Source organism: Podarcis muralis, chromosome 12 (assembly GCF_964188315.1).
Source record: "Podarcis muralis chromosome 12, rPodMur119.hap1.1, whole genome shotgun sequence".
Classification (NCBI taxonomy): domain Eukaryota; kingdom Metazoa; phylum Chordata; class Lepidosauria; order Squamata; family Lacertidae; genus Podarcis; species Podarcis muralis.
Genome location: NC_135666.1, coordinates 39,181,783 through 39,253,871, shown reverse-complemented (window position 1 = coordinate 39,253,871; position 72,089 = coordinate 39,181,783). Strand labels below are relative to the sequence as shown.

Here is a 72,089-nt window from a genome sequence, read left to right as displayed (position 1 = left end):
ACGCAGGGACTCCTGGAGCACCTTGCGGTGCCTCAGCAATCCAAACATCAAAAAAACTGCTGCAAAGTGTCTGCTAAAAGTGAACTGAGAATCTCTAATCTTATCATATAAGGAAAACACCAGAGTGGGGTGATGGGGGAAAGGACATTAAACATCAGTACAGGGAAAGGGCAAAGTGAGAGCTGACAAGTTATAATCAGAGGGAATGGGTTTACCCAGAAAGCAAATCCCTTTAATTCTTTTCTTCAACCAACTTTAAAGGTAATGATAGCCTTTGGAACGATTTCTCTACAGTTTGGCAGGCTTATTGCCCCAGGGCACATATCTCAAGTCTTCAATTTTTAGACTAATTGCCCACAAGCACTAGGAAAACACCCTAAAACTGTGAAGGTTGCCCTTGTGGGTAAACCATTGCAGATATCATTCTGAAATTTGACAGAATTCAATCTGGCCTGTAAATGTCATCCAATTCCACCCCAAAATAAGTTCTAAAAATTCCCCTTTAGGAAAAGGAAGAAATTTGAACTTTAGAAGATGCCCTGCACACACACACACACACACACACACACACACACACTGAATTTGCCTGTAATTTGGCAGGCTTTATTCATTCCAGAAGGGTAGCATACCTGCAGATTTCATCCACTTTTGTCAAAAGGGAAGCAAAGCAAACTTGGGCAGACCCTAAGGCAAATCAGCAGCCCTACAGCGTGTTCCTGACTGAGATGGGTTGTTTTTCAAAGCACTGAATTGATGTCCAAACCAAATCTTGAAGTCCTTGTCTCGTGTCTAGCATCAGAACTCAGGTGCCACAATGGTTGTCTAGCAGCACAATCAGCGGTGGAGGCAGTGCACCCAGGGGCGGAGTGAGCCTCCCATAAGGGCGGGACGCACCGTGGGGCCTCCAGAGTCTGCTTGCCTCCTCCCACTCAGCCGCCCTACAGCTGGGGGGGGGGAGGCAGTGGGTGGACCATTTGGGCAGCGTGGAGGCTGAAGACCCAAGCCACTGCGTCTTTCCCAGGAGAGACGTGTGGCTCGAGTGTGCTGCAGCCCCCGCGGTGAGTGCCGCCCGGCATTTTGTCAGCCCCCTCAGTGGTGACACCCGGGGTGGCCCGCACCCCCGTTCCTCCACCCCTGGCCACAATATCCAATCATCAACAGGATGCATTTGCCATACAGTCTGTGTACTGTTTTTGATAAGAGGGGGAACAATTGTTCAAGCACAGCCTTATCATAATCATAATCAAATGTTAAGATTCTGCAGATTTGTACCTGTGATGATGATGGCTATAAATTAACTTCCTCCTTATTTTTTTGAGCAGAAGTAAGAAAAAAAACCACACCCCAGAGAATCAACTCTGAGTCACATGCACTTAAACTGAAACACATAGGTTTTCCTGAAAAGATGAGGATAACAAATCTGTTCTAGATTGACTTATTAATAGATACAGATTTTTGTCTCATTCCCTGTTTGAAATCTCTAAGACCAGCAAGGTCGCAAGGGGGATACACACACACACACACACACACACACACACACACACATACTTACAGCTGAGAGTGAGAAACCAAGAGAAAAAGTAATTTTCTTCACATAAATGTTAATAAATTATAAGTTATGTATCAGACTTTGAAGCTATATACCAGATTCTATCTTCAGACCCTCTGAAGATTAATTCTGAGCAATTGCCTAGGTTACACAGTGCAGTATTGAAAAGGCAAGCATTAATAAAGTCATGAGATAGATCCCTGCAATAATTAGATTTGCTTTAAAACTTCATACATACAGTGCTAACCTGAAGGCAAAAACAGGGGTTTGTCTACTTTGGAAACAGGGATGGAAGAGCAGTGGCCCTTGGGGCATTATAGGGCTCCAACTCCCATCAGCCCCATCCAGCAGGGCCCATGATTAGGGTGATATGAGTTGTTGCAACAGAATGACGGAAACCAGAGCACACAGAAATGCTGTTTACCTTCCTGCTGCAGTACCTATTTATCTACTTGCATTGGTGTGCTTTCGAACTGCTAGGATGGCAGGAGCTGGGACAGAGCAACGGGAACTCACCCCATCGTGCAGATTCAAACCGCCAACCTTCCAATTGGCAAGCCCAAGAGGCTCAGTGGTTTAGACCACAGTGCCACCCGCATAATGTGGTATGGCTACAGGAAACCCCAAGGTAACATGGCACACAATGGTGTGGTTCTAAACAGTATGTAGCTGACTGCAGCTGAAGGGTGTAGCATGAGACTGCCATCTCCCCCCCTCCCCAACAGGTTTCTCTGCCTAGAGATGCTGGTGGAAAAGCTTCATCTTCTAAAGCAGACCTTTCCCAACTTTTCCTGTTGGTGACACACTTTTTAGACATGCACCATTTCACGAAACAGTAATTCAATTTTACTAGCAAACTGGAAATTAAACTAACTCCTTTCCAGCCCCAGAAGCAGCATGGGGAGCATTCACGTGACACACCTATACAATGTAGCTGACAAACTAATGGGTTGTGTCGCAACACACAGTTTGGAAAGTTTTGTTCTAAAGCTACACTGGAGGGGGGGACAAGGTGGCAGGAAATGGAGCTTCCTATCCCTGAATTTGTAAATAGACAATAAGGTGTTGAGCTGGGTAATTTGCAGGAAGATACCTGAAGTCATCATGACTTACACACATAATCCAATACTGGAACCTTTATAGGAATTAAAGTACCATTGATAGGCTAGTCATTGTTCTGCATACGGGTCTTATTTGCATACAGGTATTATTTGCATGGTTGTCACTAAAACCTAACTCCCATTATCCCTAGCTAACAGGACCAGTGGTCAAGGATGATGGGAGTCGTAGTTACAAAACATCTGGAAGGCCGAATTTGCCTATGCCTGAGTTTAGATCTCTGGATCCTAATATTGTATGACTATTTCATGTTCTTCAGCTAAGGAACCCAATTTCATTATTTCTGCCATTGCAACCTTATGAAACAAATTATCGGCATTATAATTTACATGTCTGGAAACACTGAACCTATTTGTAAATTGTTCAAAGGAAGAGTCCTAACTTGATATCTTACATCCCAGATTCAAATACCATTATCATTTGGCCAGGAGATACAGTGTCACTATTTGAATATAAGTTGATCTGCTCCAGTCAAAAGTTAACAATCATCACAGTGGTTCTTAAAAAAGAAAATTGTTTTGAGAATTCCTCATTCATGGATAAATCTATAGCACATATCTCCATGTTTCTTCTTGCCCAGCCTCCTAAAGGAAGATGGAAATCTGACACATATTCATTTCAGTTGTACAGTTTCTCCATTCTGATGTTAGCAATTATCTTGCCAGTCTGAAAGCTGATGACACGCTATACTCCAATGGGAGTAAATGATAAGGATCACAAAGGAATTAGTATCAGTCTGATAAGTGGCATACAAGTTACATCATTCTATTTTAGTCAAATGGCTTCTGAAGTATTATATGATACATACCTCCTGAAAAGAAAAAGAGACAGGACTGATTAAACCAAGCATAAAACACTTTGAGATGCCTGCCTTTGCCCAACCATAAACATACATTATGATTTCCTCTTAAGGACAGATCTTGATGCTACAGTATTAGCATTAAAGGTAATTGGAAGGGGGCATAAAGCTATAGGCTAGTTTGCCCAATGTCTGTTTGGGGGAAATTAGTGGAAATTAAAGCAATCTTCTGGAGTTCTCCAAGAGAATGGAAGGACATAAGGGCAGCCTGGTGGATCAACCCAATGGCCCATCAAGTTCAGCATCCTTTCTCATGGTGGCCAATCAGATGTCTGTGGGAAACCCACAAGCAGGAACTGAGTGCAGGAGCCCTCTCCCTCACTGTGGTTCGTTCCAACTCTTCCTGGCTCGGCTCCAGTCTCCACACAAGGAGCTGGTCATGGATACTAGATGCTCTGCCACTATGGCCTATCCCGAAAATGGGAGTGTCAGGAACACTTGGGCTAGAACCAGAGAGACCTTCAGCCTTGTGCAATGCTGCCTTGTGAATTGGCGTTGTTTTAAATAGCCAGCATTGAGGTCTATAAAGGTAAAGGTAAAGGGACCCCTGACAATTAAGTCCAGTTGCAAACGACTCTGGGGTTGCGGCGCTCACAGACAGTTTTTCCGGGTCATGTGGCCAGCATGACTAAGCTGCTTCTGGCGAAACCAGAGCAGTGCACGGAAACGCTGTTTACCTTCCCGCCAGAGCGGTACATATTTATCTACTTGCACTGCGTGCTTTTGAACTGCTAGGTTGGCAGGAGCTGGGACCGAACAACAGGAGCTCACTCTGTCACGGGGATTCGAACCACCAACCTTTCGATCGGGAAGTCCAAGCGGCACAGTGGTTTAACCCACAGTGCTACCCGTGTCCCACTGAGTTCTATAGGGCAAAATAAATAGGTCATAATTTGAAATGTTGTTGAGGAAACATTTTCCCTCATCTCTACACTGGGTTTGCCAGAGGCAGGAGACAGCTTTAGTATTCTTTCCAATGTACATTCCTTGACCTATTCACTTATTTATTTATTTATTTATTTATTTATTGATATTTATAAATATTCACATATTTATTTTTATAGAGACTGGCATTTGGGAATGATGTTGTGGAGAAGGATCCCTTTACTACCACTTGCTCCAAGATGATCAGTTCAAAAGTATATAAATCTGCTATTTTTCAAATGCAAGCCTGCAAATTCAGTGTTCCTCAAGAAATCTGGCACACTACAAGGATTGCAGAAGATCTTAACTAGGGTTGCCATATGTCTGGAATTTCCCAGACACAGCCGGGATTCAGCCGTTGGAAACAGTGTCCAGGAAGAAAGTGCTGCAGTGTCCGGGAAAATCTGGACATATGGCAACCCAGGTTGGAAGTGTAGACTTTGGTAGGATTTTCACTTTTTGAAATATGGCAACCCTATCTTAACAGCAGATCCTGAAACAAAAGCCAACGATTAAAACCTTAATCAGCTCCTCCAGCTACAACTAGCCATTTTTTTTTGTTCATTTGTTTGAATAACAACTGTGACTGAATCTGGCCAAAACAGCTCATGCGGATGCCTCCTCAAATAAGTGTGTTTTGAACAAATGTGGAGGATAAAAAGGCAGCCTGACAAATAGGAGGAAGGGGCTGTTTTATGCATAAAGTAAAGGTAAAGGGACCCCTGACCATTAGGTCCAGTCGTGGCCAACTCTGGGGTTGCGGCGCTCATCTCGCTTTATTGGCCAAGGGAGCCGGCGTACAGCTTCCGGGTCATGTGGCCAGCATGACTAAGCCGCTTCTGGCGAACCAGAGCAGCGCATGGAAACACCGTTTACCTTCCCGCTGGAGCGGTACCTATTTATCTACTTGCACTTTGATGTGCTTTCAAACTGCTAGGTTGGCAAGAGCAGGGACCGAGCAACGGGAGCTCACCCCGTTATGGGGATTCGAACCGCTGACCTTCTGATCGACAAGCCCTAGGCTCTGTGGTTTAACCCACAGCGCCACCCGCGTCCCTGTTTTATGCATAGGGAGCATAAAATTCATGAATGGGGAATGGAAATAAATAAAGTCCACTGGCGAGGAATCTGAGAACAGCAGAAGGAAGAAAAAGGAGAAAGGGTACACTGTTGGAAAACGCCTACTTTATATCAGTGGCTTCGTGCAGGTAAGATTCCCCAAACTCTTCCCATTTCCTTTTGAGGTTCACACACTCCCTGCCACTTGATATCAGCATCTCACTCCTTTTCAGCACTAATGGTTAGCAGCTGTTGCCTCAACCTGAAAGCTAACCACAGATAGTGCTCCAGTTTAAAGCTAAGTACCCTGAGTTTTCAACTCATTGCATCTGTAATGCTCACCACAGTTAGCACTGAAAGGGAAAAGGAGGAATTTCAGCAAGTGAAGTTAGAAGCAGCACACAAGCCAGAGGGGGAAGGAGGAGTATTCAGATTCTAGATTGAGAAACATTCTGTCTATAATGAGTCAATGAGATGTAGAGAGGAAATGAAAAAGATCTACTATTAACAGAAGAGATTTAGACACAAGGACTAAAGGTTTCCTGTGCAACAAAATCGTTTCCCAATACTGTATACAGAGCACTGCACACTCCTAATGGCACTCAAATGTATCAGCCAAAACAGAGAAGCCAAAGAAGGAGAACACTGAATACATGAATTGTGTGGATTTGTTTTAGCCAGATGGTTTGTCCTCCTGTGAAGCCCAGTGTCCTTGGGATCAGAAGCTCAGGCCTTGTCTTTCTGTTTATATTTTGTAAATATTTCTAAGCCTGCTGTAAACAGTGTACAGTAGTCACACATTTATCTGTTGTCTAAGGAGCAAGTGCACAACAGAAGGGGACTGAAAGCATGCTGTTTACCAAGGCAGTAGAACTTTTCAATGTCGATAAGAATTTTTTGTTCCTCATCAAGGGCATCAGTATCCTTGGGAATACTCAAAAAGAGAAACAGAGGAATATCTTGTAATGGTAAATAACCAAACTCCAAATAAATCCTTTGTTTCTAACCACTGAAACCCTAATTATAGGTGCAAGCAGTGCTTTTTTTCCCTAAAAATGTTTAGGGGTACTCTCATTTTCCCAGATTGAAATACTGCCCCTCAATGAGGCCAAACTTAGATTCACAAAATGTTTAGGGGTATGCGTACCCCTGCGTCCCCCCAGAAAAAAGCACTGGGTGCAGGTATTCTTTTGCTATCAGTCATAATTATTATTGTTTTGCCGTACCAGGAGTTTTCAAACTACAATGAAAGGGCTCTAGCTCAATGGTAGAATATTGCTTTGCATGCAGAAGGTTCCTGGTTGAATCTCTGTCATCTCCAAGTAGGGCTTGGAATGTACCCCATCTGAAATCCTGGGGAGCTGCTACCAGTTGCAGTGTGGACAATACTGAGCTAGATGGACGAAGGGACTCACTCAGTATAAGACAGTGTTCCTACACATGGTAATGAAGATCTGCATCCAACTGCATTGTATGTAGTCATCTATTTTGTTTTGAATTTGTTTCTCTCCTGGAGTGCACCTTGCGCAGAATAAATGATTAATCCAAATTGCTCAATCTTTGAGCAGTGTGAGATTCCATGTATTTTCCTAGGATTCGGTTTCCTTGGAATGAGGGACAGTGGAGATTGTGGTCTTTATGCTATATGGTTTAAGGTAAAGGGACCCCTGACCATTTGGTCCAGTCGTGGACGACTCTGGGGTTGCGGCACTCATCTCGCTTTATTGGCTGAGGGAGCCAGCGTACAGCTTCTGGGTCATGTGGCCAGCATGACTAAGTCGCTTCTGCTGAGCCAGAGAAGCACGGAAACGCCATTTACCTTCCCGCCGGAGCAGTACCTATTTATCTACCTGCACTTTGACGTGCTTTTGAACTGCTAGGTTGGCAGGAGCAGGGACCAAGCAACGGGAGCTCACCCCATCACGGAGATTTGAACCACTGACCTTCTGATCAAGCTCTGTGGTTTAACCCTCAGCGCCACCTGCATCCACCCATTTACTTGCACATATATACAACCTGAGACTATGATGGCAGGGGGAGGACTTACAGCATTAAAACCCCAGAAGGTCTTGCTTCTCCCATCCTCAGAGCCTTGGATTCAAGCAGAAATCAAGCATGGCTCTCACTCTCTGGCTTTCTGCCTGCTTCTAGCCCAGCTCACATAATTTTAGCCATTGTCCTTCTAACTAACAGTCAGGTGAGGGAAGCAGGACCTGCCCATTGCCCTCTGGCACAAAGCCACGCTTAGGCCCATTAACTAGCCTGGCTAGTTCAACAACTGAATCCTCCATTAGATTTTAGCCCTTGCTGGATCCAGGAGCCAGGCATCATGCAGACTAACACCCCCCCCCCCCCAATGTACAGCAATATTTTAAAATATGCTATGTTCAAAGAAGCCATTGTGCTACTCTGCTTTCCCCCTTTTGCTCTGATGCGGTTTTCTGCTTTTACCTCAGCCAAGGAATATTATTAAAGGATTTCAAGGTGATATGTTCTCCTTAGTCACCAGCCTAGCAAAATCTGAACATATTACAAAGGGAAGCACAGCTACTCCACTTGAGGGTGAAATGTAGTAAGTAATAGGAAGACATTGTCTGCTGTTCATCCTACAAGCCACAGTGCTAATAAAAATTGTGTTTGGCGGGGCTTGTGTCCTTTTGCAGTGCAAGCACAACTACATTTTGTACAATAAAAAATGACAAAAGGGACTATGAGACATCTCAAGTCCCCACGCTTAAGAGCCACAAGATGACAGCTGATGCAACTAAGGCTGCAATCCAACGTATTGAACAAACTACTTCTAAGTACAGATGGATAAGACTACACCGAACATCTCCTTCCTGAACCTTGCCATCACCACCATTGAAACTTTTCCTATTCCAGCAGCCATGATGACATTTTTCACTCTGCAAGAGCTCCTGTCCAGCAGCTTGTTCCTCTGGCCTTATTTCTCTTTCTATCCCCCTTCCCTTCCCACAGCTTCATCCACAATCTCTAGGGATATGCGAGACTAGCAGACTGTCTGCCAGCAACACCTCTTCTTGCTCCTCTGGTAGCTGATTCCAGAATATGTTTGGGAGAGGGAAAGGGGAGTGATGATCGCAGGAAGCTGCTTTTTATCAAATCAGGCTGTTGATTAATCTAGTCATATTGTCTATACTGACTGAGGGCTGTTCTCTAGGGTTTCAGTCACAGTGCCAGGGACTGAAGCAGGAAACTTCTGCAGGCACCACTGAGCTAAGCATGATGCTCTTGCAACACATACGTATACAATAGCAGCTTCTTTTATTCTGTTTTTTATTCATTTTATTCCACTGCCCAAAATACAGATTTGGTTCACTAGGCATCTCATGCAGCTAATATTTTCTCTGGAGGAAACTCTGGAAGCAGCTATTTGGAGTCAAGGAATTGGCATTCTATGCTGCTAAGATTAAAGAAGTCAAGACAAAGAAAAAAACAAAATGTATTTTTTATCCCCATCGAGGTAAAAAATGACAGTAAATTTATATCAGAAAGGACATTTTTCCGCTTATGTAACAACTTGCTCTTTGCACAGGCCAATGCTAATTTGAGGCATCTGTAATGTGTTATCTGAAATGTGCACTGGAAATATATGAAAATCAGCAGAACAGCAATGTATCATTGCTCACAATTTTAAGCAGGGTCATCAATACAGCCAAGAGGCACTTGGATGACAAACATCTGCGTTTTCAGCACTATTATCTTATTGATCGCCCTCAACTCTTAAATGCAAGATGTAGGGTTGCGAACAGGCTTCTGTTTTTGCCCCCCCCCATCCCCCTCACCCTTTGTGCACATGCTGCTCAGCTGAGCATATTCAAAGCCATTCATTTCCATGTTGGAAATTATGTAAAGTAGTAAACATGCAGAAGCACTCTTCTGTGGTTATATGAAAATAGCACCCAGGATTGTTATTGGTTGTGAAAATACTCTCCAATGAACTATACAGGTACTAATATTGCTACTTTGGTAAACTCTCTGAATAAGAGATGACTGTACCATTGGTTTATTAATATGCTATTTGAAAGGGAGCATCAATGCACAGATGCAGTCAATCATCCAGGGTGCATGTGCGGCAATTTCTCCTCTGCTGGAGCTCACACAAGATCCTCTCTAGCATAGATGTTGGGAAGCCTTCCGTGAACAATGTGAGAAAGATTTTAGAAGATACAGCTGAGCTGCATTCCGTAACAATACTAAAACAGATATTGCATTATTTTTTTTAAGATGTCTCTTTCATGATCTTGCAACATCTCATTCCTTCTGCACATTAGAAAAAGATTCAGGAGCACCAGTAGGAAGATTAGTCATGAATGATGCTGCCAAAAATAACGGAGAGACAGCCAGGAAACACCAGGAGCACAGGCTAGATCATCAGTGTTCAAATTATTCCTGCCTCCCAGTATAACTAGCCTGTGGTTTCCAATAGCTATATTTCAATATAGTTTTACCTCATTATAGTTTACAGCCAATGCTGTATGCGCCTGCTCCAAGATTCATAGGGTTCATCTACAGTGGAGATTAATGTGGGTTTGAAACTGCTTCTAACACTAATTATTTGTTTTTGCAGTGTCCACATGACAATTCTCCTGATCCAAGTGGCAGTCCTCACTTTCCCACTGGTAAATTAGGATTCTCCTGATTTGTGGATAATCTGATAAGGAAAGAAAATCCAGTATAAACTTGCATGTTACCTGACGGCAGAGGTACTGAAGCGCATTGTATGAGCGAGCTTTTTTCCATGTGTGATGATGTTTTTCAGTTTTTCGCTGAGAATCATTTCTTCCTAAATTGCTTGTAAGAAATCAAATGTTGTGTTACAGCTCTCAGTGTTACAGAAAATGTGATCAAATCACTTGGTAGTATTTAACGCTGTTGATTTGCCACAGATAGAAGTTGCCTGTGCTCAGATGTTTCTAATCTTTCCATCAAATGCTTCAAGAGAGTGTGACCTTTGTGTAAACGAAAGTGAAGGAATTGCAAAACCAACCTAACAAACCTAAATAGGCTAAGGCTCAAACTATAAATAGGAATCACTGGGCGAACAAAGAACTTAATCTGAAAGTCACACAATAAGAGCAATAATATTGGCTCAGATCAACTGGGGGCATGAATCTGTTTAAAATCATGCATCTAGCATGATACAGATGTTCACAATGTACATATGAATGTGCATTAAGCTCAGATATTTCCATGATTATTTCCCCACCTATGCTGTACTAGTAGAGACTGTTTGCACTAGCGGAGTCTGTCGGTAATGTAATTCTGTAATTTAGCAAAAAGAAACATCAGCTCTTTCTTTAGCACAGTAGGATATGATGGCTCTTCTATCAATTTCCATCTAGTTCTTTTCAGAAATCCTCATTAGGGCTGTTACTGGCACTTCAATTCTGTTTTCCTGTTCTTTCCCTTTGGCTCAGTGCCAATGTTATATTCCCTGCTATTCAGATGTTCTGTTTGATTACACCTGGCCGAGTACTACTAACTGCTTGTCCCAATCTCTGATCCTTGAGATCAATCCATTACGTGCTGACCATGCAAGAACCCAAATACTTGAGGAGACCCTAAGCGTAGCTATGTTTGTTGAGTCAATATTGAAAGAGAGAATTCTTTTGTTTAAAACATAGACATCAGTTGGAGCCCTTGCGGAGCAGAAAAGTCAGTAAATATCAAGAATGTTTAACCAGATGTGAGAGAAGAAGCACAGTAACAACTTTCAAAACTAATACAATCAGAAACCATTTTCACAACTGGAAATTTAGGCACAACTTTTCTATCTGTTTTCCTGTTTTATCGTCAACTTTTTATTTCTACGCCGCCTTTCTACAGTTAAAACCATGCTCATGGTGGCTTTCAACATGAAAATGAATACATAATTACAAACATAGCAAAAGTAGTCATAAATAATAAAACACATCAAAAAGTACACAATCAAACTGAACAACTTCCACATAAATATCTAAAAAATAATCACAAAAATTTAATATCAATAACAGCAACACAACCCCCTAAACCAGTGCTTTCCAAACTGTGTGTCGCAACACGTTACTGTGTTGGCTGCAGTGTGTAGGTGTGTTGCACAAACGCTTCCCACGCTCCTCCCGGGGCCCGAAAGGGGTTGGTTTAATCTCTGGTTTGCTGGCAAAACTGAATTACTGTGCAGCGAAATGATGCATGTCTAAAAGGTGTGTCACCAACATAAAAAGTTTGGAAAGCTCTGCCCACACAATACCCCAGCCCAATAATCTGTTCAACTTTTGTGGCGGGAGTCAGTCAGCCTTGACCTCCCAAGCCAGATGTCAAAAAGACCAACAAGACAAGGGGCAGGTCTTCCAGGACTCACAGCCAAGATGGCTGGCTATGTATGACTGAATTTGAATTACATAAGGCTGTAGCCCTATTTAGCCATGCTGACAAGCCCCAGTCCTCTTCTCAGCATATCATGGTCTCAGTCTTTACAGCTGTCCTTAGGTTAAAGCAGGGAATCTTTTGTACATGTGGAGGCTCCATCCCGCTCCCTGCCCTGGTGATTTGTAACTCTGATTATGTAGAGTTCGCCATCGTGCATACATAATCTATAATAATATTATTTATTATATTATATATTTATTATTTTGCCAAATGCATAAAGCTGAATGTTAAATGTGCCTAAGTTGCAGGCTTACTGTATGTGCACAATAAAGAGCTCTAGTTGTGTTTTGTTATAAGGAGGATTGCTATGCCCCAACCCAGAGACTGCCAATTTTTAAGAGCTCACAAGGTACCAATATTGTTTCCAAAGGTCTCCGCAGTCCTCACCCAATCTACTACACTGCCTGCTGCAGTCACCATGCCTATAAGTGTGGCTCACAGTGTGCAGCTTGATGGTGTTTTCAACGTGCTCTACCCATGGTGAAAGTTAGCTGCCCATAATATTGTTAGGTTTGGATAATTGACTTTATAGCAATTAATGCTTTAGAGCAGCCTTCCCCCAAGCTGGACTCCTCCAGATTGTGGACTCCAGTTCCCATTATCCCCATCTAGTATGGATGACAGTCAGGGATGATGGGAGTTATAATCCAAAACATGTAGATGGCCCCAGGTTGGAGAAAACTGGTTTAAAGGGAGAAAAAGAGGTAAAGTGGAAGTAGGGGGTTGGGAAATGTCATCTGTATAAACTAATACACTTTTCAATAGTAAGTTATTAACAAAACAAAACAAAATGGAGGAAGGGAAAGGCTGTTGCATACTGTTGTAAACCACACCCATAGGATTATCCAACACATGGGCACCAGAATGCAATGAACACACAATGGCAAGTTGTGAAATTAAAGGCCTCTGTGGCACTTCTCCCCAATCAACTTCTGGTGTGTACACACATTAACCAAAAGTTTAACACTGCTGAAGACCAAGGAGCCACATTTTGGCCACAGGTTGCCTCTTCCCTCAGAGCTGCGTGGGTCAAAAGCTGGAGGAAGGGAGCTTTGGGGGGAGGGGGACCTCAGGCTTTGCCTCTCTGTCTGTAGGACCTCACCCCAGACCACATCCGTCACTAGCCCTGCTCCACATATTGCTTGAGTGCTTTTGCCCGGCTGGAATTTGTCCTTGAAACTGCAATGGTGTTTCTTGCTTACCTGGTCAGAGGATGGAGATCTGGGTGTAGAAATCTTCACTTTGTGTGGCTGGAATGTAGCTCACTGTAGAAAGGTATGAGTCACATCTGTTGCTCCACCTACCACTAGCTTGCAGTCTTTGGAAGCTTGCCCATGAAGGAATGCGGCCTTGAGGCTCAACAAGGTTCCCCGCCCCTACTTTAACAGAAGGCACGACTGACCAAGCCTGCTAATATTCCTCAGAACCTGACACAGGATTGCTCCTTCTAAAGAGACATCCTCAGTCTGTTTCCTCAGGATTCAGCAGAATCTCACTTCTGTCTAGATTTGTTTACTTTGTTCTGCTGAGTAATCACCCACAAAAGGCATATGGGTGATCTTCTGCCACCACTTCTTTAAGAAGTTCAACGCCGGCTGCCAGTTTTGCTTCCAAGCATAATCCAAAGTACTGATTTTAACCTTTAAAAATCCAACTGGATTGGGACCACGGTCCCTGAAGGCACTACTCCCTAACAAACGTAACATAAATTAAGTCCTTCAGAATGAGGCCTCTCTCTCTGTGCCCTCCTGATCCTTACATATTTGTAGGGTGCCTTCCAGAGAGTGTTTGGAGTTTGCTGTGTTTAGAATCCCCTCTCCAGATAGCTTTGCCTAACTTCGTCATTAACATCTTGTTCACCTGTGCTTTTCACACTGTGTGGTTTTACTCCTGCTGTTACTAATTTATTGATTTCGGGCAGCTTTTTTTAGATGGTATTTGCACTGCTGATTTTCATTTCTATCAGCCACCTTGAGCACTATTTTTAGGGGGAAGGCAGGATAGAAATGTCCTAAATAAATAAATCAATATCTGGCACATAGTTCATCTCTTAGTTCCTTCTCTGCACTAGTCACCATAGTGTACTTGGCTGCCTAGATATCAGATTAGTTTCTCTATTTTTTCCCTTCCATACAACGAAGCATTACACCAGGAGTAGCTAACATGGGGCCCTCCAGATGTTGTGGACGACAACTCCTATCATCCCCAGCCAGCATGGCGAATGGTTAGGGATGGGAGTTCTAGTCCACAACATCTGGCGGCAACTAGATTGGCTACCCTTAAAATACTTCAATTTCTCACTGACTCCACATCCTTAAAATAACAGTTTTTATTAAGTGTTACTGGGTTAACACTTAGTCCTGTTACAAGAAATCCCAATGGGAACAAATTTACGCCTAATGCAAATGGTGACAAAAAGTGGTTCAGGTTTCTGTAAGTGTCCTGTTTCCCTACCCTCAGTTATATTAATACAGGGGTTGGCAACCTAAGGGCCATGGGCCGGTAGCGGCCCACGAGGCTTGTCTAACAGGCCCATGGCACCCCCTGCCACCCACTCGTACCAACACGGTATGGGGACTGACTTCTGGGTTGATGGCACCTGTGCACATGCGCATGGGTGCTCCTCCAACCTGGATGTGTGCCAGAAATAGCGTGTGCACACGTGTGCAGGGCGGAGAAGTACCCATAAGCATGAACACATGCTATTCCCAGCGCACTTCCAGGTCACAGGAGCACTGGAAATAGTGTGTGTGCACGCGCATGGGCACTCCTCCAACCCGTAAGAGCTCACATGTGCACACGCTCTGGCCCATCCTCCAACGGACAGAGCGTTGACCGGCCCATCCTCTGATAATCCTCTGTATTAATGCCTTCAGCTTGGGTGGAGGAAGAGGACTTCAGTTATGAACATGTCACAAGGGGAAAGGGTTAAATACACCCTTTCCCTGTTGCTATCCTCAATAAATTCACAGCCCTACTCAATAGCTGCTTTGAAGCTTTAGAAAAGGCATTCAAGGATCTAAACCCAGATCTCCTGCCTAATGGGAAATCTGGCACTCACACAATAGGAAGGAGACTAGTTAGACCAGTCTCCTGAAGCGGCAAAGTCCAGCATCAATCATATTGGCCTTATCTGCGCATCAGGGTACACTATTGTTAATTGCTCTTTTTCGGTCTGTTCTGCTCCACTCCACTACCAGTGAGAGCAAATAAACTACATTCGCTGTGGGTTCTCAGCAAGCTATGCTCTGCAGCTAAGATTATTTCTTAGCGTACTGATGATGGCATATTGGAGCAAAATGTGCTACATTCCCTGGTTCATGGAACATGAAGCCAGGGGTTGTTGTCTTACGCCCAGTCCTCAGCATTTCCTCCCATATCCTCCTGACAAAGTATTTACCTTGTACGATGTGAAAGGTTCTGGGCGTGGGAGCTTCCTTTGGAATAGTGGAGAAGAGTGAAGAAGAATTTCCAGTTACCTAGCAACTGTTTATCCAGTGTGTTCTAGTTGTTATGCAAATGGAATGCCACTTAAGAATTACTGTAAATTAAATGGCATTTTAAATGATTCTCATTATTAACCACAACAGATATGGGGGCGGGGGGGGGGGAAGAGCGGTGTCTTTTCAAGTAATCTAAACTTAAGAGATCTAAGGAGAAGAAGAAAAAGTACCTTAGATGTCGGATGAGGGGCACTAAGTGCTACCAGTTACACAACTTCAAGCACTTACCTTGCAAAGAGCTGAAGTTGATGATAAAATGATAGGCTTCTCTTATTTAGAAAAATTCAGTCCTCAGAAAGCTTGCCTGTTGGGAGAGGGAAGAGTCTGACAACAGGTAACTCGGAGGACCGTGATGGGGCCAAATCTCCATCCAGAATGCTACCTTGTGCAACACAGCAAGGGTGTTTGCCACCAAAGTGGTTATCATTTTGGCAGCAATCTTTCTTGTCATTAGGAGGTTTCAAGGTGTGCAGAGGAAGGCAATGATAAAGGGTCTGGAAACCAAGCCTTATGAGGAACAGTTGAAGGAATTGGGTATGTTTAGCCTGGGTAACAGGAGACTGAGAGGAGCTATGATAGCCATCTTCAAATATCTAAAGGGCTGTCACATGGAACTTCCTGTTCCGATTGTCTGAAATCAAATTGGTAATCCAATGGAAGAAAATCAAGGTGGATGTGCTTAGAGAGAATAACAACAACAAGAAGACATAGATAGAATTTAATTGTTGGATCTTTAAAGACTGACATTTCCCTTTGTTTGTAGAACAAAAAGTGCAATAGGATCTGCCTAGTCGCTAATCAAAATTTTAGAACAGTGTCTAAATATCTGTAATGTCCCTGTGGACTAAATGAATGACTAGTTATCAAATATCAGAAAGCCTGGTTCAAGTGACCTTGGCCACTCAACAACTAAAACTTCTTTCTCAAATACATTTGAGTTGCATGTTCTTCCTTAGTCAAACTGTTGTCATATAATGTGTCAACAGTTGTGTGTTTTTTTACTATCCCCAAACTTCTTGCTTTTTTCAGAGGCAGACAGAAAAACCTATTGCGTTTTGAGGGTGGAGGAAAATACAGTAACTGCCTACTGCTGCCAGGATGTTTCAAAGTACAGAGTAACAAATAATGGAAAATTAATTAATCACATGTTTGTATTTTATACTTAGAAACACAAAGTTGGCTTTTAGCATGTCAGACCATTGATCATAGCTCAGAACCTTTTGCATGAAAAACATGAACTCTAACCACTCCTCCAATTTTATCAAAATAATTCTTATTCCTGCTGCTCTAATAATGGTATACTTTGTAACATACACATCAAGTAAGACAAAAATAATTTAAAAATAATTATTACCGTTTATTGCCAACCTTTTACCCACAAGGTCCCAGAGTGGCTTGCAACAATCAAAACACAGTATTGAAAATTAGTCTTCCTGCTGCTAAGAGTAATACTATTTTATTTCTTGCTTTCAGAATGGGCATTCTATTACCCTCTGAGCAGATCATGTTCTGATCACAAAGTATTTCTGCAACTCAACAATAGTGGTGATGAAAAATATGCCCTCCCTCCTCTACACAGAAGCTATTATATTTCAAAAGCAACTCAGTTCTCATGTTTAGACTGTCTTGACCGAAGACCACAGCACAAGTATTGTGTTGTTGCAGACTGAATGCCATTTGTTTCTACAAAAACAAGCCCTCACCTTTTCCTCCCTGTTTCTAAATAAGAAAGATTTGAAACTCACAGGATTTGACATAGCAAGCTTTGCTACGATACCTTAGCCATTTTGCAAGACAGGTGAGGTTCCCCTTTATGAACCATCATCAATAACCTGGACCGCACTGTGCTGTGCCAGAACCAATCCAAACCTACCTTAAATGAAATGTCAGATTGCCTTTCTTCTGCTGCTCAGAGTGTTTTCTGCTAAGCTTTCTCTTTCTCTTTCTTCCTCTTGCCAGTCCTCTCCCCGCCCCCAGGTTGCTAGGCAACCAAGTGATATGGCTGTGCATGCATGTCCAGCAATAACGAACACTGTGTGATAATTTTTTATTTGATTTCTTAGATGGAAAACAGGGGAATATCCTGGCAAAGTTTCACCTCCCTAATGAATAAGTTTCAGAAAGTTTAAGCTTCCAAATACACACCAACCAAGCCACAGAACTTTTAGGAACACCTAAAATTACCAGCCTACTGTTATATAACCTTCATTGTTGTATTGAATGTTCCATGGACATTTCTTTGCTTATTTTAACTGCATGACAAACTCTCACCTGCTGAAATTTCTTCTTCTACACAGCTATTAAAGTTGCAGATACCCTGGTTTCTATTGGATCTGGGCACACTCTCTCCTCGACCTTTTGTACCTGGGGAGGTAACCTTTTAAATACTAATAGGCAACATCCAGTCCAGCCAAGCTTGAGCATTTGTAAGACTGCAACCTTATGCATGCTTGTTTGGAAATAGGCCCGACTTAAACACAGTGAGATTTACTTCCAAATAGGCAAGTACAGGATTAAGCTAAGCATCCCATTTGTTTTAATGGCAGAGGTGCAAAGCACTAGCCTGAGCATTTCCTATGTTTTACAAAGGTTCCTTCCCATTGCCTCCAAGTGTCCCTGTTTTCCAGAGACTGTCCTGGAATTATGAAAGTCATCCTGGCTTCTGCTTTGATCCCAAAATGTCCCTATATTTCCCGCCAGCGCCGAGCTTGGGTAGGTGGATGAGCTAGCGTTTGTCCCAAGGAGTAGCTGCATGAAGCTATGAAGGAGAACCTCACTGCATCTGTAATCAATAATATTGTGGCCATTTCGATCCCAAACTGGTGTCATGTCATTTTTGCTACTTCTGCATCCCAGTGGCCCCCAGCCCACTGCACATGGGCCTGCAAAGTTGTGTGGCTGTGTGCATGTCTCTGTGGGGGGGATGGGGGTGGAAGGATGTGTGTACTTGAGTGTGAGCCTGCACATGCAAATCTTTGGGACCCTAACCAACTGCCCCTCCCTGTATTCAGCACCCCCAAATGGCTTAACCCTAATTCTACAGCAGGAAATGTGAATCTACATTTCGTATTGTACACTGGAATCTGCAGTGGATATATAATTTGTAATAATAATAATAATAAAATAATAATAATAATAATAATAATAATAATAATAATAATAATCATTTTTATTTATATCCCGCCCTCCCCAGCCGAAGCCGGGCTCAGGGCGGCTAACAACAGTCAAATAGTCAAACAGTCAAATTCTAAAAACATTCTAAAAACATTCCATTATAAAAATTAATTAAAATCAAATTGTTGGCAACCGATTAGGCAAAATTCTGTGCAGGTTGCCAGAGGAGGGAGTCAGGCTGCGCCCTGACCAAAAGCCTGGTGGAACAACTCTGTCTTGCAGGCCCTGCGGAAAGATGTCAGGTCCCGCAGGGCCCTAGTCTCTTGTGACAGAGCATTCCACCAGATTGGAGCCGCCGCCAAGAAGGCCCTGGCTCTAGTTGAGGCCAGCCTAACCTCTCTGAGGCCTGGGACCTTGAGGATGTTGTTATTTGCAGACCGTAGGTTTCTCTGTGGGGCATACCAGGAGAGGCGGTCCCGTTTGTAGTGCAAACGTTAAAATTGTAATGTAATCTTGTCCTTTATTGGCTTGCAAAACATCGGGATTATATTTCACAGTGTGGTGATAAAGAATTCTATGACATCACACACACACACACACACACACACACACACACACACAGTTCCTCTGCTCCTTTCCTCAGCAATTGAGAAATCATTTCATCTCTGTGATGAAATTTCTCCCTCTTCCACCCCCATCCCAGACAACCAATCTGTTAAAGTGGATGGCTACAGTGCCCTCCTTTGACCTAACAATGACTTAACAGATTGAGGGCTTTTTTATTTTATCAGGCTCCTCCACTAGGGGCTAGGTTATATTCAGAAGGATCTGTTTGCAGCTCTGACAGGCTCTGACCCTATGCAATCTAGCTATGGTTTTCCCAGTAGTGATGTATGGAAGTGAGAGCTGGACCATAAAGAAGGCTGATCGCCGAAGAATTGATGCTTTTGAATTATGGTGCTGGAGGAGACTCTTGAGAGTCCCATGGACTGCAAGAAGATCAAACCTATCCATTCTTAAGGAAATCAGCCCTGAGTGCTCACTGGAAGGACAGATCGTGAAACTGAGGCTCCAATACTTTGGCCACCTCATGAGAAGAGAAGACTCCCTGGAAAAGACCCTGATGTTGGGAAAGATGGAGGGCACAAGGAGAAGGGGACGACAGAGGAGGAGATGGTTGGATAATGTCTTCGAAGCTACCAGCATGAGTTTGACCAAACTGCGGGAGGCAGTGGAAGACAGAAGTGCCTGGCGTGCTCTGGTCCATGGGGTCACGAAGAGTCGGACACGACTAAACGACTAAACAACAACAACAACAACAATATATCTGACAGTCCACTGTTAAGGCCAAATGGCTTTTCCCATTAATACAAATTATCACATTTAAAATAAACAGGAGACAGTTAATCCAGCATCTGATTTCTCTCTTCATATGAACCTATGAAATGGCCACACTGAATCAGACCATGATCTTTCCAACGCAGTATTGTCTTTCAAGCAAGTGTCTTTCCAAGCTGTGATGAGACTTGGAAAGCACATCTCACATCACTAAGCTACATTCATGAACTGGATACTTTGCTTTGTTAATGGTGTTTCACAGGCCAACCTGGGTCTTTGGCTTAATAATAACAATAAAAAGTTCCATCTGGCAGCAGGAGGAAACTAATGGCGGGGGGAGGTGAAATGAAATCTCAAACCTCTTAAGTTCCCACTCTCCAATTCTCAAACATAGTGCAGTTCTACACCGTATTTTTAGCCAATAATGTATCAACCTTAACATTCTGGCTGGTACTGTAGATCCTTACCCAAACGTGATATTGCTTGCAACACCATGCAGTTGGCAGTAATACACAAAAGGGTCAATTCAAGTCATAGAGAATCATGTACCAGCAGGCAGCGTTCCCCATATGTCCCTCTGCTAGTAATGTGTTACTACACTGGAGCTGTAGAACAAAGATGCAAGCATCTTCCAATGAGAAAATACTTTAAAAATCAACCTGGTGAAGGCATAGCTTGTGTACCTTTTCGCTGATAGCACAAAAATGTATTATGTGTGGAAATTGTGTATTAACCTAACTGTACCTCACCAAAAACATGACATTCATGCAACCAAATTCCATATAGCTATCGCAGTCCTGATCAATCGTCCTATAATCTCCCAAGAATTTGGAAAATTTAAGAAAAGCTCTGCTGGGTCAGTGATCCACCCAGTCCAGCACAGAATCCAGTTCTCATAGTGGCCAACCAGATGGGCCAACCATGGGAAACCTGCAAGCAGGACCTTGGCACAACAGTGCTCTTCTCACCTGAAATTCCCAGCTACTTGTATTCAGAAGCGTACAACCAATAAAGGTAGAGCGTAACCATTGTAGCTAGTAACCACTGTTTGGGGAACAGAAAATTACTGTGGTCAAGGGTCCCTGACTTCTCTTGCATATGCTAGATCTTTGCATGGAAACGGCAGGCATAGATTTTGTGTATTTCAATAGAAGGGACACAAGATACCATCCTAGATCTGACTATTTGTCCTTCTATCCTAGTTCAGCCTACTCTGGCTGGAAGTGGCTCCGGAGTCTCAGTTGTCTTCCCCATCAGTTTTTAACTGAAAATGCCAGGGATATTCTGGGATCTTTGTGTACAAAGCAGACATTCTAACACTAAGCTATGCTCCTTCCACCGCTACTGGTAATGCCACTGATAAGCTGGGATCTTTTCATTCCATGGCCTGAGAATACCCGAGACTTATTTTGTGTATTGCCCACTTCCTCAATCAGTTAAAATTCCAGGGGAAGTACTACCCAAGTATGGTTTCCTTTGGAAGTGAAACCACTGGAGACTTAGTACATGGTAGTAATATTTCCTTTATTTACAAATATACAAAGAGAGTTTTCACTAAGATAAGAAAAGAAGCAAGGCATCACATCTGCTATTCCATATCAAATTCCCAGCTGTAAGTTGGCTCCATCTAGACACCTCTTCTGAAAAGGATAAACTTTTCTCTCTTTCCCCTATACTTTTCTCTCACTACACCCACCCACACCCCTTCCCTCTTCTTGTAGAGAAGTATGTTTCACCTTCTTCAAACTCTGATAGCTGTCTCCTTCAAAACACTGAAAAGAGGTCAGGCTATCAGGATACTTTTTCCTAATCCGTTTTTTGTTTTAAATTGACTAGAGTAGCAATTTACCTAACAAAACAAGAAAGAGGTTTATTGCATCTTAATGAGTAAGTAATATATTATGGCATCAGCTTTCCTGGATTACAGTCCACTCCATCAGATGCATGAAGTGTTATCCTGAGTTACAGATGGAGGCGGGACTATAAACAGAAAATGCAGACAGCGACAATTACTTAATTAACAATGGTCACATTGGTAAATCAATTAACAGATGTAATGTGATAAAAATCCTAGTTCAGTTTTTGAGTGAAGCAGTTGATGAACTGTAATTGAGCAGTTTCACAATGCAAGCTCCCACTGAAGTTCTTTTGTTGGCTTAGCCACTTATAATAGCCTTATCCTCCATGAATTTATCTAATCCTCACTACATCGTGTGGGAGCAAATTCCATAGTTTAGCTATGTGCTGTGTCAAGAAGCACTTCCTTTCATTTGTCTGGAATCTTCGTTGGATGCTGGAAGATACATTTTCACTCTTTTGCAACCACTCTGTCCCTTATTTCCATTTAAGAGTTAGGAAGCAGAAGAGAGTCGGAAATGAAATTGTGCCCTAACCCTATGATGCTTTTTTCCTTTTATAGGACAAATTCAAGGGCAGGAAGATGATTGTTGATGGCTCTTACTCATAATAGCCAAAGATGGAACCGTAATATTCAAAGGAAGCATACTTCTTACCTCAAGATACCAGGGACCAGCAGCAGAGGATGGGCTATCAGCATCGTATTCCATTTGTGGGGTTTTCAAATAGACTTTGAGAAATGCAATGTAGAAATAGATGGACTGTGGTCTAAGTCTCCCCACAGTTAGGGAGGATTTCCTAACTATGCAGAGTGTTTACTCTAGACTTGTACTCTTTTAAAAAAATCACAGGGCACTGAGGTTCTAGATAAATATATGCACAAAAGGAGACCATGTATGCTTGAAGTGTGACATTTTTTCTGATCGCCACTGCTAACCAAGCAAAACTGAGACACAGAAGTGAATTGCAATCAAATGAAGAGCTGCTTAGATTATTATGAGGAAGCAGTCTGGTAGACCACTCCTGCGCATGTGATTGCAGGTCCATTTTTTGATGGCATCAATCAAATATTATTGTGAACTTCCAGCTGGGCTTCACACAATCATTAATGGCAGAGTTGAGTCAATAAGGTCATGAAAAAAACTCTTGTTGTGAAATGCTGTTATTCCTAAGCAAAGATTTGGGTGGTGGACATCTAAAGTTTGAAGGCTATATTTATTGCTTTTGCACTCTGCATAGGGCAAACAGTTACAGATAGGTAGCCGTGTTGGTCTGCCATAGTCAAAACAAGGTTTTGGCCTGTTTGTCCAATATAGAGAGCTGAAGGACACTGTTGGCATTTGATGGCATACACAATGTTAGATGATGAGCAATTAAATAGTCCCGAGATGGTATGTGTGATCTGGGAGGAAGCTCTGGGAGGAAGACCTTTCATTGCCTACAGACAGCCACCCAATCTTAAACAACTCCTAACCCACAATAATACTACAACCAGACTTAACACGGACACTGGCACCAGAGCCTGCAATAAACCCAGATGCCAACTTTGCTGCCACATACACCCGGACAACACCATTACTGGCCCCAACAACATCACACATACCATCTCGGGACTATTTAATTGCTCATCGTCTAACATTGTGTATGCCATCAAATGCCAACAGTGTCCTTCAGCTCTCTATATTGGACAAACAGGCCAAACCTTACGCCAAAGAATAAACGGACATAAATCTGACATCAAGAATCACAAGACAGAGAAACCAGTAGGAGAACACTTCAATCTCCCAGGACATTCTATACAAGATCTCAAAGTAGTTGTTTTACTACAAAGGAATTTCAGAAATAGACTGGAAAGAGAAGCTGCTGAATTGCAACTCATTACCAAACTTAAAACCATGGAGAGACCTGGTCTGAACAAAGACATTGGATTCTTATCTCATTATACATGACAAAGCCATTTTTCACCTTCTCACCCCTTGCTTTTTCCTGTAAGACCTATTGCAGTCGTTAAGAGTCGTCAACAGGCTCATCACAGCTATCTGTCAATCACCCAGTCCCACCACCCTTCTGAGTAATACCCCTCCCCACCTTCTCACTATATAGAAGGATCTGGCAACTTCTGTTTCAGTGTATCTGAAGAAGTGTGCATGCACACGAAAGCTCATACCAAGAACTTAGTTGGTCTTTAAGGTGCTACTGGAAGGAATTTTTTTTTGTTTTGACTAGGGCAAACAGGTTAGTCTCTACCTAAAAGAATGGGCACAGATCTGACAGCAGAAATGGCAATATATTCAGAAACTAATAAGGTTTTCAACTTCCCAGCTTATTCTGCTACTGACTTTAAAGTGTCTGAACAAAGGGACTTCAAAGGGAGACTGCACTGCGAAAGTGCTCAATTACAATTCATTAAGAGGTTCATTGCTGTTATCTGTGAACTGAATAGGGTAAAAGGGTTTTTGTTACACCACCAGTGTTAATTGGCCTACTAATCCCAGTATATCTGCATTAGCAACAATAGCTGTTTTGTGAATGACCACTGTTAATCACATAATTATGGAAATTTACCTACCAAACCACCTAATTTAACTTGCACCTTTGTTAATATAAAAAAAAAATGCAGTTTGTCTTTATTCTTGTTTGCTACCTACCAAGGAATCTGTGTGTTTCACCTAAGGTTAGAGAGAGATTTGGGTAACAGCAGCTTCTTCCATTTCCAGAGATGGGAAAAGTTGTGTATTCCACCTTCCCAAAAGCCTTTGGTGTAGCCAAAGACCTGCAAAGCACCTATTATAGAACATCATTTGAATGTCTGCTACATTCCCCCTTCTTAAGACTATTACAAGATACAGACACATGGCTTTGCCACCAGCTAATTCCCCCACCCCCCTTCTCTCCCCATTTGCTTGGTTTATCATCTAGCCTGATGAAGCATTCTGGAAAACTCAAAAGCTTGCACACCGTTTTGTTGCATTTATGCTTGTTCCCTTTCCCTGTGAACTCGCTATTTATAATCCCCTCCACCGACTAGATAACTGTGACAGTGTAGGTATAGTATAGTGGCTAGAGTACTGGACTAGGACTGGGGAGACCCAGATTTAAATCCCCACTCAGCCATGAACTCACTAGGTTACCTTGGGCCAGTCATGCTCTGTTGGCTTAACTTCACATGGTTGTTGTGAGGATAAAAATGGGGAAGGCGAGAACTGTGTGTGCCAACCTTGAGCTGCTTGGAGGAAAGGCAGCATAAAAATGTAAACAAACATATAGTGCATCAGATGAAGTGGACTGCAGACCTTGAAAACTCATGTTACAATAAATGTGTCTTTAAGGTGCCAGAATAACTGTTTTTGCTGCAACAAACTAAGACAGTTACCCTCTGCAAATGACTGTTTCCTGTTTTTTGTTTAAAAATGCTTCAGAACCAAAGATGTATATTTTTAGTGCACTCAAGACATAGAAGCCAATGATGTCCCAACACAGAAAGCTTATAACCTGCACAGTAGAAATGAATGCAGAGTCCACCTGTGAGTTGGACATGTGTGTTACAACCCACATATGTAAAGGTGCAATGCAGGCCAGCAGATAACCTGACACATGGACAAGCTTATGTGGGGCAATGTGGTCCTTTTGTTACCCAGCTCCCAATCTCTATAGGGCTTTCATCATCAAGCCCATTGCTTTGAGTTCAGAAATGAAATGGCAGCCAGTGCAGCTGTTTTAAAACCAGGGAGATAGTTTCCATTGCCTGGTCCCAATTTGTAGCCCAGCAGTTGCACCATTTTGGAGTAACAACAGCTTCCAAGCACTCTTCAAAGGTAGTCCCGCCTATAGCAGAGTTGCAGCAATCTGATCTGAAGGTTACCAGATACTTATGACCAGGCTGCTTCTGTCCAGGAGGGGTCGCATTTGGCACACCAGCACCATCTGGTGGAATCTGCTGTATGCTGCGGGTGCCACTTGGGCCTCTAGTATCGTAAGTGAAATATGTTTAACTGTTGTTTGCCCCATAAAACACAGCTACTGTGCTTCCTGTTACTTGCTGAGGACAGTGGTTATGCAAATGTTGCAGGACCCTATTGGATAGTGCCTATGATATCACTGGCAGGCATGTCATTAATCCCTCCTTTGTCCTATTCACACAATCTTGAAGTGCTTGTTTATTTTAACTTCTCCACTTCCTCAAACTCTATGCAGCTGCATATGGTACTAAAAACAGAGCTTCCCTCTTGAGTTAGGCTACCCTGTGTGGTGCAGTTAATTCCACTTTATGTGGGTAGAGGTATTGGGTCACATGGCAAGCAGGTGCTACGAGGAGGACATGTCTGGCTGGAAGTTGGCAACCCTACAGTGTAAGGATTTTTTTTTTTTTTTTAGAAAACAGGAGCTGAGTCAGTCTTGAGAGTGTTGCTTTTCAATTTCTTGCACTTAAGCAAAAAATGATGGAGATCATGCCACACAGCAGGTTGTCAAATCCTTTATCACACCACCTGAGGCCTCAGAAGACAAGTCTTCAATACATCCTTGCTGCCAGAGCTATAGCTGATCTTTAGAAATCCAGCAACCATCTACCACATTTATCACTTTTTATTCTCTTTCCTATATAGATGAGATAAAATTTGTAAGAAATGTTCAAGCAGTTGGTAGAGATAAGCAACAGGAAAATTTATTGAGCTAAGTGATGGCCTAAGCATCTTTTCAGTGCTGGAACACACATTTCTCTTGAGTGTGTGTGTGTGTGTGTGTGTGTGTGTTTAAAGAAAGCCACATCTGTACAGATATTCCCCTGGCACTAGCCAAAGCCCTGTTTACCTTCCCCATGTTACCTGTGCTCTGGATATTGTACTGTTATCTTTGAAATAGCATTTGGGTGTCAATGACTATTATAAAAGACATTGGGTGATAATCAATGTAAGTTTTACTCAAAGCAGACCCATTGAAATTCATGAGCATGACTAAATTTCACTGGGTCTACTCTGATTAAAATTTAATTGAATACCATCCTCAACAAATGCATTTGGAACAAACAAAATTTCCTTCCAGAAGCACCTTAGAGACCAACTAAGTTTGTTATTGGTATGAGCTTCCGTGTGAATGCACACTTCTTCAGATACACTGAAAGAGAAGTGAGAGGGTGGGGAGGGGTATTACTCAGAAGGGTGGTGGGAATGGGTGATTGACTGACAGGTGTGGTAAACCTGTTGACCACTGTTAACGACTGCAATTGGTCTTACAGGAAAAAGCAAGGGGTGAGATGGCTAAAAATAGCCTTATCATGTATAATGAGTTAAGAATCCAATGTCTCTATTCAAACCAGGTCTCTCCATGGTTTTAAGTTTGGTAATAAGTTGTAATTCAGCAATTTCTCTTTCCAGTCTATTTCCGAAATTCTTCTGTAAGAAGACAGCTACTTTGAGATCTTGTATAGAATGTCCTGGGAGATTGAAGTGTTCTACTACTGGTTTCTCTGTCTTGTGATTCCTGATATCAGATTTCTGTCCATTTATCCTTTGGCGTAGGGTTTGGCCCGTTTGTCCAATATAGAGGGCTGAAGGGCAATGTTGGCATTTGATGGCATACAGAATGTTAGAAGATGAGCAATTAAATAGTCCTGAGATGGTATGTTTGATATTGTTGGGGCCAGTAATGGTGTTGTCCAGGTGTATGTGGCAGCAAAGTTGGCATCTGGGTTTATTGCAAGCTCTGGTACCAGTGTCCATGTTAAGTTTGATTGTTGTATTATTGTGGGTGAGGAGTTGTTTAAGATTGGGTGGCTGTCTGTAGGCAATGAAAGGTCTTCTTCCCAGAGCTTGAGAAAGAGAACTGTCATTGTCTAGGAGAGGTTGTAGATCTCTGATGATGCGTTGAACTGTTTTAACTTGGGAGCTGTATATGATTACTAGTGGTGTCCCTGGAAGAACAAAGGCTCTGAACATCAGGGAGGAAGGTGAATGCTCCATAATGACTGCGTGGTGAGGCCCAGGCCAAAGCTCGCAGGAGAACCGGCCCAGATCCGACAAAGGGGACAAATGGAGGTCACTCTCCCAGCCACTCCTTGGTTAAATGGCAAGTGGCCACACACCCCAGCAGGGGGTGTGATGTGGCTGGGTGTCCTATTGACATGGGCAGCATCCCTATGGCCACCCCCGGGTCACTGGGAGGTCCCGGAACTCCTCCCACAATGCAGCCCCCTGGAAAAGGGGAGCTGTCCTCCCAGAACCTTTCTGAAAAGACTGCCACAGGGCAAGGAACTGTATGGTAAAGACTCACATTAGGGTGATATGCTGGGAACATCTAATCTTTGGAACATTTATCATAAATGACAGTTGGGCTAATGTTTTTGAGTGTTTGTTGTTGCTTCTAGTTGGGAGGAAAAGGGAGATGCAGTGATTGCTGGCATTTAGAGACACTTCATTAATTTAGAGGTTATCTCTAGTGAAAGAGCCAGTCGCAAGAGGAGCTCCAATGTAAGTTGTTTGTATATCTATCGGGCAATGAAATATTATATTAACTTCTTCATGTGAGTAAACCCCTAAGCAGAATATTTCAGCACAGGCAGGAATTCTTGTTTTCTACATATACAACCACATTTGCAGGTCCACCCGCCCATGAGGCAAGGTGAGGAGAGTAAAGTGCCAGCCTATAGCACAGCATCTTGGAGCCTTAAGTGTGTAAATACTTCCCCAGTTATTTTACTCATATTAGTCTAATTGAAATCAATTAGGTGAATCACTACAAGAAAAACAGCTCCTACAGCTATCTATCCGCTGGATTAAGCTCTCAGGTACATTCTAATAAAAGCCACTGACTATATGAGTCACCAGTAGGAGCACTAAAAGGTTTGATATGGAAAATAGTAAGAAGGTGGGGTAGAGTGGTCTGCCTCTCTTGGGAATACCTGAATACATGACAGGGTAGAAATTCATTCATAGAGCCAGTTAGAACTTGCCATAAGCAGAGAATTTCTCCAGCCTTTCAACTGCAATTAGGAAGTTTTCAGGCATGTCTTATTTGCTCTTTCACTATTACAGGTGGGGAACCTCTGGTCCGTTGGCCAGATTTGACATGTCAGGCTTCTTCATTTGACCCACAAGGCTGCTTTCCCCAAAGCATGCCTACCTGCTTAACACCCAATTTTCTAGAATTCTAAAAAATCTACTACAGATGTAAAAGGCCCCTTGCTGGAGATGTTAACCTGAAGAAGCTAGCATTTCTGCACCATTCACATAGCAGATGAGAGATACGGGAAATCTAAATTTCCGAGCAAAAGGTGCCTATGGCTGAAGGCAGCTGAACCTTCCCCTACCTTACCTTGCCACTCTGTCCTTTACTTCCCAATCTGGCTCCCAATATTGCAGCCAGGCTAGGAGTTGATAGTTGCACAGAAGAGGGACTTTTAACCAGTGCAGACAGCACCATCTGTCTATTAGGGATACTGAAATCTCATCCTTGTTTGCATTTGGTCCCCCTAGGGAGCATCCTCAGAGCAGGAGCCCTGACTCTCCCCACCTATGAACTGGAGCTAGACAGGCAACAGTTTTCAGATGAGGGGAGGCTTTGTCAACTCTAGTTTCTTTTAATGGGGGAGCTGGGTGTGTGTGCAGTCTTCTGGAGACCATAGCAGTGCGGCCAACCTAATATCAACCAACATCAAGCTGTATATAAAGCAACCCTTTACATCTTAAATGATGTTCTGGATAGAGAGGAGGATGTTGCAGCACCACCAATGGAGGGGCAAGAAGCAGCATGTTGCCACCAATGGAGGGAGAGCAGTGACAAGGACGTAATGTTTTGCAATCAACAGCTGCCTATGCCCCATGGTGCCGCTGGGTCTTTAATCTTTATTTTATGATTTGTTTCTTCCATTCTATGCCCTTTGGACCCTGCAAACTCATTTATAGAAAATCAGTACGATCAAAATGAAAAAACAAACATTAGGAGCAAATAAAGCAAAGCACATGCAGGATTCTGGCCAAATCACACCCATTCCATTTGGCTGGGAAGCTTACCGTAGCTTACTGATTAATGCCACTTTACATTATTTCAGTGTAATAGCAGGGAAAGGGGAGAATGCAAGAATTAACTGGGAGTGAGAGAGCCCACAGGGAGATGAAATTCACCAAATGAAATGTGGTTTTTGTACCCACACTGGTCACTGTTGTGTACAGTGTTGAGAAAAAGTGCCTTGCTTTTTCTTTTGTCAAGGCTGTGTCAAGGCATTGCTTTGTCTCTTGACTGTGTTGGAAATGAAGCCACTAGACTGGAACTCACTGAATATGGCTTTTCCTAATTTTTCTTCTCACAGATTATCAAATCTTGATGTTCTGAGTCAGAAGTATGTCAGACTCTAGGAAAGGATAGAGGGGTTTGACTGACCAAGAACTGAACTAACTTTTGAATGGAGACCGACATTGTTTCCAGCATCTGTGTGGCCAACATTACAATAATCTACATTATTTATTATTTAATCAATCAACCTGTATACTGAACACACACACTGTTCCCAGTGATGCATTCATAATCTGTGTTCACGGTATCCAAAATACATGCCACCTGTACTGTGTTATACTACTGTCTGATGTATTGTTTCTCAACCCAGCCTCCCACTGATTAGAGTCCTTAAGCCTTTCCTAATTCATGTCTAGCCAAGGTGTGAACACCTTTGCATAGGGTAAATACTTCCCTGTCTATGACCCCTGGTGTGTGTACAAACAGAAATGAACTGATGCCCTGCCGATGTGAACAGCTGTTGGGGGGGTCAGCTGTGAAAGGGGGGGCAAATTCACTGCACTGGTAACATGAACATCCCATCTATGTGACAAAATACGGGTCACAGAGAAACCATAATTCTAGGCTTGATCAGGACTGCGGGGTCATGACAAGGAACTGTTAGAAGATGGGGGACATAGTAACAGCTATCCAGTAAATAACTTATGTTTCAGCATAATGGAAATGTTGATTACCATGCCAATGATAGACATTAGGTGCATCACTCACTGTTGCCACCAATTGTGTTAACTTGATACATCCCACAGAAAGACAATTCCCAATTTCAGAGGGCAGTGTGCATTGTGAAGGGGGAGTCTATGTTTCTGCATTCTTTAAGATTAGATAAAAACAGCTTTGTTTCACTATTCTGCAGCACCCCTCTTAAATTATTATTTAAAGCAGAGAAGTGACATATACAAACCTAACATACCAAGTACCCACATTTTGAGATGTAAGATTAAGTGGAATGCAGATTCCTATCTCAAGTTATGGTTTTGAAAAATAAGCCTCATCATGGGAATTTGTTTCTGCCTACCTCTTTAATTTGCTTGCTTTCTGCTGAAATATGCAAACTGGGCATGGGAATTGTTCGTGAAACTGATCTAGTGTTCCATGCGGGATCTTTTCTCATTGGACAGTAGAACTACAATCTCTCAACCATCCCAAGTAAATCCTAAAGAGGTTAAAAGTGCAGAGGCTATTGGGGAAGGATCATAGCTCAGTGGTTGTACATTGGCTTTGCATGAAGAAAATCTCAGCTCCAAACCTGGTACTCAGAAGATATCAGCTTCAATCCCTGGCATTCTAGGTGGGGCTGAAATCCTGAAGATCAACTGCCAGTCAGTGTAGGCAATACTGTGCTAGATAGACCAATGGTCCGATTAGGTATAAGGCAGCTTCCTGTGTGAATCACATTGCTTAGTACCTGTTAGAGTCTTGCCATGTTCATGCTTATACAGCCCTGTCTCTAGGGGGTGTAGGGCTGGGGCAAATAACACTATGTACCCTCTTCCATTGCTCCCACATCCTCCTATCTACACTGTCCTTCCGATGGTAGTGGCAGTGGCAGTTCCTTCCCACCTACTATTCATTGCTTTAGCAGCAACCTTGCTGGTGAGGTCCTCTATTTCCACATCCTCCCTCCCAGGCTCGCTCTAGGAAGGGATGGTTTGAGAGAGCCTTGTCAAATGGGAGGGAGGCAATAGGGCTGCGAGCCATGACCACCAGTACCAGCCACAGTGTGCCCCACAGAACACGGTCCAAGGCTTATTCACCTCCCTGAAGATAGCCCTAGGCCTCTGTATCCAAAATGACCCATGGAGAAGAGTGAGGAATCAGCAAACTTCCATTAACCCCCAAGAACACAAAAATACATATAATGGGGGTAAATAACTACCCCCCAACTCCCATATCAACTTGAGTCAAATGACTTCCCCCAAAGAATCCTTGGAACTGCCGTTTGTTAAGTGTACTGGAAATTGTACCTCTGTGAGGGGTAAGCTACATTTCCTAGGATTCTCTGGGGTAAGTAATGTGATTTAAATATATGGTGTGTATGAAGCACTGAGAGAGAGAAAACTGACAACTGAAAAACAGTTTTCTGGGTCTTGTGGCCAGCATGACTAAACCGCTTCCAGCACAACGGAACACCATGACGGAAACCAGAACACACAGAAATGTCATTTACCTTCCCACCACAGCGGTACCTATTTATCTACTTGCACTGACATACTTTCACACTGCTAGGCTGGTAGAAACTGGGACAGAGCAACGGGAGCTCACCCCATCACACGGATTCGAACCACTGACCGGCAACCCCAAGAGGCTCAGTGGTTTAGACCACAGCACCACCTGCATCACTTTTAGGAATCAAGAAAACATAGTTGTCAAATCTGGTGGATGACATCATTTGCACATTACTTCAGGAGAGGGAAGACTTCAAGCTTTTCAGATCAAATTTGTGTTGTTTTTCTATAACGCCAAGATCTACTAGAGCCATGGACAAAAGACACGCAGTTAGAATTAAAGAATACAGAGTCTCTGAGCCTAGGAATTTGCTGATGGTACCATAAATGAATTGAACACAGAGTATTTTCACATTAAAGTCCACTTCTCATGAATTTTCTCCATTTCAGCTGCCAAATTTGGATAGGAAAATTTTGTTGTCACTACCACCAAGTAAGGAGGAGCCAGAAAACACTTGCTGTCTACTGCACATCACTCATGGCTACACCAGTAGATCTTGACCTATTTTCTCCCACACATCCCTGCTCTACACAACAGGCGAACTTGTGAACACGGATGGTATGACAGCAGATTAAAACAACAACCTTGAACTTACTGCAGAAACAGCCTGGCAATTACTCATTTTCCCCATCCCATGACCTTTTTCCTTCATGCATCCAGCTGCAGAGAAAGGATAAAATGTTAAGAGCCCTGAAAGCTACCCAACACCATCCACTGTATCATTCTGACACTGAAGTGATCCTCTCGAGACCAATTATTCTGTCATCAGAGCCAGTTGCATAGGACAGAACAGCAAGCTGAGTTGGTCCAATGAGTTCAGCCCCTTATCTTGCAGCCCTCAGTTTGCTATTGGCAATGGATCAGTAATACATGTTAAAGACCGAGAACAGTCGTGGGGGAGCTGAAGAGTTAAATTCCAGGAAATGGTTTTTTGTTTTCATCACAGTAGCTGAAGACTGGCATGTTTTATGGGGAAGGAGTCTCTTAACATTCTGCTTAAAATAGAAACCATTTCAACGAGGGGGTTTAGCTCTTTAGTTACTATTTCCGCTTATGAATCTATTTTGAGGAACCCAGTAATCTGAAACTCCATGTGGGGGAATGCACTGATATAAGAGAAGGCAGCAAGGCTGGGGGTTAAATGAGTTTTAGATCATGCTAGTAGCAGCAGCAACTGCTTCATTTCTTCCCTTGTTGCCCCTGAGAGGGGCACCTGCTCAAAAAAGGGGGCGACTCCTTGTGCAGTTTTTCAAGGAGAATTTCTTTTGATGGAGTAAAAAAGCCTGTCTGCTGCTTGCTGGCTCTGGCTGTGTTACAGGGCGCAAGGTCAGGGCAGCTAGTAAGGAACTAAAAGAGGCCTCTGGTTGATTTGAACAGTCCAAAACAGGAATTGGAAAGAAAACTGTGCTGAGCTGGAGCCCAGCATTAGAAAACAGATCTCGCAGAGCTTTCAGCTAGAAAAATGGATGCACCTGGGGTTAGTTAACCAGGTAGAAATAAAGAGTGTCTCTCAGCAAGGTGAAGTCCATATGGTAGCTTGAATTATGTAGGGCAGATGTTAGATTAGTGAGATCACCTTTATAAAGAAAACACCACCCTAAAACTCTATAAACTCCATGAGCTGAGGGGGAAGGAAATGACAGCCCATGGAGGGGGGGGGGGAGGACACATGATTAAAATTAAAATCTTGAGCAAGAGCAGAGCTGAAGAATTTGTTTTCTTCAGGTTTCTTTCTACACTGAAATCCATGCCTGGGAAAGTGCATCCCGGCAAGGGAAAGTGTGGTGCAGTGGTTAAGAGCAGTAGACTTGTAATCTGGTGAACCGGGTTTGCGTCTCTGCTCCTCCATATGCAGCTGTTGGGTACCTTGGGCTAGTCACACTTCTCTGAAGTCTCTCAGCCCCACTCACCTCACAGAGTGTTTGTTGTGGGGGAGGAAGAGAAAGGAGAATGCTAGCCGCTTTGAGACTCCTTAGGGTAGTAATAAAGCAGGATATCAAATCCAAACTCTTCTTCTTCATTTTAGCAGCCTAATATAAAGTACGAGTAGAAAAAAGCCTTGGTGGCAATACTGTTAAAGACCTGGGAGTTAAAACTCATGCTTATAACCAGTGCTTTTTTCGGGGAGGGGGGGCGCAGGGGTACACATACCCCTAAACATTTTGTGAATCCAAGTTTGGCCTCTTTGAGGGGCAGTATTTCAATATGAGTAGGAAAATGAGAGTACTCCTAAACATTTTTAAAGAAAAAAAGCACTGTTCCTAGCTAAGGGAGGAAGATAGCCTCAAGACATACCACCTCTTGTAGATCTGTAACTGGTTAAGAAACAGGGAGAACACAGAAGGAATAATAGACAGTTCTCCCAATGGAGGGATATAGAAAATGGAGACAGTCCCTAAAGATTGGTATCGGGACCTGTGCTTTTTAACTTGTTCATAAATTAACTAGAGTTAGGAGTAAGCAGTGAGGTAACCGAGTTTGCTGATGATACCAAATTGTTCACGATGGTTAAAATCAAAATGGATTGTGAAGAGCTCCCAAAGGATCTCTGAAGAACTGAGAAGTAAAATGGCAAATGCAATTCAATGTAAGCAAGTGCAAAGTGATGCAAATTAGAGCAAAAACCTTGCTTAATTACACATATATACTAATGAGGTCTGAACTGGTGGGGACTGATCAGAAATGAGATCTTGAGGTTGTAGTGGATAGCTTGATGAAGATGTTGACCTAGCACTCAGCAGTTGTGAAAAAGGCAAATGCCATACCACAGATCAATAGGAAAGAGGTTGAAAATAAAATTGCCAACATCACAATGGTGGTGCAACTGTTTTTGAAATCGTGTATACAGTACTGGTCACTTCATTTCAAAAACTATATTGCAAAGGTTCAGGAAAGGCCCACCAAAATGATTAAGCAGATGGAGCAACTCCTGTATGAGGAAAGGTTCGGCCTTTTTAATTTAGATAAATGGCATGTAAGAGGAGACATTATAGAGGTGTATGAAATTATGCATGCTGTGGAGAATGTGGCTAGAGAAATATTATTATCCCTCCTACATAAGATTAGAACTTGGGGACATTCAATGAAGATGAATGTTGTGAAATTCGGGACAGATAAAAGAAAGTACTTCTTCACACAGTGCAGAGATAAAATATAGAATTCATTCCTACAAGCCTTACTTTACCTGGTACCTGTTTATACTATGCACCAGAACTAGACTGCCACAGATTTATAGACAATTTTTGAAAAATTAGAAATTGTTGTGCAGAAGGATTAATTACAAGTAGGTCAGGTGTATTGTCTGGCAGTGATTATAATGATGAAACTGCAGGATGCTTTTGTAAGAGTCCACATAATATTTTTTTCATACGCTTCCAATGATGTCCAGTTTAATGTCTGCTTTGGGGATGAACTCCAACCCTAATGACATTTGTCTCATTCAATTGCTTTTCAAATTTTTCAAAGTTCAAATGCAACGGGAAATTCACCTCATCAATGGGAAACTGGTTGAACTGCCTTTTTCATAAAAAAAAAAAAACTTAACTTATGGTCATACAAAAGGAATATATGGCCCCAAGGAAAAGTAATAAGAGTACATGCCCTTTATAAAGCAAACAATAAGTCACCAGCTGCGGAAAATTCAAATTTGCTTCTAAAATAAACCTTTTGATACTGACTGGTATGGTGGAAACAAAAGTTAATCATCAAAAAGGAAAAAAGAGCCAGCGTAAATGGGAATTTGATGGCAGGAAAACATTTATTTACCATGCATTGATGATGAACGAGGGCTACTAAATCAGTAAGACTCATGTCATACGATGGGGTGAGGAGTAGAGATGCAGCCAATGAGAGAAATCTGAGTTTTACAGCTATCTGAATGAATGAGTCAGAGATTGGGGAAGAAGAGCACAAAGGTGTGCGGGGGGGGGGGGTTGTTTGTTTTTTGAGGGAACTGATACTGCTTTACAGACCACTGCAAGCTGTCTGGGTGCTTGCCTGCTCCCCTATGCTCAATGTCTGTTTGTAAATAAAAAGAAATCCACTGTAGCAAAATAAAAATATCATGAGTCTCCAGTGCTCTGTCCTTGCAAAGAAATAGATTCATATCCTGGCAGCCCCTAGCATTTTTAAAAATGTATTGTTGTATAAAAACAATACAAAGTTAAATACAGCTATACATATGGATAACTTGCAATCCTGTATGTTTATTATAGATAGATATAATTGTGTAATATTAATAGATATTCATATCAATCAAACACATATTTTCCTATTTCTGTTCAATATCATCCTTAAACATCATATTTGTAATCACTCAGCAAAGTGTGGTGCTGTATGTAGCAAAACAATACAAAGATAAGAGAACTAGTTTGCAAGCAAACAGATGGTGGGGCTATTATGAGAAAAAATGATAGATTCAATTTTAACCTGGTATTAGTGTTTGGTAGATGCAATGGGGAATATGTTCTGTGCCTCACTATGACACAAGGCTCATTCACACATACATATTTATCACTTGCTATCTTTCAGCCAATGTGCGAACTATGAACTACAGAAAAATATTATTTGACTTGACAATGGTGACTAATACATGATGGCTGACTTGCACATACAGTGGTACCTCGGGTTACAGATGCTTCAGGTTACAGACTCCGCTAACTCAGAAATAGTACCTTAGGTTAAGAACTTTACATCAGGATAAGAACAGAAATTGTGCGGTGGTGGCACAGCGGCAGTGGGAGGCCCCATTAGCTAGAGTGGTACCCCAGGTTAAGAAGAGTTTCAGGTTAAAAACGGACCTCCAGAACGGATTAAGTTTTAACCCGAGGTACCACTGTATAAGTTACTGCTTACACTAGAGTCAGCAAATTTATAAACCTGCATGTGCACAAACCTGTCTATTGCTCTGCTTGCATGCTCAGAGGATGCTTCAACAATCAGAGCTAAGGCTGCCGTCTTACTCCCACTTGCCTGAGAGTAAGCGCTATTAAATTCAGTAAGACTTATGAGCAGACATGGTTAGGATTGATCTATAAGGTTGCCATCCTATGCACAACACCTTAGGCGTAGGTCCCATTGTATGTAGATGGATTAATTCAAAGTAAATCTCCATAATTTATTCTGAGTAAATTTTGGAATAACATTTTAAATAACAATTCTAACCAAATACATGTGTTCAGCCCAGAATAAATCTTATTTCAACCAGTAGGTAGGGTATAACTGCCAGTGGTACTTTCTTAGATTTGTGTTTGGTTGTATGTTTTGAAAACCAGAAAGGCTTCCAATGCATTAATAGACTTGTGTGTGAATAGACCAGTGAGAATATATGAATTGGGGCTATGCAGGGTTCTATCCTAAATCTGCTCTTCACCATTTAATATTTTTATATGCTACTGGGAGAAAATTACACTGAATATAAGAAGATAGCACAATGGTAGTGAAGAACTAGATAAATGATTTGGCGTTGGCCACATTAGACTTTTTAATCTATATGTTGATTAGATGGCACAGCTGGATGGCACTGTGAGGATGCAACAGAGGAAGCAAAGTATTCCTTCTTTGCTGACTTCATTGCCACTGAGTAGGCTTGATAATGAGCATTCAACTGTATTCATCTGGAGTTTTCACTGTCCTAAGCTCTGATGTATATCAAGAAACCAAGCAGGCTCTACAAAACAGAGGAGGGCACTCATTGGCAATTGTCAACGACTTGGCCCATTTACATTTCCCACAAATCAGCCAGAACTTTAACAGAGTGTCATCCATATCAGCTAGAAAATCACCCAGAGCTGCCTTGAAGTAAACTGGATTCATCAGCCTTCAAGAGTGGGCCACCCAAGTAGGTTCCACACACTTGCAGAGGGGAAAAGATGCTGAAAGCCTAAATTTCAGCCTAAACATGCATAGGATTTTAGGTTAACAGGACACTTGTAAAATCTGGATACTTGTGCACATACACACATACTGAATGAAGGTAATCTAAATTCTGCATCACAAAAAGCTAGATTCCATAACCTGTGTAAATCAGGCAAATTAAGTGCATTAGCCTACTACAGCTATTTCTGCTAGTCATGGGAAGATGCCTGCTACCTGGCTGCAAGTTCTCTGTCAAAACTGCATTTTAGGATGCCCAATGCAGTGTTATAAGCTGCGTTCATCCTAGCTACTGGAATGATCCTGAGGACCTCCTGTATTTTAAGCAGTGGTCGTTGTTTATGCAAAGCTGCTCTTAAAAAGTAATTACAATAAATATTTCTACTCAGTTTTCAGTGACAGAGATAAAGGTCTTAATTACTGAGCACTTTACATACAGTTTGGTAATGGATATCAAACAATACATCTGTCACCCATGCCAAATTACATCTTTCCTGTGCACACCTTTCTCTGCTTCAGACAATAGTTGTCAAGGTTGTATACGTGCACTAGGAAACACAAACGCTCCCAACAATTCTAACAGGTTGGTTGCCTTCTGAACATCAGTTTAATGCTATAAGAAGACACAGAACAAGCAGCCCACATGGAAAGGACATGTGTTTCATATAATAAGTTGGCATAGGGTTGCATCTTTTATATAAAAATGCCTTTTATATTTTAGCCCACACACACTATTTTACAACCCTGTAAAATAATGTGTGTGGGTTAAAATATAAAAGGCATTTTTTCAAGCTGACAATGCAAGTATGAGCTCATAAATGCACTATGAAAAATTTAAGTTGTTTATTAGTGTATGTTTGAATTATTCAAAAAATAGTACTAAAAAACTGGGCATACTCTGTTCCCAGAAATTTGAACATTATAGTATCAAAGTTACTCCTGTATCACACATTATAGAATTAAGTGGTATATAATCTAAGGTGGGCATAGGAAAACTCAGCCCTCCAGAGTTTTGGGGCTACAACTCCCGTCATCCCTAGCTAACAGGACCAGTGGTCAGGGATGATGGGAGTTGTGTCCCAAAACATCTGGAGGGCCAAGTTTGCCAATGCCTGATCTAGGGTGTATGGGTGTTGGGGAGAGGTAGTATCTCTGGTGGGTCACACATCTGGTGGGGAACACATTGTGCTTCTTCTGGGGTAGTTCGTCCACTTTTGGTCCCTACTCTGCACTCAGCTATGACTGTGGTTCCTAGAAGCTGTCAGCACGTGACAGTGGCCACACTCCAGGAAATGGCTTTGACTGGCCAGTTAAACCAGGTGAGGGTAGCCAATGGGTCTCAAGCCCTTGGTGAGCTATGGACTTCCTCTGCATGCTAAGACAGGCTCCAGCAGATTGAGCAGATGAGACCAATAGGTTAGTCCAATAGTCAAGAAAGCAGTTAGCAGAAGCCAAAATCCATCCCTGTGGTTACCGCATATGCTGCAGAGGGAAATGAGGGACAGGTGGGTCTCATCAAGGTAGCCTATTTAGAAGAAGGAAAACTCTGATCCTAAACTTCAGCTGCCTTACAGCTGTACTCATATACAAGACGTAAACCCAAAGGTGAAGAAAAGGCTAAAGAGTAAACCCTAAACAAATCTGGAACAGAGCCCCTAACGTGTTTGGAGGGCATCTTGTATACCTCCTTCCAGCAACTCCTGCAGCCAAGCTGGTGCCAAATGTATTGCTGTTTTCATTTGGACATCAATGAGGCTGAGAGGGGGATCTTGGTGTTTGGGCAGCCCAGAAGCTCCACACACACTACCAAGGCTTGTGCCCTGGAGAGGTCAGTTCATTGCTAGTAATGCAGCAAAAACAATGCTAGAGGCAGAATTTATGAGTTACTGGTCTCTGCAGCCACAGCAGGCGTTGTGATTCTCCATTGATTTCACTTCACCCCCAGAGATGCAATCTATTACCTCCCAAGACAGATGCCAACAACACAGAGTCTATGATCCTACCAATTCTTTCTAAAGTTAGAATACTATCTTCTTGAGAAACTGGTTATGTCTGGGTCTTGGTTCAGATACAGGACTTGTGTGTACATTTTGCTGTGCTTCTACTGTCTTCTAACAACTTCTAACTTAAAAGTGAGCATAGACATACCTGAAGTTAGGATGACAGCAATTGCCTCCAATTCTCATGTCTTACAAACTCTCTTTGATCTAAAAAAGCACAAGTGTATGTTTATTGTTAATGCTGATACATAGCTACACTTCAAAATCAAATGATTATTAAACCTCAAGGAATTATTGAAAGTGTGTTTTGAAGTATTTTTCTTGGAGATGTCAGTATTTAACATACATGGCATATTTTGAAAAACAACATAGAAATCGTTTTCTTTTTTCTTCCCCCACCCCACCCCCACTGAACACTGCTGCATCAGTTTACTGTAATATATATCATGACTCTATGAATTAAATAAAGAAATGTTTCCTAGATGGTTACAAGGCACAGACTACTGAATGCTCTATTTAATATTTCACGTTAAGACAGACACTTATAGTTAATCCAGAGGAGAGAGAGAGAGTGAAAGAGAGAGAGAGAGAGAGAGAGAGAGAGAGAGAGAGAGAGATGTACATTACTGGATGGTATTATTTTGCTTGTCTCCTGACAAATGCCTTAATTCAAAGATTACACAAAAAGGTCAGCTATCAGTCTGAGTGGGGCAGGTTCTACTGAGTAATCCAGGTGGATTAATTGGTCATCTACAAGTGCCACCTCTTTTAACACTTACAAGAAACATAGTAACATAGGAAGCTGCCTTAAACCAAATCAGATCGTTGAACTCAGAATTGTTGATACTGACTAGCAGCGACATTCCCAGAGTTTCAAGCAGGAGTCTTTCCCATGCCCTGGAAACCTGGAAACATTTTGCATGGGAACCATGTGCTTTCCGAACATCGGGAACAGCGACTTTCACATCTCTTCTGTGGGACATGCATGAGTTAGATGTAGTAGAGTTTGGACATCTCTCTAGAGGACAGATATAAAAGCAGTACTCCGTACATTACTCATAAGCATGGAAAGAGGATGCATAGAAAGAGAATGTTTGTGGCACTTCCAGGTATGTCCAAAGCCCAGGCATGTTAATTCAGAAGTAACCTGCACTATGTTTTGATGGAGCTTCCTTCAAGCTGTGTGCGCCCAGGATTGCAGCCTGTTATCCAGTGAAGAGTGATATGGATAGGGGTGAAGCCTGCTGATGAAAACTATTATTTTGGAAGTTTCCCCTGCCAAGATAAAAGCTTAGAGGGCTTCCAGGCTACAGGGGAAAAACCAGGCTTTGTTTCACCTGGGTCAAAGAGCCAGTTTGGCACACATACCCTTCACACACAGAAGCTGGGAACCTCAATGGCACCCCTCCGGAGGCTTCAACCAGGGCACACACCAGCAAGTTCAGGTTGTGTAATTAAAGCTTACTGGGAGATCTTGTGCAACAAACCTGCATCCCCAAAAGATCAGACTTTTTGCAGTAAGGCAAGTGAGAAGAAAATACACTGGAAATTTTAGGTTAATACTTGCAGTTATGCAACATAGCCTACCTTCACAGCAAGTGAATCAATATTAACGCTCAGTAAACAGCCAATGTTGTCTGATCTACTGCAACAAATCAGAATGGAATGTTCCAAAAGGTAATCTGGAAGCACCCCTTCTGAAAGTCAAGGCCCCTTCTGAGGTTTAGCAGTGTAGGAGGAACGACAGTATATGGGTGTCCTCCTTGCATTGCTCCAGAAATGCATTCTGGGCCACCAGGTGTTATAGAATGCTTTGAAGATCTGTTGCTACATCTGTTTCACTGCTGCTGAAATAAGTGGAAATAAACGAGTGACAATGGACATAAGGCACTTAGTAAATTTTAAGCAGTTATGTTTGGTGGCAAAAAAAATCCATCCAGACAAAAAGAGGACAACTAAACTAAATTTCATTTAGTTTAAAATGAAATTGAAAAATTATCTTCCAATGGAAAGATGGGGCACCATTGCCATGCTAGAATAATAATGCAAGAAGAATGAATAACTTCTCATATGTTTCAAGAAAAAGGCAACTGGGAACTCCCCACACATACATCAGTGCCTTATAACCATTCTTTGAGTAAAACCACGTAGTATTTAAAAATGTGTATATTTAAATTCAAGTTGACTAGGAAATAAGTATTCTGTATTCATTATTGCACCATCCACTATAATTAAATGCATCTGCCTTTAATTACCCTACAAGAGAGACAGTTTTTATTATTATTAATGGTGGAGTTCTAGCTTCAAGATCAACCAGGTCACTGAAAACAAAAGTTCTTGAACACGCTATTAATTTGGGCAGAGATCAAATCATGCATGTATTGATAATACATAGTTTAAAGATTATAAAAGATTTGTTGGCAATCCCTGAATCACATAGCCAATTATATGAGTGTGGACTTCAATGTGTTCGTCAGCAACAATGAATTCCCTTTTTTCACTCTCATTTTTTCACAAAGGTTTGGCATGCAGTTTATTGTTTATTCATCTTTTGCCCTTAAACATTTTACATTGGAGAGAGACAGAAAAGAATTACTGCCATCTGCTGTACAAATTACTATTGGAAACTTAGCAGGGCATTGGAGAAAAGGAGGATCCAAGACTGCCATTTATGCAGTTAGAAGGACAACAATTTTCAGTTCAAATGCCAAAGGAAGAGCCCTGTCCATAAAAGGAACAAAATATTAGAGGCTGCTTGGAGAAAAGAGAAGTCAACAACAGCAACACAGAAACTTTGTGACAGTCTATTAATCAGTCCCTATCCCCAAACTGCAGGCTGCAGTGGAAGACAGGAGTGCCTGGCGTGCTCTGGTCCATGGGGTCACAAAGAGTCAGACACAACTAAACAACAATTAATCAGTCCCACCTCCCTGCAGAGGGGAACGGTCATGGAGAAGTCTAGTTGCACAAGGAAGTGATCCGACCACGGCACTTCTTTTGTTTCATATTTAATTAGTGTCAGATCACCCACATCCACAGAGGTGAACACCAGGTCTAAGGCATGTCCCCGGCTATGGGCTGGGCCAAACTGATTCAGGGACAGCCCCATTGGAGGTCTTTCCACAAAGTCCCGAGCAGCCTCTTGGAAGGTTGTGTTGGCGTGTATGTTAAAATCCCTAGGACAACCAAACTAGGTGTCTCCAGGAGAACATCCGCCACAACCTGAAGCAGCTCAGACAAGGAATTCTTGGTGGAGTGGGGATGTTGGTACTCCTTTAGGAATCCTGTACTGCCCCTATTGCCCAACTTCCAGAACATGCACTCAGAAAACTGGGTCTTCCCAATAGGACACCTGGTGCAAGATAATGACTTCCTAAAATCACTGCAACAACCCCCTCCGCCCACATGACCTGGGTTGCTGTGTGTAAGAGAAATCTGGTGGACAAGCAATGTCAAGAACAAGCCCATCTGCCATGTCCAACCAAGTTTCTGTTACACATGCCAGGTCAATTCCTCCATCCACGATCAAGTCATGGATGGCAGTGGTCTTGTGGATCATTGACCTGGCATTGCGCAGCAGCACCTTAAGATCATGTGGGTCACCCTTTTTGATTTCAGTATCCTTCCGGTAAGGACCAGACCCGGAGGAAGGGATAGTCTTCAAACAACAACTAAACCTGTCTCCTTGGTAATGACGTGGTCTGATTGTAGCGTAACTCCTCCTCCTGATAACTGAGATTGGGTGTTCCAATATATCCCACCCTCTGTAGAACCCGCCCCAGCCATCCTATTGGTTAGGGCCCACTCTGGGGGCAGCCCAAAACCTATCCCCTTAAAAACAAGTTTTCTTATAAAAACAACAAAACAAACCCATAAACCTATTAGAAAATAATAAAAGAAGCATAATTTACAATGGCACACAAATTAAACTAACACACAACCCCATTTAAACTTTAAAACCACCCCAAAACCAACAAAACAACCCAAATTTTAAACCCCATATATTAAAAGCTACTTGACCACCTTTTAAAATACATTAGACAGTTGGAGAAGGGAAACAATAGCAGAACCACACACCCCCCAGCAATGCCCCAAGGTTTGTTCCAGTGAGTCCAGGCCCTGCCCCATAGGCCAGATGGTAAAGGCCTTGCAAAGGGCGCAGGCCCTCTAGCCTCACCGCAGAACTATATTATATGGCAGCTATTCATTTCTCTCATCGCAATAAGGATAATGTCATTCTTTCACTCAATGTACTCTCAATTACTGTACAATGAAAGGTGGCTTACACCTACAACCCAAGATAACCATGAATTAGATAAACTGCAGTATGGTCAAGAAAAGCTTATGCCATAAACTTTTGTTATTGTTTAAGGTGCCACCAGATTCTTTGTTGTACTTAACACTTTGCACTGAATTATTTTACCTGTCTTTGGCTTGAGGTTTAGCTTATTGACTTTGCTTAAATCAATTATAGATGTCTTTTCTCCCTTAAGGTTGGTTTTCTTAAGCTGTTGTTAATTGTTTTTGCTCTTTAAAAAAACACTCTAACACACTATTAAAAACAATATAAAAAATAAGCACAAGTTCTTAATTAAGTCCTAATTGCATCATTTTTCATCAATGTAAGTAGGAGATTAGAATTCACATTATGAGAATTTACATAATGGAAGTCTGTTATTAAGCTTTAAAGCAAGACTAAAAGAAGCATTTTATTTTTGTTTTGTTTTTAGCAACAAAAATAGCCAAAGGTCTAATTTGATTCAAAGTTACAGTAAAAGTATACATTGCCCAATTCTCAAAGCTCACACCTGCAGGATGTACAGAAGTCATCTGGCAAGGAGATGGACAGATAGATGTACATTTAAAAAACTAGTAAAAATTATTTCACAATTAAACAAATAAATCTGTATTAATTTATGTAATTTAGACACATACAGAATACTGTCTGACTTCAGCTTGGCTTCCTCCTGGCTTGTGGTAAGCCTTTAGTACTCCTCCTTGTAACACCCAAAATTCACTTTTTACATAATAGAATTAGGACACTAACAATGACATATCCAAAACTGGATGGATTTGCATTATAATCTTTTTTAAAATGAAAAGCTTTGAGCACTAATGGATAACACTATATATTTACTAAGTACTATTTTTGCATAAACTTTGCTATGGCACTCTTCATCATACTGCGATCGCAAATTTATTGTCAGTCACATACAAATAAAATCTGGTTTGAAAAAGTAGTTCCTTTGGGTAGGTTTTGCATTTCAAAACTACATAAAAGAAGTACAGGGCATTACAGGTGGTTGTAAGAAGCCAATTCAACTAACTATCCTTTTGTAATGAACAAGGTAATGCATTTTAATTCTCAGGCACATCAGCTGTTGGGCTAAAAGATCACAGAGGATTAAGATCAACACTAGTCACAATCTTATCAGTTATTCTAGGTCTGGAAGGTTGTTTGTTTGCACTCTTGATGTTTGCACACAGCTTGTCGTCTATTGTTTATTATCCAAACTGATTCTTGTCTCAGTTAGAGACGAATTCACAAATAAGAAGTTACATGCACAGTGTAAAGAGAAGAGGAGAATGCTATCAAGAGAAAACTGGTCCTTTTCAAATGTAGATTGCAGCCTTTTGACATGATAGGGAAACTGAGATTTGACTCTTCACTTAGGCAGGCCAATGAGAGAGAGAACATTATAGAACAGTTAATATATTGGTTTTTAGTACACAAGCTTTCATAGACCAGCTGGATAAGCAACATATTTTTATCCATATCCTAGCAATGCTGATATCACACACCATCTTGTGGTGAAATGAGATATACCTTAGTTTTTCATAAAAACAGTTAATTGGTCAACATGTAATTCAATACAACTTGATTCTGCCCCCTCCCAAAAAAACCCATGCTGTAGCTATTTTCCATATAAATAAGTTGTGAAGAGCATATTCCATGTATAACAATGCAATCCAACATATTTGCCAAAACCAATCCTCATAGTCTCCTCCATTGAGGTTATAAACTTACTAACGAAGCAAATGTAATTCTTCGGGTGTCTGTTTTCTCATATTTGAATTAAATATCCAAAAACACCAATTATATTCTCAGGATATTGATTTTCACACAAAAATTCCAGTAAGATACAAAATGAGTATAATATAAAAGGAAGCCCTACAAATTGGCAGAGATTCACGTATTTTAGAAAGCTGAACAGGAGTTGAAGACACAAAATGCCCTGAGGGACATTTGAGCTTAAATTGGTTTATACCCAATTCATATGTAGAATGTTAAAAACAAATTGAAATAAAATGTATCAAAATATAAGCAGCAGGTAAAATTTATCTGTCTCTTGAGCAACTAACCTGTTGTAATACCAACCAAAACATACTATTTTTAAATGAAAAAGAGCCTTTTTAAAATCTAGGAGCATAACTGAAAACTTTTGGTCATCATTAACCACTAATTAACCATCAATCTCACATACCCATATTTGAAAGGAACTTCTATTACATCAAATGGGATTTACTGCTAAACATGCACAGGGCTGGCTGTACAAAACTTCCCAGAAGCATGGGCTAGTAGTTAATAAGGAAAATAGTGTTTCCCTATCAGATGGAAAATAAGCATCCATATTGTTTAAAATACAGTGGTACCTCAGGTTAAGTACTTAATTCGTTCTGGAGGTCTGTACTTAACTTGAAACTGTTCTTAACCTGAAGCACCACTTTAGCTAATGGGGCCTCCTGCTGCTGCCGTGCTGCCGGAGCACGATTTCTGTTCTCATCCCGAAGCAAAGTTCTTAACCTGAGGTAATATTGCTGGGTTAGCAGAGTCTGTAACCTGAAGCGTATGTAACCTGAGGTACCACTGTATTAATAACTGAGAGAACACAAAAGTTGAAGACCACTCACAGAGGCTAAAAGAATAATATTTGAGAAATACGGAATACAGTAATAGCTCCTATCAGGGATGGGGAATCTGTGACCTTATACTGTAACTCTCACCAGCAATGATGAGAGTTGTAGTCCAGCAACATCTGTAGGGTTACAGGTTCCTCATCTCTGTCCTAGATCCTAGTACCTGTACTGAAGTGCTAGTCTCTGGAACCAATGTTAAACACAGGGTATGACTTATTCTGTTGTTTATAATGCTTAAACTTAGGTCAAGTATTCCACCCTCCTCTTTTTTTCTTTTTCTTTTAAAAGAGCATTTAACTATGTTTGTGTTATTATTGTGAATTATATTGTGTGCCATTATTTGGAAATGACAAAATATTTTACCAAAAATATGTTTAAACATTAAATTCAAATTTAATATGTTCAGGGTGTGGGTCTTCCTTTCTTGGGAGAATCCAGTAGTAGAGTACATGCAGAAGAAAGTCCTCAGTTCTATTTCTGGGATCTCTACATTAGGCTGGGAAATACCTGCCTAAAACCTGGAGAGCTGCCCCCAATGATGCTAGACAGTGAGTTAGAAGGACCAATAGTGTGGTATATGGTACCAAGCAGCTTCCTCTGTTTAAATCAGATTGTTTTTTTTAAATTAGACTCTTGCTGCAATAAGCATTTCAAAAATTGTGATATATTCAGTGCGATTTTTCTAGAAAAAGAGATGCTGGAACTCACCACGAACGCCTTCCTTGTTTTCTTATAATAGCAATGGAGCCCAGCTGAGAGTTGCTGGAACTGAGTTCTGGTGATCTCCGGCTGGAAAACTCCCTGGATATACTGTTTAAACAAAATAATTGATTTAACATGTGACTTGATCACATGAGCATCTACATTATGTGGGAAACATTACACAGGTATTATTTTTATTCAGTTACTTTGGAATATTTATATCCTTTCTACTTTCTGAACTTCCAGAGGCTGCTTACAAAATAATTAAAATACAATAAAATACAGTGGTACCTTGGTAGTCCAACGGCTTGGCTCCTGAACAAATCAGCTCCCAAACGCTGCAAACCCAGAAGTGAGTGTTCCAGTTTGCAAACGTTTTTCAGAAGCCAAACATCCAACACAGCTTCCGATTGAGTGCAGGAAGCTCCTGCAGCCAATTGGAAGCCAAGCCTTGGTTTTTGAATGGTTTCGGCAGTCAAATGGACTCCCAGAATGGATTAAGTTTGAGAACCAAGGTACCACTGTAGCATAATAGCGTAATAGTTAACTACGGAGGGGCAAAGGTGTATGTAAGTACTCCCCAGGCCTTAAATGTCCCAACTGCCACTCTGTAGCTGAATCGCCTGGTCTGTGGAAGCAGGCAAGTTAGTAACTCACAGACCTCAGGCTTCTTCACTGGGCTGCTCTTGCTGCTGCTTGTGACTCACTAGAGAGTCTCGCTTTGGTGGCTGATGCAGAAGGTGCTAGTGAAGCAAAAGTGTCAAGCTGTGAACCGTCCTGGGATCTTTGGGGGAAGGGCGGCAGGCCTGGGGGGGGGGGGAAGCTGGGTACCCTTGCCCTGGGTCTTCTTTTGTTTGAGTTTATAACTTTATTATAGTAAGACTCCTGCTCCAGGCCTCAGTCAATCTCTGCATGGGCCTGAAGGGTGTTTTTAAAATAAGTAAGAAGAAGAAGATACTTGTCCCAGTCCTCAAATATGCTTCTGGGAAATAATCCCAACCAAGAAATGGAGGCCCAAGCACCTGCTTCCCTCATTGGGCTGCTGCTGCTGCTGCTGTCTCTCACAGCCTTTGACTCTTGTCAACAGAGGAAGAAAATTATGGAGATGCAAAGGTTCTTAGACGCTCCCACCCCCCAATTCTCAGATGTTACAAGCGTTTCATGCAATAAATCATGGGATGGCCTCTGCTTGGAAGTGTGACTGGCACTGATCATTTTGACAATAAGTAGAGGCCTACCTTGCCTGAGCTACCGTTAGATACAGTACTAGTATCAGTATGCTGATGCAATTAAGGAGTCCATGAGTAGGTTTTTTTTAAAAAAAAATTGTATGGGAGTTAAAGTTTTGTTATGTTTTTACTTGGTCTAGAAACATTTTTGTTGTTTCAACTATATAGAAACATTTTTGTTGTTTCAACTATATTGTACCCCACCCTGGCATCATATGATAAAAGGTGGACTAAAAGTACTCTTAATAAATAAATTCATGTGGTATGCCTAGAGAGGTGTGGACACGTGGCTCCAACAGAAATCTAAGATCTTGGAACTGAATGTTTCTCCCCATAACAGCTCCATGTGGCGGAAGTGTGCTGCTTCCAGAGTCTATCTGTGTGCTTAGAACACTGCATCAGAGAAAGCTAAGAATGCAGAATTTTATTGGGCTGGAATGTAAGAACACAGACAAAAGCTTATATATTTAAAATGTTGTTAAAGTTTGTATGTTCATGTCATAGGATTTTAAAGGATAAAAGTTTTAAAAGGTTATCATAAATATACAGTAAACCCATGTATTTGGATCAGAAAATTTGAAAAAATATTACCATATTATAATGATATTATTACTTAGCCATGTATACTGCAACAATTATTCTGCCTATGATTCCAAAACAATCATCTACTGAAATGGCAACTGTTAAAATTCCTCCTTTTTAAAATAATAATAATAGTGATGATGATGATGATGATATTACACATTCCTTCCTTTTTTCAACATCTTATTAACTTCCCATGCTGCTCATTTCTATACCTGCTGCTCATTTTGTCCTCTTTTGTCATTCCTTGCACCTTGCAGGTCTTTCATCTGTTTTATGAGTTATGGAAATACCAAAGAATTGTCAGGCTCCAAAACCTGTGAATTTCATTTAATGAGACTTAGTACCTTTCATAGGGACGCGGGTGGCGCTGTGGGTAAAAGCCTCAGCGCCTAGGGCTTGCCGATCGAAAGGTCGGCGGTTCGAATCCCCGCGGCGGGGTGCGCTCCCGTTGTTCGGTCCCAGTGCCTGCCAACCTAGCAGTTCGAAAGCACCTCCGGGTGCAAGTAGATAAATAGGGACCGCTTACTAGCGGGAAGGTAAACGGCGTTTCCGTGTGCGACTCTGGCTTGCCAGAGCAGCAATGTCACGCTGGCCACGTGACCCGGAAGTGTCTGCGGACAGCGCTGGCCCCCGGCCTCTTGAGTGAGATGGGCGCACAACCCTAGAGTCTGTCAAGACTGGCCCGTACGGGCAGGGGCACCTTTACCTTTACTACCTTTCATACTTCCCCTGCTTTTTTAAATCACCAGACCTTGTGCAGCATGGCAAGCTGCTTTTGAACTAGATGGGAGTTTCAAAAATGGTTTTTAATGTGGAACTGATATTCAATGACATTTTTCTGGATTTGTGTTAAGTCCATGAACCTAGGCATTTCTTTGTCCCTCTGTCATTGTCTTTCAACCAGACATGCAGCCTCATCTGCTGAGTTCAATGGGACTTCCTCTAAAGTAATTATGCCTAAATAGGATTGTAGCTATAGTAGACATTAGAACATTCCTGTTGCACAAAGTGCAAAAAAAGAAAAAGATTGATAGGAGTCCTCTGGAAGTTACACATTCCACAAGCAGTTATTTAATGTTATTGTGCTGCTCCACATCCCAGAGTAGTGGCATAATAAGCAGCCTTTGCAGACTCAGTTTACTTTGGAGAACAGCACCCTGTAGTTTATGGTATTTTTGTTAAAATCCATTTATAAAGCTGTAGGTTGAACAAGGAACAGCATGAGAGAAGCAGCCAACATAGACAATACTGATCCAAAGATAGAACAGTGGAAGTCTTTCCAACAGAAGAATTTCAAAGGGAAATAGTTGAGTTCCAAACTAATAATGAAGTTTGGCTGTATTCATTTGAGTACAAATAGAGACAATGATTTTCTGCCACACAAATGTTTATTTTATTTGCCCATGCCAGAATGATTGCATTATCATTAATTACTGCTGTTCTGGATGATCACAAATAGTTTTTTCTATGTAATGTTTACATTTTCTTGTTGGGCTAACTCTTGTTTCTTGCTTGGAAGGGTTTGAAATGCTAAGAAGGAAGCAAAGCATAGGATGAAATGGAATGCCCACCATTGCCTAATCACTGAAAATTAAAGAACAGGCTTAATTTTTAAAAAGAAAAGGTAATTCTATTTCCTTCCTAGCAGGGCGGATGGGGCACGCTTAAGCGCTTACGCTTATGCTGACACACATGGGGGGCAGGAAAAGAACCCCCACGTGAAATGGTTGTCGATTACATCTTGAGTGAAATTCAGGATTTAACAATTGTGTATGATACAAAACTAGGCACACCTAATTGGGGCTGAAATAATTGCACCAAGTTGTCAATAAGGAGTATTTTCAACACAGGATGGGATCCCCAGCTTGGTGAAAAATAATATTCCCTTAACACATCACTAACATGATGTGTTAGTGCAGCAGTGCCAGTAGACTCCTTGCTTTATGCCTTCTTATATCTTAAAATAGTCAAATCCTGGCTCAGTAATAAAGTTTACTGACTTGAGGTCACATCATGCATGCTGCTGAACTCATGGGAAGAATTAAAATATGATGGATTGAAAACAAACACTGCCTCTGATCATAATAAGCTTAGATGATTAAGCACTATACAAATCCTGTTAAATTAAAAAAAAAGTAACCTAGATGTTATTGTTCAGTAATCAGCCAACATACATACACTTCACAATAATTATTAATCTGTAATAACAATACCATCACCCTGATTCCAAATTCACAATCATTGTCATGGATTAGGACTCTCAATTAACCTAACAGTATGCATTGTCAAATCCCCACGACGGGGTGAGCTCCCATTGCTTGGTCCCTGCTCCTGCCAACCTAGCAGTTCAAAAGCCCGTCAAAGTGCAAGTAGATAAATAGGTATTGCTTTGGCAGGAAGGTAAACGGTGTTTCCGTGCGCTGCTCTGGTTCGCCAGAAGCGGCTTAGTCATGCTGGCCACATGACCCGGAAGCTGTACGCCGGCTCCCTCGGCCAGTAAAGCGAGATGAGTGTGCAGCCCCAGAGTCAGCCACGACTGGACCTAATGCATTGTCAAAGTGGGAAAAATCTATCCAACTTCTTAGCAAAAAATGTTACGTTGAGAAGGCTTAAGGATACATAGGACATATGGTAGGTAAATCAATGTAGAAGTCTTTGATACCCTAGATAACCTAATCTGTTTGCAGTTATTTAATTGTACTAAATCTTAATAAAATAAAAGTACATGTATCAAATAAAGCTTTGAAATAAATGCGTGGTGCTTACCTGTTATTCCAGTGCCTTTGCTCTCATTGGTCAAAACGATGGAAGGCAGGACCCGTTTTCTTCTTAGTAAAAAACTGGTGAGGATAATGACTTCATGTTTTTCTTTTAATAGCCACAAGTAATTAGGTTTTGTTGGTGGTGGGGATAGTGGTAAATAAAAGCAGAACATCCAGGGAGCTTGACGGAAATTTCTCTGAGGAAATGTGCTTACACATTCCTTAATTCAAAATTTATTAACCATTAGGTGATGAACAAAACTTAAAAGCACTTTTGTGACTTTGAATGATAGTTCCTCAAACTTTAGATAAACCATTAAACCCAAACAGTAGTATTATAAGCCAATATTTTTATCTGTTTATGAAAACAAACCATTCATTCCTTAATACAAGTATAGCTTTTACTTATTTACCTCTTCAGATTCTTAATTATTTATCATGGACCATTCTCACTTGACCATGACTTGCTTTTTAAATATAAAATATATTCTGTTTCTTATTTGGAGATTAATTAATACTATTATCAACAGTCATTTTAACAATTCCATAAGAACCAAAGCACCTCTTCCAGAAAGGGGTGAGGATGAGAAGGGTGCACTGTCCATGGAAGCATAAGACCCCTCCCCCTTCACCCCAAAACAGCAGCCAAACCTAGACTGACTCTCTTCATCTCCGTCTGTTCTCACTTGACACCTCTCTGACTAGCTGACTTTTAAACTATGTTAATGATATCACAAAGGATATGTCACTGTTCCTTGACAGCCTAACTTAGGGTTGCCATATTTCAAAAAGTAAAAACCAGGACACCCAAAAAGTTGCTGAAATTTTAAAAGACAAAAACGCAAAAAAACACCCCACTTTTTTCGACTACCTGTACCTAAAATCCAGGATAATGTGCCGCCTTTCAGAAATTCTCCCGACATCAATTCTGCCTTTGAAATCCCAGTAATGTCTAGGGAAATCCAGACATATGTTAGCCCTAGAATGGTAATTGTTCCTCTTGAATCCAGATGTTTCCTTAGAACATTGAGGCACCTGCTGTTCTTTCTACCAAGTTACTTAGGAAACAACTTTCTTAATTTTCATAACTCCATTTAGGAAGACCATCACAGAAAAGTCATCCCCATATTATCATTTATCCTAAAAGCAAGCAATCTTTTCTACAGGCCATACAGTGCCATTCCTTTCTTAAAAATAATAATAGAGAAAAGTATTTTTTGACTGTGAAGAGCAAGAAACTTCTTATCTGTGCAATACAATCATTGGAGGTGCAATATGACTTGTAATATGACTTGCTTCACTTCTAGATGAAACAGTCCTTTCAAAATTCCACAAATTAAAATAAAGATCACTGTGTTTGGAAATAAATTGAAAGGCAGTATGATTCTTAAAGGTTGCCATTTCATGCTTTGTCCCTATTTATGGGAACTATTCCCCATTGAACACAGTGGGACTTTATTCTGAATTAACATGCATAGGATTGTGCTGTATATTCTTAACTCAGACCCCAGCCTGGCAGTCCCTGCCCAGAACTGGCACCAGGGGTTGTCTCTTGCACAGAAGAAATCAATTTTGCCTGTTGGAATAGCTTGGTTCACCACTTACCAGCTGTCTTTCCTTTATCTAACATACATCTCTCTAGGCTGACTGCTGTGTTTAGCTTGATCTGCAGGGCAAGGTTTCTACACTTCTTTACAGCTTCACTGGTATTTTTCTATGAATAATCAATAATGTTCAAAGATATGTGTCTGTGTGTAAATGCCATTTCAAATAACAAAAATAAAATCATATTTGCTTAGTAAGAACATAGGAACAGCCCTGGTAGCTCAGGCCAAAGGCACATTTAATCCAGCATCATGCTCTCACCAGTGGCAAATCAGATGCCAGTAGGAAGCCTGCAAGCAAGATCTGAGTGCAAGATCACTCTCCCAACTTGCAATTCCCAGCAACTAATATTCGTAGGCTTACTGCCTCCAACAGCGGAGGAAGAACATAGCCATCATAGTTAGTATCTATTGATAAAGATAAAGATTATTCTCCATGCATGTTTCTAACCCTCTTTAAAGTCATCCAAGTTGGTGGAACGCATTGTGACTTTGTCAGTTTTCTTGTGCAGGACTGGATACAAGGCTGTGCTGCTGCCATTGATTGGTGCTACGTCTCATATCATGACTTCTGAGATCCAGCTTGCTTAATTGGTAGCATATTGAAATGAGCTCCTGTAGCATATCATTCAATGTTTATAAAGGAATCAGTACAGCCATGTGTTGGCTGCAGGGTTCACATGATGTAGGTAGGTAGCCAGCTCTTTGATACTGGCTAGGACACATTCATTAAGATAATTTGAGAGATTTTCTCTTAATTTCTTTTGGCATATTATATACATTATGTCTAATTTTCAGTCCTGAAATCTTTTTGTTCTGTCCACTTTCATCTATTGCAATCCTGAGCTGATCATTTGTAACACAATGTGTACCACTCTTAGATCAATAAATAATGATTATTATAATACACATTTTTATTAAGTCATATCTACAACACAATTTGTTTCAGGGATGCTTAAAATAGAGCAAACTTCACTTATTACAATGAATACAATCTCTTCAGGGGGAAAAATATTACTCTCCCAAGACAGCTCCTACTGCTCCACGCACCCATGACAAAAATCATTTCCCTACAGCTGACCAAAATAAGTTATTTTTCTAGCCAAATTTTTATTGAGGACACAGTTAAAGTGTTATTTAAAAAGAAATACTTCAAAAAAGGAGGTGCGGTTCCATCCCACTGTTTTGCACTTAGCATCTCAACAACCCTTTATCAATCTAAACCTTGTGCAAAATTGTGGAGCACAAAATTACATAGTTAACAGACATTATGAATGGTTGCTGTATGATCACACTATATTTATTTTTTTTAATAAGGCAACAGCCCTTTTGAACACCTTCCTCCTGCCTTTCACCGCACGTTTGAGTGTGGCCAACCGGTGGATTCTGAGGCAAGGGAGAACAAAACAAACCCAGGCCCCAATATTGCACCACACGTTTCTCACAGAACCCACAAGTCCAGCCAATGGCCCCTTTGCTAGTAACTAACAGCACAATCCTATGCATGTCTACTTAGAATTAGGCCCCACTGAATTCAATGTGACTTTTTAAACCCGGGAGGACTGCAGACCCAAAGCTATTATCTTCTACCACATATCTTCTACCACATACCTAATTTAAGGCCACTAAGGTGTTAAGACTGCCAAAAAAAAGACAGCACCAAACCACATAGTGACTATGCATAAGGGCAGTTGCTATCTATAAGAAAAGGTAGGTCATCTAAGCATTTCATTATTATTTTTTACACGAAAAAACGTTTTTAATTCAGACCCAGATTAACAGATGCGCAACCATCCCCCTTCCTGTAACCTCACGAGGGTCTGTGTCGGTTTAAAAAAGCGCTTTTCACAATGGCGCTTTTAAGTCGCTGACGTGAAAGTCGATTGAAGGTCTCTTAAATTTATTTATTTTTTACTCAGGACGGTCCTGAACGGTGAAGAAAAATGGGGGTCGGCGACACGCGCCCACTCCCCAACGAATAAAAAAAACAACCATCCCTTTTAAAGTTTTACCTCAGCGCGGGGGGAAGGTAGGAAGTAAAACAGAGGTGGCGTGTCTTTATATATATATATATATTTGAAACGGTCTTCCTACGTGACAGCGCTATATGGCAGCCTCTCTCGGGTTAAAAAATAAACCGAATAAGCGTTAAAAATTGAGGGGGGGGGGGAGTGAGCAAATTATTAGGATCAAGTCCCGCCTTGGCCCCTTTTGGGTGTGGCGAAGAGCCGTGGGCGGGGTCTCTCTCTAGGGGCGCTTTCTGGAGCAGCTGCTGACATGTTTTAAAGGGAGAGGAGGGGAAAATTGTGGATTTGGTTGTGGTGGTGGGGTGTTTTTATTTATTTATTATTTAAAGGGGGGGAGAGAAAGCCTTTGTTTTCCATTTCAACGAGTTCAAAGGTTTGCCCTAGAAGATGGTAAGTCAAGTAAAAAAGGTGGTTTTCCAAGTTCTTCAGGGGCAGCCACGTTTTTTTTACTTCGTCGGTAAAAAGAACGGCTTTTCAGAGAACCGCGAGCGCTAAGTCGGGGATGGAGGTGGGGGGAGCTTCCCCCCCCCCATCCATGTAGGGAAGGGGGAACGGGGTCCGTTCGTCGCCCCTTTCGGAATCTAGCGGCGCGCGCGCCGAGGTGCGCTTTTTGTGAGGGGAGGAGAGGCCGGCTCGACTCGGCCTCGAAATAGCGGCTTGGGGCGAAGGCGGCGTCGCCTCCTCCGCACCTACTGAGGGGTCGAGGCTGCCGTGGGGGGACGGGAAGAGAAGCGGACCTCGAAAGGCTTCGTTGAAAAGCCGTCGGAAAGGCCTCCGTAGAGCGCGAGGAGGGAAGGCGGTGAGGAGAAAAGGGCACCATTTTGTCGCGCGGCGATTTTTAAAAAAACTTTATTTGAAGCCGCTGTCCCTCCCGCAAAACGGTTCCCCCTCATTTGTTGGGTGTCTGGAACTGGAAGAGAATAGTCCTCTCCAACGGATCAGCTAACGCTGAATTTGAGCACGCGTGTTGTGTGTGTGCGAGCGCGAAGCGAGCGGCTCCAAACGCGCAGGAATGGCGGGCACCGCCGCTGCGTTCGTGCTGCGCACGCGCGCCAGGCCCTGCCGCTTTGCGAGTGAAGAAGAACGGTCTTAATTTGGTTTCGCGGCTAACGGGAAGTGTCTAATAATGAGCATCGGCTGGCAGTACTATCGGGGTGCGGGGCACCTGTTCGCTGTGGTTCGCTTCTTTCTTGGATGAAACATGTCTAGTAGTTACTTAACTCTTGTCAGCTAGGAGGTAGCGGCGTGGAGGAAACTGCGAGAAGGGGCTTCTTCAGTCTGTGCAGCCTCGGTGCAAGCTGCCCTGCGAGATCGGGGGCGGGGAGGGTGTAGGGAGCATGCACTTTTATTTCAAGGGTTTGGGATCCCAAGCAGCCCGCAAGGCTCCTAAGCATCCTGGCGATTGCTTTGCAGCCCGAGCCACCTCTTGCCTAACGAAAATGCCTCCTGCTTGTTCCCCCTTTCTCTCTGAGGGGCTCCAGCTGCTTCTCAGTGTCCAGGCAGCAGCGACGTTCATGGGACATGAGGGGCCTCCGGGGTGGGGTGGGACAAGGTGGGGAGGAAGGAGCAGGGCAGCTGCCCAATCCACCAAGGGGGTGCAACACTTGCACCAGCAACCCACACTGCATCTCTGCAACTAGGTAGGGACAGGTAGCTTTGATCTTGTAAAGACCCCACAGAACTACAGAATTGCTCAAATATTCTGTTTAATTCTTAAATCGAGGCCTTAAGATTTTAAGAGTTTCAAATATTGCTAGCACATAGAATAGTTTCAGTACGTTTCTGAGCACAATTCAAAGTGTTGGTGCTGACCTTTAAAGCCCTAAACAGCCTTGGTCCTGTATACCTGAAGGAGCGTCTCCGCCCCCATCATTTAAGCCCGGACACTGAGATCCAGCGCTGAGAGCCTTTTGGTGGTTCCCTCATTGTGAGAAGTGAGGTTACAGGGAACCAGACAGAGGGCCTTCTCGGTAGTGGCACCCGCCCTGTGGAACACCCTCACTTCAGATGTGAAGGAAATAAGCAGCTATCTTCTCTTTAAAAGACATCTGAAGGCAGCCCTGTTTAGGGAAGTTTTTAATATTTAATGCTGTATTGTTTTTAACACTTGATTGGGAGCCGCCCAGAGTGGCTGGGGAAACTCAGCCAGATGGGCGGGGTATAAATTATATTATTATTATTATTATTATTATTATTATTATATTTTTATTAGGCATGTGTTGTATAGGCATGTGTTGCTTAGAGACTGTGGTGAATCTACAATAGGACCAAAGTTTTTCTCTTTGCGGCACAGTACTTAAAATTTTCCAATGCAACATTCTAAAACAGTCATATTGCAGACAGACTTCAAGGGAAGGTAAAAAGAATCCTGATGTTAGCTAGAAAAATGCACTTGGTCTTCTGTTCTGCATGTTAGTTTTATCCACATAGAGCAGAAAATGTCTAATAAACAAGTGTGAAAATTCTTATAAAATGGTATATAAAATTTGTTCATAGTCTGCTGCAAATCAAGACTCCCAAAACATTACCAGAGAGGAAAATGCTCAGCTGCCTGCAACAAGCCAAGGCTATGTTCTGCCTGAAGGGAAAATCATGCCAAATACCATTTTTGTGGGTGGAATTGACATTCGGGTATGTATTCTTTTTATTTTGAGCTTATTAAGACTTGTTAAAATTGGTGCATTGATCTGTCTTGAGGACTTGGGGCAGATGAGTATATGCACAATAAAGGCACAATAAACTTTTATGGGAACTTAAGTCTTTTTGAACTTAAGGGGACTTAATTCTGATTAGATATGCATAGCATTGCACTGAAAAACTACTCTAGCCCGGATATTACTTAAGGTTCCTTATTTGGTTGCTTTATGTGGAGGTATTATCACTAGTGCCGCTTTTAAATACATTACTCAGGCTTAAGAATTTTCATCTTGCCACAATAAAAAAAACAGTGGCTGTCCAGAGTAGGAGCAAATGTTTGACACATTGTAATCACAAGATCTTCAAATGCAGCTGGAGAGCTAGTAGCATTACTACAGTGGTACCACGCAAGAGGAATGCCTCGCAAGACGAAAAACTCGCAAGACGAAAGGGTTTTTGGTTTTTTGAGTTGCTTCGCAAGACGATTTTCCCTATGGGCTTGCTTCGCAAGACAGAAACGTCTTGCAAGTTTGTTTCCTTTTTCTTAAAACCGTTAATACAGTTGCGACTTGACTTCGAGGAGCAACTCATAGCACGCGGTGTGGTAGCCTTTTTTGAGGTTTTTGAAGACTTTGGTGATTTTTGAAGCTTTTCCAAAACTTTTCCGAAACCGTGCTTCGCAAGACGAAAAAATCGCAAAACGAAAAAACTCGCAGAACGAATTAATTTCATCTTGCGAGGCACCACTGTACTTTAGTCAAAATATCTCTTAATTTGGAGTTCAAAAAACTGCACAACCTTTAGAAATGATTTTTACAACCTTATTTTCGCTTGGAGAAATATCTTGTGCTCAGGATGCATTGAAGAAAATATATGCAGTAAGTCTCAGAAACCCAATGAGAAGTTTTAGGCAGTGTGCTGCCTTCTTACATTGAGACTCAGTACTTCTCAGCCTCCCTCAGCAATCATACTAAGGATAATTCCAGTTCTCTCACTCATATATGCCTTTCCCCCATTACCTTCTGTTCTTATGCTGCTGACTAAAGCTAGTTATTTTAAGTCTTGTTTAAGTTTTAAGATATCTTCAGTCAGCAGTGTTAGAAACTGAGATGAAATCTAGAAGCAAAATGGCAACTTAAACCTAGGTTATGGGCACAACACCGGAATGTCTAGGCGTGCTTATTTTAATAAGAATACAAAGCTGAAAATGAATGAACTGCAGCTAAAATATTATGTTCATTTTTCACATGGTCTAGTCCTTCCCCTGCCCACCCCCTAATATTCTTAAGAAGGTCTTCTCCAGTCTTCAGAGAGTAGCTGGAAGTGGGGAGGCAGAAAAAGGTCCTCCTTTCCTCCCACTCTGCAGTTTTAATCTGAAATCTTAGGCTCAGTACTGTGCCCAGAGCTCATAAACTGCTCACGCTAATAAAATTTCCGGTCACAAAATGCGCCTAGAACAATGGGAGTTTCGAACACTGTCAGCATATTGCTAGCACATAGAATAGGTACATTGGCTCCATCCAGCTTCTAGCACTTCGTTAAGCAACAATGAGTTATTGTTGCTGCGGGATCATAAACCGCTCAGAGTTAATTATTTTGCTGCAAACACTTTAAAAACAATTTTGAGGCCATACTTGTTAGATTCATGATACTGCAATGGTTTTCACTGTGCCTTTGTTCATATGCTGCATTGTACTTCTAGATGGATGAGACAGAAATTCGGAGCTTCTTTGCACGATATGGCACTGTTAAAGAAGTGAAAATAATCACCGACAGAACTGGTGTGTCCAAGGGGTGAGTAGATTGCCTTGATAACAATGTGACCATTAATAAGGTGTCAGTCTTACCAAATTAGCCTATTAGCTGCTAGGGTAAATGTGGATGGGGTAAGATAAGCACAGGAAGTATCAGTTGCTATTAGAGATACCAGCACATCGTAGATCTATGTGAGCTGTGAATTGGTAAATTGCAGCCATGAACACTGTAAATGGTTTAGTGTTTCTCTGATTTTTAACTCGTGTTTTTGTATTTTATTGTAATTTTATTGTAATAGATTTTGTCCTGCTAAATATGTTTGCAGGCCTTCGGAAGAGATTAGGTAGGAGTTTAAAGTAGTTGCCTCCTGTAGAATACTGTTCTTGTTTTACATGTGATGCTGCTGTGTATTTTATATCTGTTAAAGTATTTTATTTTTTCCCTCTGACAATTTGATGAAGAGTGGGATGTAAATGCAACAAATAAAATAATACATATGTGTTTAATCAATATTGTAAGCCACTTTGTGGGATCTTGTAGCCAAAGGGTGGGATATAAATCTTCAAAATAAATGGAATTTATTAAGAAGCAATGTGGCTATCAATAAATCCACTTGTCCTTGACTTTGAGAATTACAAGGAAGTGACAATCAAGTTTGAGAAATTAGTAGTGTCTCCACCCCCAACTTTCAGGAACATAACTGCCGTCATCCATTCTTCATCTCAGTTTGGCTTGGGACTGTACTTGCCTTGATGTTTTTCTTCTAGTCTATGAGGTTCAGTTTAAGTGGTGGTACCAATGCTGAAAAGTTACACTACTGTAGCTAATTTTGACTTACCTTTGCAGATATGGATTCGTGTCATTTTTGGACAATGTCGATGTACAGAAAATAGTAGAAGTAAGTTGTCATTTGGGATGTCTTATATGTGAGAATTATCTTCAATATCCAAGGGTTCAGTTCTGGTTTGGCATGGGATTGGTAAGGGGTTCAACTTGTAAAGAGAACATTGGATTAGAGTGGCTAATCTTGGTTTCAGGTGGGATGCAAATTGACTGTTTTCAAGAGTCTCCATTCTACCCAAAGACTGCTTCTTCTCATTCCAAATGTTCATCTAGCAGATAACTCTGTATCTTATTGCGTTGTGTTCAGTCTGCTATACCTCTGATTATAATTTGTTTACACATAGGTTCTTAGCCTCTGTAGAAATGGTTGCATTATCAGACAATGCTTGCAGGTTTTAAACTGCTATTGAAAAATAATGATTTATTGATAAGTGTACATCACTCCTGAATAACTGACTTTATTCATTGAAGAAATGAGTAAGCTTCTGTAGCTGTTTCACCAGATCAAGGTACATCAAAGTTCTTTGCCCAAATAAGTTTAAAAAGAAACTCTTCTTTGGAAATCTGTGGTTAGTGTATCAGTACACTACCAATGTGGTAAAAATCTTTTTTCTTCTTCGGGTACTGTTCCACCTTTTTGCTTATTTTACAGAATATATTTGTGCTTCCATTTTGTCAGTTAACAATTCTAGAAAAAATAAATTATAATAGAGGAAGTACTAATTAGAATGACATACCATGAAAGCAGTTGCAGATGCTTGTGGCGTTTGTATGTTCCATAGTCTGCAATGTTTAACCCAATTAAGAAAATGTAGGGATCAAACTCTCACATAACTCTCTTTTCAGTCACAAATCAACTTCCATGGAAAGAAACTCAAACTAGGTCCTGCAATAAGAAAACACCCAAACCTATGTGAGTATCGTTAAACGCGTTCAACTATATCAGGTGAAACTTTGTAGTACCAAACTTAATGTTGTTACTATAATTTATAAGTATAAATCACAGCAATAATTATGGAATTCAAACATAAATAATGTATACGGATTTGTACCATAGTGTGTTGTTTTGCTGATAAAAGCAAATATTTTTACAGAGCATTTGTAATTCTTCCCAGGGAACAGCAGGGAAGACCTGCAGAGATGTCCCAAGCTCTGCTTGCTTGTGCTAGCCATGGCAGAATGTGGTGTTCATGGGTGTTTTCTGGCTTGTTGCTAGACTCTTTGGGTTGACATAGCTTAAAGGCCCAAGCATCCATGGAGTTTTGAATCCAGAAGATCTCCACTGGCGACCGGTCCTAAAACACTGTTTCAGAGCTTTCCACCAGCAGGAGAGCCTTCAGTGATAGCTTCCTGTTTGGGCAAAGCAAGGACTGCCAACACGGCAAAACTCTCCTCAGCTGGCAGTTCCTTTCTCTTAATAAATCCAGTGGAGATACAGCTATATGCTATCCTAGTGCCTCACCCAGTTCACATAGGGTGTTTGTTTGACTGCCTCTTGTGGATGCAATCCTAAACACTAACTAGGGAGTAAGCCTCGTTGAAGACAGTGAGATTTACTACTTGGTGACCGTGCATTCACAAGAGTAACTCTTGTGCATGATGTGGTTCAGTGGCATATCTGCTAGTACTGTCTGTGACTTCTATGGAACTAGAAAAATATTACAGTACCAGCTGTACAATTCCTTTAGGATAAAGAAGCCTAAACTTGTATTTTAAAATACAATACACTTGCAACTTAGGCACATTTAACTTGTGCGTATTCAGCTTTACATGCTTGGCAATTAAAAAAACCACACACAATTGAAAAGGGGGTGGGCACCCAAGAAAAAAAAACTTTGGTAATCGCACCCACCATTGCACCCAATGTGTTTTGACTATATGTGATTTTGGCTTTAGGCGCTATGCCCAGAATGTAACCCCCCCACGTAAGTTGTGGGCTTTACTGTATATGAAAGTTCTCAATGCTTCCCTTGTCTTCCAAGGTGCCTATCATGTGCCACCGAGACCAGTGCTTATTAATTCGCCCACACCTCAGTTCCACAGCGTTTGGAGCAACCAGGAAGCATATTTGCAGCCTCCAGCTGTCATGAGTCCTGTCACACAATATGTTCAGGTAACATTTTCTAAAGTAGGGCCTTAATACAAATGAACAGCCCTCCACAGCTATTTCATATTTCGAGTTACTAAAAAAAATTGAATTTAAAGATTCAGTGTTTTCTGCATAAATGGTGGACAAATGTGACTTAAGCAGTACTACAAGAATAAGGGTTGTATGTTGTAACCATTACTCCTTGCTTACTTGTCTATTGCAAAGGCTTGGAATGGGTTACATTTAGCTATTTAAATCGGGGCGTTTTTTCTAGAAAAAGAGGTGCCGGAACCTTTGGTTAGTGGCGGGGGGAGCAACCAATTAAAGTTGTTTTCATGTAGGAGGACATCTCTTTTTCGCCCGCTCACCATGGCAAAATAATATAAACTGCCACTGCCTACATCACACAGCTCCAAGTGCCATGGTGCCTCTATAGCACAGCACTGAGCACTGTGACAGGGAACAACAATTCTCTAGAGGTGCTGGAACTCAGTTCCAGTTAGTTCCGGCTGAAAAAAGCCCTGATTAAAATACTTCTGAAAAATTACATGAGAACTGGCAAACATAAAATGCATGTGGGGTAAAGGCTTAATTCTCCTGACACAGAATATTCATGTAGTTTGTGCCTCCCATATGACATAAACTGTTAATCTAAACCCAAAGCTGCTAATCTTCCATATTTACATCTTTCCAGACACATGTAAATCTTCTAAGTTGTCTATCAGGGAAGGTGGGATTCTCATGAATTATTTCATATGGGGGGGGACTCTTTGTAGAGTAAATAGCTGTATAACAGCCTTTTTACCTTTTGAAACAAAGCTTTCTACTAAACCAAATGCAGCTTTGAATTTGTCATAACTCCTATGTACCTCTTAACTAGTCAGTTCGCTCAAGACAGCAGCCTTTTTGTGTGGTGTCTTGGTATTAGAACTTCAGATACAGTTAATGTTTGCAGGTCCTTTCCACTTCAAATCTGGTTTAACTAAACTTATCTTAGACCTGTGGAGATATATACAGTGGTATCTTGGGTTAAGTACTTAATTTGTTCCGGAGGTCCGTTCTTAACCTGAAACTGTTCTTAACCCGAAGCATCACTTTAGCTAATGGGGCCTCCTGCTGCTGCCGCGCCACTGGAGCATGATTTCTGTTCTCATCCTGAAGCAAAGTTCTTAACCTGAAGCACTATTTCTGGGTTAGCGGAGTCTATAACCTGAAGCATATGTAACCTGAAGCGTATGTAACCTGAGGTACCACTGTATTTGGTTTAAACATAAACGAACCAGCAGTAACCTCAGGCTCATATTCTCCTCCCCTTTACATGTGAGGGGAGGAGATTTAAAGCTTCCTGGCTTCTTGTTTTTTTTTTTTTAAAAAAAAGAACTTGTGATTTGAGGAAAAGATTTGCCAAGTTTGGATGCAGCAAGAAATAGGAAGTTTTAAATAACTTAAGAAGAGCTCTGCTGGATCTGGTCAAAGACAATAGCACTCAAGTTACTCATGATTCCCAACAACTGGTATTAAGAAGTATACTGTCTCTTGTCTATGCATGAAAGTGAAGAGGATGCATGAGGCTGTGCCATGGTTAACAAGTCATCGTCTGCTATTGGGTATACACCACACCATACATTTACTAGCTAACCTGGCACTTTGCCCACGATAGTTGCCTTGTAAGAATATGCTTTTGCCTAACAATAGGTTTTTTTAAACTTTTAGGCATATCCTTATGGGTCACCAGCTTTATTAATTCAGCAACAGGTACCTGTAGGGTTTCAGCCTGCTTACAACTATCAGGTTTGTGTTGAAATACATTTCACTTCTACTCCTGAAATGTGAAAGCCAAGCTTGATTAAGCCTGATCTCTTTAATTTTAGATGAATACTTAGTTTAAATATGTCTGGCAGATTGTTCAAATTGATTTAGATTTGTGAATAAATGGCTATAAAATGATTTAGATTTGTTAATAAGATTTTCGATAAGAACAGTTACCAAAATGGAAGTAGTCTTGAGTGCTGTGCTGGTAGTATATCTGAATGGATATTTGATTGAATTTACCTTTGTGGTCACTGAGCTGCTTTAAGCATGGGACCTTTTTTCAGTCTATTGTAAATAATCCTGACAATACTTACAATAAAAGGGCACTATCCACATTAAAAAGAATAAAATGTTGGCTACAGTGAGGCATGTCCTGCTACAAAGGCAAAAGTCCTTGCGCCAATGGGATTACTTAGTTGGATACAACTCTTGGTGCCCTATCCTTGTCCAGTTCTGTTACTGAGATGGCTTGCTTCTTCTCTCTCCTCCTCTCGCCCCTTTGAAGAGATCATGTATTCTGTCTATAGTACTCTATCCAGCTTGTGCAAATCCTGATTCAACAGATCTTCATAAACTTGGTGAAAATGCATTCAGATTTCTGCTCACACATAGCATTATTGTATATCTTAGGACTGACATTAAAAAAAAACCTCTTTGAGGTAAAAATTTTTTTTGAAATAAATAAACTTGCTGAACTGTCTACTGCTAAAGGCTGCTGCATATTGAAACATCTTATTTATTTTTTAAGGTTCCACCACAATGGCCACCTGGAGAACCCAGAAACTATATTGTGCCTCCGGTAAGAGGGTCACACCATGTATTTAAGCTTGATTGATTAAGCTAAATTGACAAAAAATAATTCAGATACTGAAGTACTGCCACAATAGTGTCTCATTAAAAATGGAAGGATTTTTCTACAGTGGAAGTGTGTGCTGAAAAAGGTTCCCAGTCTGTTTTTTGGAGTAGTGCTGAAGTTGTGCATCTGGCACATGTTAAGATTAAGAGTTAAATTTTAGATCCCATCCTTTGCACTAGACATTTCAAGAAAGCCACAAAAATCTATCAGGCGTGCATGAAGTGCATATTTGAATTTTTTCCTCCTCCACTCCCTCCTTCCCCTCTTCCTATAAATTCCTGTATATGCGTAATGCTCCTGCTCTATTATGCCTTGGTGAGACCACACCTGGAGTACTGTGTCCAGTTCTGGGCACCACAATAGGAAGGATAGTGACAAGATGGATGGAACGTGCAGAAGGAGATGACCAAGATAATCAAGTGTATGGAAACCAAGCCTTATGAGGAATGGTTGAAGGAGTTGGGTATGAAATTCCTGCATTGCACGTGTTGGACTAGGTGACCCTTGTGATCCCTTCCAACTCTGCTATTATCGTTCTATGAAAATACTTTTTACTTATGGTCACCAATCTATGCAGATACCCATTACTATACATTATTTCATATCCGTAATAATTTTTGTATATATACTTCAACATAGCTTTGTTAATATGAGGAAGGTGCAGGGGAGGTTGTATTTCCTGAGAATGCTCAGGGGACTGAATCTATCTCAGCACCTACTTCTGTCCTATTATCACAGTACCATCGAGAGTGTCTTAACCTATAGTATATTATCGTGGTATGGGAGCAGCTCTGAAACGGATAAAAAAGCTTTACAGAGAATAATTAAAATTGCCCAGAATGTTATTGGGCTCCAACTACCAACCCTGGATGAGATCTTCACGTCTCGCACTTTGAAGAAGTCACACAATATCCTGAGAGATCCCACCCATCCTGCTCACAACTTCTTTGAACTGTTGCCTTCGGGCAGAAGATATAGGACAATGAAAACACGAACCACACGCCTTCTGAATAGTTTCTATCCAAGAGCTCTGATTGCACTAAATAATGATCTCAGGGCCAGTTGCAAGAAATAGCAAGCAGGGAGTAGGAAGGAATGAGATAGGTTTTAGGTTATGTTATGCCTTTAATAGGTTATGTTATATTCTGGATTATGTTATGTTTTTATAGATTATGTCTGAATAGGATGAGAGTGTTGGAGATACGTGCAAATGTGTATGTGAACCCGGTCTTTGGGTGGGTGTTTGATTTTCGTTGTTGTGTATACTGTGTATATACAGACAATGACAATAAATTTTATCTATATCTATTCAGAACCATTTATCTGAGTTTTTATTGTTTTGTTTAAATTTTATGTAATTTTTCCATGTCATACGCTTCAGTGTAAACAAAGATACAGCTCAATCCATGTTAAAAGAGTTTAAAAATAAAAATGAATAAATACTATGCCATGAAAACCTGTGGTTTGTTGTTTATCTTCACTGGCATGGTGACTACTGGTTCTATAGTTGCTCCTATGCCAGCCTAAGGTTATAGCTATTTGAAGAATAAGGACAGACCTTTCTGATAGCTGCCACATTCCTATTTAATTACTGGATGGCCCATCCAACCCTTTGAGCTTTTAACTGGTGTGGGAGCAAAAGGTCACGATTTCATATAATAGTTTGCATATAATACTTCCATTTCTTCTGCACCTGGAATAGACAGTGTCAATTTATATTAACTCATACTTTGTATTTTACATAGGCTTATACCATGAATTATGGTGGTGATTTGGAGGTAGGCGCAGAACAGGCAGAGTGTTCTATGGCCGAGACTGCACAGTCCTGTGGAAACAGTCCACAAAAGGTACCCATGATTTCTTTCAACGTCCCCAAAGGGGAACATGAGAGATAAGGAAATGCAGAGTATGAAAAAGGGGTGTGTGTGCATTGCTTCTCTCTGTTCCTGAAGTATTTTGTGACCAAGGGTGAATAGAAATACTCTAGTTAAATGAGAAAAGGCTACTGTCTTGCTTCATTCAGCCTCTTGTCCTACGCTTAGCCTTTACATTTTAGCATTCTCCTATGCGTGAGCCCATTGCTGGAGAAAGTAGCATGGCAATGATAATTACAGCAATGTGGCCTAAATTCGTTAGCATGGGATTTGTATTTCTGCTGTTGGAGGTCCTTGGCCAGACCAGAATCTACTTGTTTCTTATTACACAAGATGATTAAATGCCTCAAATGGGCAGGAGGCTACAGTAGTATTCTGCTGAGTAGAATGTTCTATTCCAGAGACGTACACTTGTTTATGAATCATGGCTTACTGCTGAAATCTTTGACCCTAGCATGGTTTTTCTCTATATATATATTTGCCATTTTGAAGTTCTGTGTTTGCATGTCTGAACAACCTTTTAAATGGAGGATGAGTCCCATAGAGGTGGGGAATGTGTCCTTCATATCTGTCCCCTGGATGGTGTATGTACTTAGTTTGTGTAAATATTCACAGGTCAGCAGTATGCTACAATTTTGTTACCTCTGAATTTGGAGTTGTATTGGAACTTTGTCCATAGAATTCCAGATCAATCATTATAGTTATGTAACTTTTAATCATAGTAAAAACTGTCTTCATTCTGTCCAAACCCCCTGTACCCCTAAGCAAATGATACATTGGGGTTGTAAGTTATTTCTTGTTCTCTTCTCTGTTTTTCCCTAGTTGCTAGTTCTAGAATGCAGCAATCAAACAAAAGTTGATTTTGATAACGTTATTGTTGGTAGGATCTACCTAATCTAACAAGACTATTTTCAAGACTGCTATTTGGGATGTAATTTATTTAATGCTAGGAAATCCTCACTGTAGATGAAGGGTATTTTTTTAAAGAGAAGGAATGGTTTTAATAAAACTTTCATTTTGTGTTAGTGCTGTGGTGTCTTCCAAAGTGGCTACTAGAAAGGTTACGAAAACAATAAAGATCTGATTTTGGAAATACCAACCTTTGCAGCAAAGGTCTTGGTACAGACAACTTTATTTGTTTTTACCAATGGTGTACATACTGTATTGAAAATAAACTAATAAAATGTAATTACTTTAGAAATCTGTGGACCGAAGCATACAGACGGTAGTGTCATGTCTATGTAACCCAGACAACAGATTGAGGAACAATATTGTAACTCAGGAGGACTATCTTAAGGTATGAATATGATTGCAGACTACTAGAGGAGATAAAATCATTAGGGCAGCAACTCTTAATCAGTTGAATTTTATTAATTTGTTGAAGTGTTGGGTCAACTAACTTGCATTCAGAGTAAAAGGTAAAGGTACCCCTGCCCGTACGGGCCAGTCTTGCCAGACTCTAGGGTTGTGCGCTCATCTTACTCTATAGGCCGGTAGCCAGCGCTGTCCGCAGACACTTCCGGGTTACGTGGGCAGCGTGACAAGCTGCATCTGGCAAGCCAGCGCAGCACACAGAACGCTGTTTACCTTCCCGCTGGTAAGCTGTCCCTATTTATCTACTTGCACCCGGGGGTGCTTTCGAACTGCTAGGTTGGCAGGCGCTGGGACCGAATGACGGGAGTGCACCCCGCTGCGGGGATTCGAACCGCCGACCATGCGATTGGCAAGTCCTAGGCGCTGAGGTTTAACCCACAGTGCCACCCGCGTCCCTGCATTCAGAGTAGACCCATTTAAATTAATGTATCTAAATTGGTCATGGTAATTAATTTTGATAGAGCTATTCTGGGTAAAAGTAAGTTGGAGCCAACCTTTAAAGCTTACTGCTGCTCCTGTTCGGGACCTAAAGAAATCAGGATAATTGCGTGTTCTGGCTGCAGACTTGACAGTGACAATTACAAATAAGCACCTGCCTTCATAAGCCTTATCGCCACATTTTAATTTGGCATTGAAACGTTCTTACTAAATTTAGTAAGGCGATGGTAGGGCTGGGCGATAAATGGTTCTCAACATCACAATATATCACCAAGTAAATATCTGTATATATCACAATATATATCTGCGGTGGCAGAAGGCCTTGCTGGGGCTCCCCACAGTGGCAGAGCGTTCCACCGTACCTGCCTGTGATTGTGGAGGGTGCACCGCACTTCCCTGCAGCAGCGGAGAGCCTTGCCACACCTCACCACGGTGGCAGAGTGTCTCTTCGCAGTGGCAGAGGGTGTGCCACACTTCCCCTAGCAGCAGAGGGTCCTGACTGTACTCCCCGCGGTGGTGGCAGGAGAAAGGTGTGCCATGCTTCCCTGCAGCAGCTGAGGGGCAGTGGTGGAGGGCCTTAAAATGGATGCTGTGCATGCATAAGCCCCCCGAGTTCAGTTAAACTTTCTTCTACTTTCTGGGAGTAAGCCTCATTGAATTAAGTAGGGCTTGCTTGTGAGTAGACACTCATTTGCTTGCACTGCTTACTGAAAAACGCCCTATGCATCATTCTCACATAGTACCCAACCTCCCATTTCAGCATAAGGCAGCCAGCTAAATCTTTCCCTCCACAGAAGCCCCACCCCCAGCCCTCTTCCCACCAGTTTCTCCATTTAGCAAGCAAGCAAACAAGCAAGCAAGCAAGCAAGCAAGCAAGCAAGCAAGCAAGCAAAAAGGTAGTTTCCTTTAAATACATATAAAAAGCTTCCTTTTTTATATGGAGGAAAGCTATTTAGGGGAAATCAACATAAATGCCACCAGATTATTATTATTATTATTATTTATATCCCACCCTCCCCAGCCAAAGCTGGGCTCAGAGCGGCTAACAACAGTAAAATAATACAGCATTCTAAAATCAATTCATTATAAAATCAGTTCAAATCAAATTAATCAAATTAATTAATAAAAATTCTTCCCCCTCTTTTTTTCACTGGCAGGGGTGTGGGAGGAAAGAACTTTATAAAAAGTATAATTGTGCTCTAATTTCTCTCTTTTCTTTCTCCCTCCCCCTTGCCACCTTTGTAGGAGAAAAGGGCACATCATTTTAGAAGAAGCAGAGCTGTACTCAAATCTGTTTGATTAATGACACTGACCTGAAGTGCTTCATCGATTGCGTTTAAAAGAGAGAGATTACATACACACATATATAAAAACGCACTTGACAATTATGTAGCCTTATTGGCAAAAGTTCTTTCAAGTTGGAGTTTGTTTGAATTATATGTTATCTATTTCTAGAAATGTTAGAATGTTGTGTGTTATCTATTTCTAGAAGTGTTTGTTTTACCTTGTCTAGATGTTTCACTGTTCTAAATTTCTAACCAGAAAACTTCTTGAGTTCAGTTTAAAAAAAGAGTTAAGTTGTGTTTATTCCTAAGCTTTAAAATATGTATGTTTCTGCATGTTGGCAGTTGCTTCTAACATTTTAACTTGTACCTTCAGTACTTTTTATTTACTTCCAGCTCACACTTAAAAAAACGAAGTTTTTTTTGCCAGAGGTATTTTTAGAACTGTACTTGAATCAGGTGAAGACATCCAGTTGCAACTCAATTAGTGCCAGAAGTACATAAGTACAGTGTTGCCTTAAAAATTCAATCAGTGGGGACTTCATTCACTGTGTGTGCTGCTTAGTTTTATCAGTTTGAGAACTGATAATTAAAAGTGTACTCAAGAATGTAACTTAACGGTATTAATTATACTTGGTGAGTTGCACTTTTTTTTTTTATACTGAGCCATCTTGGCTAATAGCCATATCCTAAAATTGTGGAAAGAATGAGTACTATACAGTGTGATCTTGGGCTTTTTAAAACTGGTCACCAACTTTAAATCAAAGAATTTGTAAAACTGTTTAATTATGTAGACTTTAGTTTTATATGAGAAGAATTCCACAAAATAAACTCTTTGAAGTGGATTTGTTTTGTGATTGGCTATCAATTTCAGTGAATCTTGAAAACCAAGGGATAACCACAGCGTGTTAGTAGTACTTTTACTTTGTCTTAACACAGTTACTGTGTGGGTGAAACATGAGAATGATTAAAAATTCTTTAGAATTCATACATTTCTCCTCTAACCATGGGTGTTGCCAGGATTTTTGTTGAGGGGGCAGGCCTTTTGTTAGGGGGGCAGAACCTCAGCTATTTTTTTTTATTGATGGGGGGCAGCTGCCCCCCCAGCCCTCCCTTGGCTACACCCATGCCTCTAACTGAAATCATTGTTCCAGAAAGCAA

General features: G+C 41.4%; 2 protein-coding genes and 1 long non-coding RNA gene across 6 annotated transcripts in view; 1 reads left to right on the top strand and 2 right to left on the bottom strand.

Annotated features, from left to right (window-relative positions):
• Positions 1 to 17,379, bottom strand: part of PLCL2 (phospholipase C like 2) — a 98,221-nt gene extending 80,842 nt beyond the window's left edge. Inside the window, exon 1 of the mRNA XM_077937061.1 lies at positions 17,319 to 17,379. The gene's annotated coding sequence lies outside the window, so the exon portion shown is untranslated. The remainder of the gene's footprint in view (positions 1 to 17,318) is intronic.
• A 28,678-nt stretch (positions 17,380 to 46,057) lies between these two features.
• Positions 46,058 to 56,019, bottom strand: LOC114607546 (uncharacterized). Its single transcript, XR_013394835.1, has 3 exons — positions 55,953 to 56,019; positions 52,341 to 54,050; positions 46,058 to 47,868 (listed from the first exon to the last, which is right to left on the bottom strand). It is a non-coding gene; the product is annotated as an uncharacterized LOC114607546 (long non-coding RNA).
• DAZL (deleted in azoospermia like) lies at positions 55,790 to 71,773 on the top strand. Of its 4 annotated transcripts, none has more exons than XM_028750848.2 (11): positions 55,790 to 55,969; positions 58,464 to 58,598; positions 60,307 to 60,398; positions 61,206 to 61,257; positions 62,049 to 62,115; positions 63,185 to 63,315; positions 65,005 to 65,082; positions 65,852 to 65,902; positions 67,705 to 67,806; positions 69,032 to 69,130; positions 70,891 to 71,773. In XM_028750848.2, the coding sequence occupies exons 2-11, from the start codon at positions 58,560 to 58,562 to the stop codon at positions 70,942 to 70,944; spliced, it is 765 nt and encodes a 254-aa protein (XP_028606681.1). In that variant the 5' UTR covers positions 55,790 to 55,969; positions 58,464 to 58,559; the 3' UTR covers positions 70,945 to 71,773. The 4 variants fall into 4 exon arrangements, with proteins under 4 accessions (XP_028606681.1, XP_028606680.1, XP_028606684.1 ...); XM_028750847.2 differs by lacking the exon at positions 55,790 to 55,969 and adding an exon at positions 56,205 to 56,357; XM_028750851.2 differs by lacking the exon at positions 55,790 to 55,969 and adding an exon at positions 56,568 to 56,766.
• The last annotated feature ends 316 nt before the right edge of the window (positions 71,774 to 72,089 follow it).

Coding starts and splice junctions, on each gene's coding strand:
- DAZL (XM_028750847.2), top strand. Junction 65,903..67,704: donor GAAACTATATTGTGCCTCCG/GTAAGAGGGTCA, acceptor TATTTTACATAG/GCTTATACCATGAATTATGG. Junction 67,807..69,031: donor GTGGAAACAGTCCACAAAAG/GTACCCATGATT, acceptor TAATTACTTTAG/AAATCTGTGGACCGAAGCAT.